This window comes from Ursus americanus, chromosome 31 (assembly GCF_024610735.1).
Source record: "Ursus americanus isolate L20-20 chromosome 31, mUrsAme1.1.p, whole genome shotgun sequence".
NCBI lineage: Eukaryota > Metazoa > Chordata > Mammalia > Carnivora > Ursidae > Ursus > Ursus americanus.
The window spans coordinates 16,520,450-16,591,954 of record NC_142157.1 but is presented as its reverse complement, the minus strand read 5'-3'; the positions used below and the strand labels follow the sequence as shown (position 1 = coordinate 16,591,954).

General features: G+C 45.6%; 1 protein-coding gene and 1 long non-coding RNA gene across 3 annotated transcripts; one reads left to right on the top strand and one right to left on the bottom strand.

Moving 5' to 3' along the window:
* The first annotated feature begins 16,620 nt into the window (after positions 1-16,620).
* Positions 16,621-46,723, top strand: MSRB2 (methionine sulfoxide reductase B2). Of its 2 annotated transcripts, none has more exons than XM_045787095.2 (5): positions 16,621-16,801; positions 25,014-25,114; positions 29,457-29,533; positions 34,840-34,987; positions 46,583-46,723. In XM_045787095.2, the coding sequence occupies exons 1-5, from the start codon at positions 16,690-16,692 to the stop codon at positions 46,697-46,699; spliced, it is 555 nt and encodes a 184-aa protein (XP_045643051.2). In that variant the 5' UTR covers positions 16,621-16,689; the 3' UTR covers positions 46,700-46,723. The 2 variants fall into 2 exon arrangements, with proteins under 2 accessions (XP_045643051.2, XP_045643059.2); XM_045787103.2 differs by lacking the exon at positions 46,583-46,723 and adding an exon at positions 36,112-38,200 and having other exon boundaries at positions 16,629-16,801.
* Positions 46,724-53,543: 6,820 nt separating this feature from the next.
* On the bottom strand, positions 53,544-68,279 carry LOC148107388 (uncharacterized). The gene is made up of 3 exons (XR_015722499.1): positions 68,166-68,279; positions 66,175-66,301; positions 53,544-54,963 (listed from the first exon to the last, which is right to left on the bottom strand). It is a non-coding gene; the product is annotated as an uncharacterized LOC148107388 (long non-coding RNA).
* Between the last annotated feature and the right edge of the window lie 3,226 nt (positions 68,280-71,505).

Genomic DNA, 71,505 nt, shown 5'->3' with positions numbered 1-71,505 from the left:
GGAAAGAGTAATCTTAAAAGGACGTAGGTCACAGGTCTGGCTGAGACCAGAGACTGCAATGAGGCTGATCCGAAGAAGTCCACTTCAAGTGGAAACTGACATAGAGTATTTAGTGGGCATAAGTCTTCGAGGCCTGGTGGTCTGTAGGGCAGGGAAAAGTAGCAAGCCTAACACTATTTACAAAACAATCCATTGCATCAGTCCCACACTCTCACACAGTCCATAAGAGGAGATAAAAGCATTTGACTGTGGTCATCGCTGAGCCCCGAGTAGAAGGCGTATTCAAGCGCAGGGGTGAGTACCCCTCCCACGGAGTCAGGGATCTGCATACCAGATCCTGCCACCTTGTCCCCATCGCTATTGGCTGTGGAACCTGCTGTGTGTCCCCTCCCTCTGGGAACGTCAATTTCCTCGTCTGAGAAAGAGGGGCAGGAACGATATCTATCTTGGGGAAGCTAAATGAGATCACGTGTGTTCAGGGATAGGTGGAGTGCCCGGATGTCGAGGAATGTCAGACATTATCAGTTATTTACTCGCTCAACCACTGTAGTCCCCACAAATAGCCTCCCTCTCTTCTCTATTTCTGTTTGCTGCGCTACTCTTGCTTTGAGTGCTTTTTTTTTTTTTCCCAGCTCACAAATTCTCTCTTTCCATACGTACGTTCACGCCCACTTCTTTAATACTACCCCTAACTTACCCAGCTCATCCACCATGATGTTTCCATTCCTGCGGGTCATCGACTGCCCAGCTCGGTGAGAGGCATCACGGAGACAGTCATAATAGCATGTCCTTTATTTGATGGCATTTTATAATCACTGACTAAATACTTGTTGAATTAAGTTCTTACATGAGGCAGCAGCTAAAAGGCTGACGGTTTAGAGATGATGTCTTTTATAATCATAATTTGAACCTATTAACTTTCTATAAAACTAGAAATGATAAGTAATTAAGAAGCAAATGATTTTTATTCGAGAGAAGATTATTTACAAAGGCATAAAAATAGATGATACCCTGTGTGGAGAATTCTTGGGTTTCCGTGAACTTGGCTTTCAGAGAAATGGTGCGTGATGTTCGGCTCTTTATTTTGCAATCCAGTCATCCAAAAGCCCAGGCAGATCTGGGTAAGTGAAGAGGAGTGAGATCGAATGTCATCGAAACAGGAGGCAATGGACTGCTTACTCAGCTGTTAAGATATGCAGTCAAACGGATACTTTTAAATAAAATGTATGCATTCGTTATCACAAAAACAAATTAATTAGAACATGGGCTCCAAAGGAGCAATGAACCAAGAATTAAGGAAGTTAGAATGCACCAGTATATTCAAGATAAACTAGATAGGATCGTTTTAGCTCTTTCTGCCTCATCTTGGCCCTCCTACAGAGTTCTCCAGTGAATAGAACGTACTGAAAAACAGATCTAATAAGACAAGGGAATCAGGATTGGGGAATCTCGCATTTGTGTTGTGAAGCGTATAGACCCTCCACGAATGGTTAGGAAGGTCAATCTGCTTCTGATCCTGTCGATGTGTGAAATCAGGGACAGCATCAGCCTCGCTGGACCCCACTTGGCTAAAATGCAAATGAAGAGGTTGAATCTGGGGACCTCTAAAGACCCTTCCACTCTCATGTTCAGCACGAATCTTGCGTGACGTGGGCGTTACAGCGTACGCTCGAGTTCTTACTTCCGAATGTGAAGTCTGCTGCATCTTTAAAACATTATTTCACGAACTGTAATGGGCTGACTACTCTCTAGCTGAATGGTGGGGACTGGATAGGCTTGAGGCTGGGGTTTCACTTTGACCATGATTAAATTCAGAGGATAGACCCTAAAAGCCTTGCTAGTTGCCTGTGATCACGGCGCTTTCCTAGACTAGAATTGGAAGGTTTAGGGAAGTCAGGAAGCTTGAATTGGTGTCCCTTGGCCTTGTCTAAGAAAAAAGGTCAGGGTTTTGTGACCACTCTTGAATAGGGAGAAATCCAAGTGTGTTCATATGGACACGAGCATGAAAGTAGGAGGGAGATAAGGCCAGCAAGTTTCCTGCTGGCTCTGTTCCCCGGGCTTTGTAAGCCTAGGTGTATACATGCTTCACGTACACCGATCCCGCTCCGATTTCTCGTGAATTCTAGTAGATGCAGATTTACTGCTGTATAAAACTTTTCTGTAGCTGCCAAAATTCCAGTTTGCATATAAGCAGACCTCAAGTCAGTCCTATTAAGGAGAATTTGAAAAAGAAGGAATGGGATCTAGAGAAGAGGAAAGAAGAGAAAAAGGGAAGAGCAGCAGTAATCTTTTCCGTGCCACCTTAGGAAGACGAATGAACAAATGCAAATATAGTATTCCTTCCCCCAAACCCGAAGGCTTCTATTTCTAAAAACCCTTGAGCTAACTTTTGGTTCTGGTCACGGTGCAGTAGCAAGTATCAGAGGCACCCTCCTGACATAAAAACTACAAACCTGAACAAAATACGGGAGGCAGCTGTTCCAGGCAGTGAACAACTGATACCATAAGGTTGTGATCTTTGAAAGGCAGGAAACTGCTCGCTCACCCTGCGATCCGCCCAATGGTGCTTTCCAAACTAGGGCATAGGAAATGGAGCCCCAAGGGACAGGAGTGGTCTCACTGGGCTGAGGAACCAGCGGTCAGGTTCAAGGATGGAGGTAGGAGGGTAAAATGCTATAGAGAAAGGAGCTTCACCTAGAAGGAGCTCCAGAAACCTCGGATTTTCAATGGGTCCTCCTGAATCTTTGGCGGTGGTCTAAGCTGTGCACGTGAGACCCTGTGTGGTGACCCCAGAGTCACCATTGGCCATGCAGGGCTGGACAATGTTGGAGTTCCAACCACCCGGGGGGGGGAGGACTTGCTGAACCCCTCAGGCGTTGAGCTGAGAGCTTAGAAAGGCTACGTCTAGAGCAAGGACAGCCCAACACCTGTCCTAGCAAAGCCAAAACAAGCTTCAGCAGGAGCCAACTGATCCCTCCATAAATCACCTGAATGCCAGAAGTAAACCCAACACTCTTTAAAGAAAGACATCAAAATTCAGCACAAAGTAGCATTTTCAAAGTATATAATAAAAAAATTATTAGATGTGATGCATCAGAGAAAGGTGACCCATCACTGGGAGGAATAAGAAGTGAATAGGAATAGATCCAAAGTTGACACACACTGAAATTATTAGAAAAGATATGATAAATTTGTTCAAGGACTTAAAGGAAAAGATGAATATGAGATACAGATATGGACTCTCAGCCCAGGAATGACAACTATAATAAAAAGAAGCCAAATGGAAATTAATAGATCTATAAAATAAAATATTTAAATTTAAATATAATATAATTATCATAAATATAAAAATATGATTTATAATATAAACTTTACTATATTGGTTTAATAGCAGATAAGACACTCCATAAGAAAAGACCCATGACCTTGAACACAGGACAATAGAAACTTTCAAAGCAAAAGCACAGAGAGGAAGAAAGGACTTTTTAAGTTAACTTTAACAGAGCCTCAGCGACCTGCGGGACTGCATCAAGTAATCCAATATACCCATAATTAGAGTCTCAGAAGAAGAGGAAAGAGACGGATTGAGACAGGCAAAAACATTTGAAGATATAATGGCTGAAACGTTTCTGATCTTGTGGAAAAATTTCAACCCAAAGATTCAAGAATATCAACAAACCTCAAACAGAATAAACATAGTGATAAAGACATCCAGACACAGAAGAGTTGAAATGCTGAAAATTGAGCCTTAAAGTCAGCTGGTGATATAATACACTGTGATAAGATAAGGATGTATATGGTAATCTCTAGGGCAACCATTAAAAAATAAAACAGAGGTGGGGCACCTGGCTGACTCAGAGGAGTGTGTGACTCTTGATCTTGGGGTCATGAGTTCGAGCCCCACGTTGGATGTAGAGATTATTTAAATAAATAAATATTAAAAAAATAAAACATAGAGGTATAACCTAAAAAGCCAACTTAAGGAGAAAAATCAGATACCAAAGAAACAACAACAACAACAAAAACCTGAATTTAAAAAATCAGGGAATGAGATAAAAAGAAATGAAAAGCACAGTTGGACAATTGGAAAACAAATAGCAAATAACTACACGCCCCTCCCCCAACCAAGTGTAATAGTCCCGGGGGTAGCTCAGTTCCTGTTGGAACAGATATTGTTATATTCACGAAATCACATAACAGCATAGCAGCACACAAAATCACTAGCAACACCTATGATAATTTACATATGGATATTAATTCTAATTAATTAATTCTAATATTAAATTAGTATGAATGCGTCTTTAATAATCCCCATTGACTCTCTTGTATGCCAAAAAAAATGTTAGGACCTTCTTTCCTAGCAGTTTGAATAAGAAGCTTGGGAGTCTGCCTTGCCTCAGATAAAATAAATCTTAAGACTAAGAGCTGATTCCGCAGTGACTGAGGTATTTCTGATTCTGTATCCGGGAGTTCCACTAAACTGCTGGCTTCATGATTCTGATGCTCTATCCGCCTGCCCGAGGCGGTGGAAGATATATAACTTGGAGCCATACAGACCCGCCATTAGGGTGTCGACTAGTCCTCTGGATGAGCCAGGTGCAAATGTCCTCAGTGCATGGGGGAGAGTGACCCGAAGGTTGATAGATGGCAGGACTGCGGGACTGAGGAACAGGTCATGGGTATTGCAGACATAAGTAACCCGAGTCTCAAACAGGACGCTGTTTATGGTAGGAGTTACAGAGGGCACAGTGGAAGGACAGCCGGGGGAGGAGGAGTTTGGGCACAGTGAAATCAGCTGAGGGGGGAGAAGAAGCGAAGGGAAGAGGCTTAATTCTGTTTGTTTCCTTCGATTTTCCTTTTGCATTGACTTCCGTTTTCTAGAAATTGCCATTCTGCCTGCGCTGTGCTAAGGGGAAATCCAGTACATTCTTCCATTGTCGTTGTTGGCAGCACAGGGCACTGGACACTGATAGCTCTGAAGGGGCGGGCAGCATCCAACGGGAGAGGACTGAGACCCACATGTGGGCGCTCCGTCTCCAGTTTGGAGATATCCTTTTAGAGCCCTTCTCTGCCAACACAGTGGAGGGCTCCGCATTTCACGTATGAAGACAAGTCCTTCCTTTACAGATAATGTCTAGGATTTAATTCCACCGCTGCCGTGGTCATGTGAACACAAGCAGCTTAACCTCCATGTACTTTGTTGTCTTCATCTATAAACTGTGGAATGGGAGATTACAAAGCACCCAACTGGTGGGGAGTCTCCCGAGACAAAGTCATTACAAAGACTTTTATGTCATGTGTGATAAAATAGAATTAGGATTCCATTTCTCCAGCTTTTAAAAGCAATGTGTAATGAAGTCAATGCACCATTTTACAATGACTAATAAAATCTAATTTAAATACAAACTTTAGTAATTTATAAAATTGAAAGAAATGCCAATGACTTACTAAGGTTTTTTTTTTTTTTTTGCTTTACTCAAAACATATGAACACTATTTTCTTGTTCTTTCATAACCTCCTGATAGTCAGAAAAGCCAAGATATTACCCACACCAAAAATGTTGTAAGCCTATTACAGTGTCTAAAGGTGGTTTTTACTCCGTGATCTCGGTAGTATTTCTAAAGAGGCATTGAGCACAAGCACTAGACTCTCTTTCATCCACTTGGTGACTGATTTCCTTGATTTTCTAGCGGAATTTAGAAAGCTTCACTTTTTAAACCTCGCAATGGCCATCAAATTAAGGAAAAACATTAACTCAACTCCCAGTCTTTCCTGGGGGTAGAACTTCAATCCTGGAGTCTAAATCGGACTTTTATGGCTTGCTGAAGGTCATGTCCAAGGCATTGCAATTTCCATGGCCGAGTTGTCCTTATAACGAGCTCCAGAGACATCTTGACTCAGATTGCCTCAGACCAGAAGCCAATCAGCAGGCATAGGGGAGTCCAGTTACGTGATTATTTCCTAAATCCAGTGTTTTGATGCTTTTGTTTTACTTTTAAATGTGGCCAAATCCAGACGTCTCTGAGCTCATGAGCAAAACTAAAACAGATACGCACCGATGCGGAGCCCCAGACAACCTCTCTCACACTCAGACGTAACACAACTCAATCAGACTCAGCTGTCTGCATGGCAAGGGTCCGAAAAGAAGGGCTTCGCACAAAGCTTCTGAGGTTGAGAAACCCAGGGCTATGTGGAGTGATTTGTTCTTAGTTTTTTTCTTCCCCATGGTTCTGATTTTTTAAGTGTAGGGCATTACCCGTTGCCTGTAGCTCATTAATTACGGGAGCTTTTGATTATGAAAAGTGCAATCCAAAAGATAGGACTCGGAGGACTTGGCAGAGAGGTTCTGTGCCCATCCCTTACACGTGCCAGAGCACCCTGCACTCTGCCAGCTATGATTACACTTGGCATTAATTGAAGACGCCGAGAGCTATAAGCCTTCCTGAATTTCGCCACCTGGAGCAGATTAAAATCTGGGTCTGCCGGTGAGGAGGTCTGAGGGATTGGGAATACAAGGCTGTTTTAATCTTTTCCAAGTCAGGCTGTTTAGAAATATCCATACATCAAATGTTCATGGATCTCATACAATTTCCTTCTCTGGGGAGAATTCAATTACCAGCAACATGAAGTGGGATTAGCTTGTTGTGGTGAGCCATCTGGAGAGAGGAGATGCACCATCCCTGGGAAATATGTTCAGAGATTTGCCACCATGATTTTGAAGGCGTTCCTGAGGGTGCTCAAAGGTACAGTGATGTTTCCTATGAAAGCCTTGTTCAGTTGACCCAGTGAAATTAAAACTCAACGGGAGAAAAATCTAGACCTCCCTCGGTGCTGAAATAGTCCTCTGCCCCGGGAGGCTGATATTTGGGTTTCAAGGACTGGCTTGAGGACTTGTAAAGCTACAATAACAACAACAACAAAACCCACAGTGGCAACTGTCCCGAAACTGTAATGTATAGAGATAAACAGAGAGGTTCATGAAGGGGAAAGGGAGTGGAAGGAGGGACTAAAGGAGAAATCATTCAGAGTCAGAATTCAGCTCTCTGGATCACTCCGGAGTGTCAGGTAACGGCTGATTCCCTTGAAGAGCATAGAAACAATTTAGATTAAGCTCAGAACCAGAGGACTCAAAGGAGCACAGAAGGCAAAGAGAGCCTTCACATTTTAATGGAAAAAAAAACAAATTAGCATAGTCTGGGGATAGAGAAAAGATGGTGCAAGAGATCAAAGGCCAGCCCAAAGTTCCCCGGGGCCATCTCAGATCATCTGAAATGACGTCAGCCTTCGGAGCAGTATGTCAGTCTTCTGGAGGGAGAACTGAACCTCAATGAAAAAGTTAAGTGCCGGCCACACCAATTTGGCCAGGAAATGTCTGTGATATGGGGGCAGAACCAGATTGATCAGGAAAATAACAGATTATTTTAAAATTGATTTTATTAAATATTTACCATCCTCACAATTAAAATTAGTGACAAACTACACATAGTGACTTCTTCAATTTGTAAATACATTATGATAATCCAAAAAATACTGAAGTCATTAAAATTATGATCCGTAGCTGCATCGATTGATTTTGAACAATAGACATAAAAACTTCTAGACTCATTGGGTGACACTAGCATAAGTTTGATATTAAAACCAACCAATGGCACCGTGAGAAAGGAAGATAACAAAGTAAACTCAGTTTTGAATATAAATGTGAAAATCCTAAATAAAATATTGGCAAACTGTCAGAAAAATGTGTAAAAAAATACATCATGACCAAGGTGGATTGATCTCAAGATTTCAATGATGGTTTACCACTAGTAGAAAATCTATTAATGTAATATACTACATTTACATAGTAAAAAAGAAAGGCCATATGATCATCTCATTAGATACAAGAAAGCCAACAAATAAAAGTCAACACTCATTCATGACAAAAACTCAGTATACTAGGAATAGAAAGGAACATCTCCATCCTAGTAAAGATTACCAAAAATCTACAACAAACAACATGTATATTGGACAAATGTTAGAAGCATTTCTGTTAGAGTCCCTATATCTGTTCAACATTTACTGCAGGTCCAAGCCAGCACAATAAGAAATTAAAGATATGGATGGGGCGCCTGAGTGGCTCAGTCGTTAAGCATCTGGCTTCGGCTCAGGGCGTGATCCCAGGGTCCTGGGATCGAGCCCCGCATTGGGCTCCGTGCTCTGCTGGGAAGCCTGCTTCTTCCTCTCCCACTCCCCCTGCTTGTGTTTCCTCTCTCGCTGGCTGTCTTTCTCTCTGTGTCAAATAAATAAAAAAAATCTTTTAAAAAAAGGATTAAAAAATAAAAATAAAATAAAGATATAGAGACTAGAAAGAAAGATATATAACAATAAGATCGTTCTCACAGAAAATTCAAGAAACTCTTCAAGACAAACTATTGAATATAAGAAGACAGTCTGGAAAGATTACTGGATAAAATACCAATATGCCAAAATTGCACTTGAATACACAATAAATAATTAGAAATTAGAATATGTAATTAAACGCACAATAGCAACAAAAGTTACAGGGTTTCTATAAATAAATGTAACAAAATATGGGCAACCCTTCTATTGATAAGAACGTGAAACTATGGAAAAACACAAGAGAAAACCTAAATAAATGAAGACCTACATTACTTTTATCAATATTATCAAAAATAGCAATTGTCTACCCCTTAGTTTATAAACTCAATGCAATTCCAACCAATAGTCCAATAGAGTTATTTTCATGCAACTAAATATATGGAAGGCACTTTTATATTTTACTTGGGTGAATGAAAACCCAAGAACAGCCAATACATTTTTGAAGAAGGGAGATTTATATTTGCTAAATATTTAAGCTTAATATAAAATTATAGCATTGAAACAGTGTGGTATTGGTACAGAGATAAACACAGAGGCCAATAGAACAGAATAGACTCTTTGATAAGTGGTGTAGCAAATGAACAGTTATAAGTAGTTCTAACAATTGGCTCTCCATGCAGAAAAAGACAAAAGTAGACCCTTACCTCACACTATATAGAAAAATTAATTTCACACACAAATTAATTTCAAGTGGACTGAAAATGTAAAATGTGAAAAATAAAACTAGAAGCTTTAGAAGGTAACATAAAAGAATGTCATTATTACATAAGACCCATTCAAATAAATAGGAGATTTTTAAAAATCCGTACAGGTAAAATTTTATTTTATTTTATTGATTTTTTTTAAAGATTTTATTTATTTATTCGACAGAGATAGAGACAGCCAGCGAGAGAGGGAACACAAGCAGGGCGAGTGGGAGAGGAAGAAGCAGGCTCATAGCAGAAGAGCCTGACGTGGGGCTCAATCCCAGAACGCCGGGATCACGCCCTGAGCCGAAGGCAGATGCTTAACCGCTGTGCCACCCAGGCGCCCCCGTACAGGTAAAATTTTAAAACAAAATGTTAAGCAAGTTGGAGAAGGATACATGCAGTATGATGACAACAGTGTGTACTGTTTGTGGAATATCATACCCATACACATACGGGAATAAATACGATAAAAGCATAAACAAACTATGAAGGAAAAGGTAGACAGATTTGACTACTTAACAGTTAAAACTTCCATACAAAAGATAGAACGAGCAAAGTAAAAATCCAATTCATTATAGGAGAAAACAGTTGAAACCCATATAATCACCAAAAAATCGGTATGCATAATCATAAAAACATTCTAGCAAGCTGTAATATAAAGAGAAACGATCTAAAAGAAAAAGAGACAAGAAGGCACACAATTCACAGTTGGAAAACCTTAGTAGGTAGGAAATCTCTGAAAAGATTCTCAACCCCTTTAACAATCAGGGAAATGAAAATTAAAGACCAACAAAACCCCATTTTGTACCCACCACCTTGGTAAAAGTTAGTAAATCCCATAACATGAAATACTGACGAAGATGTGGGGAAATGGGGAGTCGTACCTGTTTTTGGTACCACCACTTTGAAGAGCAATAGGAAAGGCCTGGGAAAGCAAAAGGTGGATTATTGTTTGATCCAACAGTTGCACTTCTAGAAGTCAACTCTAGAGAAATCCAGCACGAACAAGGTTTGTACACAGTTATGCATTCATAGCATGGTAGCATGGTCTGCGAGAGCTGAAGAATGAAAACATCCCACTGTATCTAAGTAGAATAATGACTCTCTTCTGGCTTATCGAGCCGACGTATTTCATAGAGCAGTTAAATGAACGATATAAATCTGTATCTGTCTATCTATATATAAAATACTGAATGACAAAGTCGTAAAAGCATACCAACCATGATGCCTCTTACGTCGGGTTTAAAAACACCCTAAACAATAGTTGAACGTGTTTTAAGATACAGTTATTTGTATCCCATGAATGGTGCCCAACCAAGTTTGAATTTGCCCCCAAGGGACATGCAACAGTGTCACAACTAGAGGAGGGTGATTCTGGAGTCTAGTGGGTAGAGCCCAGGAATGCTGCTTAATTACCTTACAATGCATTCATTGTACAACGGTTTCCCTCCCTTCCTCCAACACACATCAAAGGATTATTTGTCCCCAAATGTCTAAAATTCTGAGGTTAAGAAAGCTTAGTCCAGATCCAGCCTATTCAAATCACATAACTGAGAATGGGGCTGGGGGGTCTGGTTACCGGGGTGGGGGCGGAGTTTGTTCTTTAAAGAAAAATCAGAGTTTAGGCCAAGGAGAAGGGGAAGTATTTAAAACCTGTCAACCACAGTATATATAAAAAAGATTGAAAGAATAGATAGCAAAATATGATCAGTAAAGATTTCTGAGACAGCGCTCAAGATTTTTTTTGCATACTTCTATTTTCTAATTTGTCCAAAAGGAACATGAGCATTTGTGAAATTAAAAAGAAAATCCTTTGAAAGTACAAAAAATGTGTCTTTTCACCAAAAAGTATTTTCTCCAAAATTTTATGCTTCAGAACAGATCAGTTTCACCGAGCACACGTTTATGTGTTATTATTCTTGGGTATTACCTATTTTGTTTTCTACCTTTCCCCTTGACGTTATTTCATGTAGATAATTACATAAATCCAGATAATCTTCATATCGGATGTTTTAATGGCTATATAATGTTTCACTGTAGTACTATGTCAAGATTTACTTAGCCACTTCCCAGCTGTTAATGATTTTAGATTCTTCCACCATTACGAAAAGCACAGCTATAAACATCTTTGCAAAAATTTGCTATATCCCCTTATTGAGTCTTTCCTTAGGATAGGCTCTCCAAAGCAGATTTGCCAAATCGAAGGATACAATGAGTTCAGTGATCCTTTGGTACATGTTGTCAGATTTCTTTCCAGAAAAAATGATGCTACCGTTTCTACAATCAATATATGAGTATACCTGTGTCCCCAAAGCACTATTAACTCTGGTTTAAAAAAAATTGTTATTAATAATACATATGAAACAGTATATTGGGCTATTTTAATTTGCAATACTTTAATTATTAGGGAAGCTAAACATTTTTTCCCAGCGTTTGTTCACTATTTGTATTTTCCCTTGTGCAAACCATCTGCTCATACCCTTTTACCATCTGTCCAGTCAGATCTGATTTGCCCATATAGATAATATTAATCTCCCTTATATTATAATAGTAAATGTTTGTAGGTTATTACAATGCTCCCCTGTTGTTTTCCTTTTTTATTTTTCCAATTTGGGACTGTGATGCTTCATTTTCTGTGTCAATTTGACTGGGCCATGGGATACCCAGATAACTAAACTTCATTTCTGGGTGTGTCTGTGAGGGTCATTCTAGAAGAGATTCACGTTTGAATTGGTGGGCTGAGCAAAGCCAGTGGCCCTCCCCAGCATGGGCCAGCAACCAATCACGGAAGGTAGAGGACGGTTGAATTGCTGTCTGCTTGACTGCTTAAGCTGGGTCATCGGTCTCCACCTGACCTCAGCACACCTGCTTCTGAACATTCCATCTCTCAGGACTTGAAACTACAGCCTGGCTTCCTGGGTCTCCAGCTTGTAGATTTCTCAATCTCCATAATCATGTGTGCCAACCGCTTACAACAAATTTCTTTGTATTATATACGTCTCCCACTGGTTCTGTGTCTCTGGACATCCCTGACTAATACAGGGACTAATCATCTTTTGTTCCGTATTTTGTGGTCAACTTGTATGCATTTTAACTTTCCTGCACCTGAAACTGTCCATCTTTGCATTGGCTCATTGCTAATTAATTCCTTTCGTTGTTTCTGTTGCCTGAAAATCCTTTTCCTTTCCAAATAGGTATGTGTAGCCTTGTTTTATTTCATAGGTATATATGTGTATATGCATATATATGACACTAAATTTAACTAAAAAATTACTACTTCTTTTGGTTGAAGTAAGTTATCATCCTAAGCCTTAGACTCTAAGCTTATTTTCCTGTCTTGATAGTAACCTTCCCCCAAAACACACATTGAATGATTTTATCTCCCGTTGTTTATAATAGATTAAATATATATCGATTTGGGGAATCTCTATTTGCCTCCCAGGCCTAATTTTTGGTTAGCCCATTTTGATAAATACTGTTTCCTAATAGCGAACTTTAATATATGGTATAGCCAGGATTACTTTTATTACAAATGTATTTTTTTCCACACTTATTTTAGTTATTTTGTCAATTTTGATAAAGTAACCCACTGAAATTATAAATGATATTGCTTAAATCTATAAGTTAACTTGAATATTATTTTAATCTTCACTGTTTCAGCTCTCTGGTCAGCAGGAGAGTATAACTTCCCACCTTTCACCAAATGTCCTATGATTACAGGCTTCTGAGAGTTCAGTTATCATTCAATTTCTAGTTCGAGGCTGTCCTGCTCTGCACTTATCCTATTTTACAGATGATCAAACCAAGGCCCCTAAACCTATGTCTGGTTAGGGAATAGCTGAAAATAAGACCTAGCTCATTTGGCACTTTTTCTATCACAACATTTACTCAAGTCTTCATTTGCTCCTTTTAATGCTTTAAAACACTTACAGATATTGGGTGCCAGGTGGCTCAATTGGCTGAGCTTCCGTCTCTTGATTTCAGCTCAGGTCGTGATCTTAGGGTCATGGGATTGAGCCCTGGGACAGGCGCATGACAGGCCCCACAACAGGCCACCGTTGGGCTCCAAGCACAATGGGGAGGCTGCTTGAGATTCTTTCCCTCTGCCCTTGCCACACACTCTCTCTCTCGCTCTCAAAAAAAAAAATCTTAAAAAAAATGTTTACAGATCTTAGTTAGGTATATCCCAGTTAGTTCATTTCTAGGACTTTTCTAAATTGCCACCTTAAAATATGAGCATTGATACTGAACTTTAGGCATACGGTTTCTTCAGTGGGGAGAAAATGCACACAGCTTATCCTAAATGTTTTTTTGGTAGGGAAAAGCAAACTGGCTTTTCAAATGATCTCCCATTTTCCGGGTCACTCTTATCTTTTTAAGGATCTTATTATGAACAATAGTTTCTTATGTATTACAGTCTGGGGGAAGTGTGTCAGACACACAAAGAGATAAAGTTACAGAATCGTGCCTTTCCAAGAGATTCTCACAATCAAATTCCGAACACTAGGTATAGAGTATCAGTTTCATACAACAGAAAATCCCAAATAACAGTGGTTTAGAGAAAATATGGACTTATCCATGTAATGAGAAACCTGAAGGTAGGCAATCCATTATATTGGTTATACAGTGTCATCAGAGACCCAGGCCAACTTCCTGACTTCTGCTTCGATATCAGGGTGTGGGTCTCATGATCACATATATCAGAAGGTTGCTAGTGCTCCAGCCATCACGACTAGTTACCAGGGCAAAGGAAGAGCAATAGGCCAATCCTAACCAAGTCAGATCTTCCTTAGCTGGTTTCCCTAGAAGCCTCCAGGCGATGTCTGCTCTTGTCATTGCCCAGAACTGTGTCAAATGACCACCACTAGCGACAAGGGAGCTGGTGGGTGAAACATTTTTAGCTAGGCACCCTGCTACCCTCAATAAAATCAAAGATCTGTCTGTAAATAAAGACAGGAGAATGAATATTGACCAGGCAGCTTGTAGTCGACCACTCAGCATCCGTGGTAAAACATAAACAAGGGTTTTCTTTAGACCAAGGCCATTTGCTAATGAGAGATCGGCCCATGGTCTTCCCAGTTAAGCTGGACTTAGACAAGTGGTGGTGGGCAGTAACCCCAGTTTAGGGATAAGGAAACTGAATATTTGACCAAGGTCATGCATCTCATAATGTAAGATACTCTTAACTGGGTCTTAGGTCAGACTCCGTGTTTTTTCACAATGTCACAAGGTTAAATTTATTTCTGGGGAATAAATTTATTTATTGGGATTGGGAGGGTTGAAGATGAGTGGGATACACTTCTGCTATTTCTTGATAGTTTCTAAAATCTAAACTGTAGGGGGACTTTACATACTCTTCCACCAAGTCGCAGCGTGACCATGAACAAGCTACTTAACCTGCCTGGATCAATCAAATACAAAAGCAGTCAGGCATCGCAAACAAAGAACACTACACGCCGCGATCCCTCGTGACCATGGATGCAAAAGCTCTAAGCAAAAGTTCTGATAACATTCGATGAATAAAAATTTTTTAAATGGGGGCGCCTGGGTGGCACAGCAGTTAGGCATCTGCCTCTGGCGTTCTGGGATCGAGCCCCAGAACTAGCTCCTCCGCTAGGAGCCTGCTTCTTCCTCTCCCACTCCCCCTGCTTGTGTTCCCTCTCTCGCTGGCTGTCTCTATCTCTGTCAAATAAATAAATAAAATCTTTAAAAAAAATTTTTTTAAATGCAATCTAACTATATTTTCTGATCCAGCGTGTATACGTGTGTGTGTGTGTATACATGTGTGTGTGTGTGTGTGTGTGTGTGTGTGTGTGTGTGTGTAGCTCTATATCTTCATCTATAAATCCTGGAGTCATTCTTTTATTTGTTTATTATAATTTTTGAACATCTATCTAGGAGGTTCCGAACAGTGAGCTGAACACTATACATTGTTGAAGGAGAATGAGCAAGGCGGAATCTTACAGTATTGGGCTCGGGAAGATTAAAAAAAAAAAAAAAGCCTCAAATGCTGTTGTATGGCTTGTTGGTTTTGCCACCATTTCTGAATTGAAATTGTGCAGCAAAAGCTAAAAAAGATGCATAACTTTACTGGAAGCCTCGTCTATCAAAATTCAAAAGAGAGGAAGGGAGAACGGCAGGAGCAATCTCAGAGGAGGCTTCAAAAAGCTGATGCATTTAGAGTAAAGCACTCACTAAACAGAACATCCAAGCTCCGCAGGCACAGACTGGAGGATGGGAGATGCCTGGTGCTACACGTACCTTCTAGATGATATGTTGTATAGTACCTTTCCACTGGAAGGCGTTAAGAATTAGGAATTTGGGGCCCTGGGAGAGGGTGGTGTGTGTGTGTGTGTGTGTGTGTGTGTGTGTGTGTGTGTGTGTGTATCTATTTCAAGAAAATCTCATGAACATCCTTCTGACTTCTCTACTTGTCTTCTGCTTGGTGACACTTCCAATCATCTCTGTAAAAAATAGTGTTGCCCTGACTTCCGGAAGCCACACTGCTGATCCTGACTCCTACATACTGGCTGGTCGTGTGATGTTGACAAACCACTAAGTACATTGGCCCCATTGGCCCCATGAACAAAATAAGGTAGATGGCCAGGTGATCTTGCAGGGACCTTCTAGCACTAAACAAAATGCACGGCCCAGGTGAGTGATCTCTGCCACTTGGATCCCAAGCACACAGTATGTTTAAAGTAATTACGTTATTTTAATATGAATTCTACACATACAACCTTATGACATAGCATGCAAAACACTGGAAAAATTACATCACTGGGATCATCCAAAACGAGGCTGATCACTTAACATTGAAGTGCTGTGACATCTTTGATAATATTATTTACCCAAGAGAAAAGGAAGCACATATGCATACAAAGATTTGTACAGGAAGGTTCCTAGCAGCTTTATTTCTAATAAGGAAAAATTGGAAATAATCTACATGTCTATCGGTAGATGACTAGATAAGTACATTGTGGTATATCCATAAATGGAATACTACTCGGCAGGAACAGGGATTGCATTTATATGCAACTCAACAAAATGCACAACAATCTACAGTCCCATAATACATACAATTCTAGCAAATGCAAACACGGTAAAACAGATCAGTGTTTGGGCTGAGGGGTGGGAAGTGGAGTGGGGAACGGCAGTGGAGGGAAGGGCGGGGGGGGGGAGGAGAACCGTGGGGAGGCGGTGGGCATGCTGGAGCAAGTAGGTGGGCACGGGAAAGGGAGCTAGGGAGGGCCAAGGGGAGGCCGGTAGGGGTAGGAGCCCGAGAGGGGTAGGAGGAGGTACCGCAGAGGGGAAGAGCCGGTTAGTGGCAGGACTTGGGAGGGTGGACGCGGGGGTCGGAGAAGCCGGAGAAGCCGGAGAAGCCATGGGAGGAGAGAAGCGGGGGTGGGGGGGATGGGGGGTGGAGGAGAGGCCGGGGTAGGCGGGGCGCGCGAGGACGGAGGCGGGGCGCGCGAGGACGGAGGCGGGGCGCGCGAGGACGGAGGCGGGGCGCGCGAGGACGGAGGCGGGGCGCGCGAGGACGGAGGCGGGGCGCGCGAGGACGGAGGCGGGGCGCGCGGGGCGGCGTGCGTTCTCTCTGCCGGGCCCCGTGCGCGGCGTCATGGCGCACCTGTTTCGCGCGCTATGGGGTCTGCCCTTCCGAGAGATTCCTCTACGGGCCGTAGGGGGCCGAGCGGGCAGCGGCGGCGCGGGGGCTGGTCTGGGGGACGCAGGTAGGACGCAGGCCGCGCAGGTCCCGCCGCCGCCTCCTGGGTTTCGGTTTCACTTCACCTGCCTGGACTAGGGGTCCTGAGCGCTGGTTCTGCACCTGGCGCTTCCTTCTCGAGAAATTTCTTGGGTGCGCCCGTGTCCGCCCCTCCTTGAGGTCCAGGACGGTGGGTTGTACATTTAGAGGGGTGTGGGCGGTTGTCACCCATGTCCTCCCCCCACCCTCCGTAAAATGTCGGGCTCAGGAGCCTCTGGTGCTTATCCCCGGACTCCAGGCGAACAAACGCGGTGGTTGGTTGGGTCAGCGACCCGGCACTCTGCGCTCCCTCCTGTAATGGCCTGTGGTCTGTTACACTGTCCCCCTCTTAAATTCTCGTGCTTCCTTTCCCAGGTGGGAAGCAAACAGTTCAGACTTTGGATTCCTGTGTTTCTATGTGTGTGTGCCCCGGCCCCAGGGAGATGTGTGGGCTAATAACTCGTTCCCTTTTAGACTGATAATCTTTGTTCGTCAATGGCTGAGAGACAGTCCAGAGAAAAGCGTGTGTGTGCGCGTGTGTGTTTCTTCGAAATGACTTTGGCTCCTCTGTTGGATTGGGGCACATTTGCCCTTTTCACCTTTTAGTATGGAGTCACCCGTGGAGACCTGTGTCAATTGCCCTGTATTCAGATATATTTCAAGGTAATTTAGTGCTCCCTGTGTATTGGCTTCATGGGCAACTGCCCAGCTGTCCCATCTCTGAATCCGATTGTCTTATGTGTCCATTGAAGAAATGTAAAGATACCTGTTTCCTCTGAAAATGTATCCAATCACTTGGAATTCTTTTAATCTCCTGAAGTTTTCAAAATGTAGTTTTAAATAAATAAAATCACAGGCAGTGTGGAGGAGTGGCTGATCCAACATGACTTCCAGTCATAGCCTTCAGCACCCCTCGGTGTCTTAGCCAATCTGATGATATTTGTTGCATACCTACTGTGTGCCAAGCATTGGTTTTCTGAGAACCACAGGCGATGGAAACATCATACTTGTGGGCTGGAGCTCTCCTCATCCCCCTTTATAGGATAGTGGTTTCAATGGAAATGTGTCCTTTATGTTTATACTAGTGTTGTCAGAAATAGCCCTAATGAACTGCCTTAGGATCTGAAGTTCTTCAGCATTTAAAATTTGGCCAGTCTCCAATACCTAACAGGAGCTGTGTAACTTATCAAACACCCCCTCCTGAGAATTTATTCCAAGGAAATAATTCAAAAGAAGAAGCTATGTGTATAAAGATGTTTTTAACAGCACTACTCTTAGAACCAGAAACTGGCTATAACCCAAATGTCCATCAGTTAAGTAATGCTTAAATAAACCAGAAAAGTTCAATTCAGCAAACTGTTATAAGCACCCATTAAAAATTATAGACAGGTAATAGTTTGGTGGCTAAGGGCTTTGGTGTTGACAGTGCCACTTACTGGCTGTCTTTGGGCACGTCCTGAACTTGGTAAGCTTAAACCTGTTTTTTTCTTCTATAGAATAAGGATAACGATAATAGGGTTGTACAGAATAAATGAAAAAAAATTAAAATACTTCATCACAATGATTGGCATTTAGTAAGCACACAATAAATGATAATTATAATTACATAAGTAAATGGAAAGGACAAAAGTGTAGCTACATTTAACCTATGTTATAGACTTAGGAAGGTTGAGAGAGAAACGAGAAGACGTTGATAGTGATGGAGGACAGTTCCACAGCACTGAGATTTCTGATATGCAAGAGGTACTACCCCTATGATCTTGTCGTCGAGACTGACAAGAGCAAACTGAAAGAGGAAAGTAAGAAGTATCCTGGAGAAAACTGTTGTTTCAGGAAAACATTCTAGAAATACCCTGCTAGGAAACCATCTTGAGCATTGCTTAAGCCAGTCTAGTCACTGGGGTGGGAAGGAAGACTAGTCTGCAAATTAGAGTGGGCTGGGGATTCTTTCTGTACCTGTTCATAATAGATTCCCTTAGTCTCAACAAGTATTTATTGAAACAAGGCTTGTTTGTATGTGACACTTGGCAGTATAGCAGCTGTGGCCAAAAGGTTAGCAAAACCAGAAGGAGGTAACCAGTAGGTGACCACAGGACCACGAGGAGGGTGTTCTTTAAAGACGAGAAGATGTAAGCCCTCCCCAGGAAACACATGACCAAGAAGAAAGACAGCCTGTGCAACTCACAGCACAGAGAAGGGAACCCAAAGGAACCTGAGTTTATCAAAGCATAGTTCAAAGAAAAGCTGTGTAGCTAGCTAGCACAACAGTGAGAGCAACCAAGTCTTTTGGTGGTGAAGATAGCAAGAGAATGCAGAGGGAATCTGGAAGACACGCGGCCCCAAAAGGACCAGCTCAAGGTGCAGATGATGTGGCTTGAGGACAGAAAACACCTCAGTCACACACAAAAGGACATGAAGACCAATGTGGAATCACCTCTGGCCACTGGTGGCCAAGTGACCTTACTCATTCCTAAATTCTCACTTGTTGTGTGTCGTATGTACAGGCACCTAAATTGGTGTTTGGTAAAACTGTGCAGAATTTACTCCTAATGCAATTTTCATTCTGAATGTAGTTGTTTCCTAAAGCATAGTATATTAGTTGGCTAGAACAGCCACAACAAAATACCACAGGCTGGAAGGTTGAAACACAATTTTCTTTCGTCATCATTCTGGAGGCTGGAAGTTCAAGATCAAAGTGTCAGCAGGGTTGGTTTCTCCTTCGGTCTCTCTGGTTTGCAGATGGCCATTTCTCTGTGCTCACGCATCCCTAGAGTTTCTTCCTCTTCATATAAGGATACTGGTCAGATTGGGCCCATCCTTATGGCCTCATTTTAACATAATCACCTCTTTAAAGGCCCCATCTCCAGAATACAGCCATATAGATTAGGGCCCACCCATATGACCTCGTTTGGCCTTACTTATCTCTTTAAAGGCCGTATCACCAAATACAGTTGCATTCTGCGGTACTGAGGATTAGGACTTCAACATACGAATTTGGGGAGGACACAGTTCAGCCCCTAACGCCGTGGTTACAGAAACCTCTGTAAGTGATGCAGACCACATATGTGCTGACCTGAGAGCACCTAGCTGACCCCTGGGCATTTTGCTATCATATCAAGGCAGAGTTCGTCTTCTCTTGACAGAGTCTTCCAGGCTGGCAGATTTTCAGTTAAATTTTGCGTAACTGGTGCTCAAAGAGCAACTAGTCTGAACATTGTTACCCACCTATGAAACCTTTCATGCACATGGTGTAAAAGGTACATAGTGATAAGATTAGTGGAGCCATGAAAAATGTACTTTCTGATTTAGATGAAGGAGTAATTCTTCCATCTAACAAATATTAGTTTTAAATTTTAAGCTAAAAAAAAAAAAGAAGAGGGAGAAGGGGAGTATCTGAAAACAAGTAGTCACTGTAATAGGTGTAGTAAAATACAGAATGATTGGAGAGGGAGCTGGGGTCTCATCTGGGACTCAGACTTTAGGTTCAAAGCTGAAGTGTGGGAGTCCCACTGAATTTTAGCCCTTCTTGAAGTCCCACTTTCTGGTGTCAGCTGCTGTATTGTGTTGCATGTGTAAAGACACTAAGGGCAACGCTTCCAGGAGACAATCCAGGTTTTTTTTTTCTCTAATCCATTCCACTTCCTACCCAAAAGGAGAAGGGAAGATAATAGCGGCTTTCCAGATTATAATTCCCAATCTTAGTACCAAGAGTCAGTTTTCCTCTTAGAAATCCGTAGAAATAATGCAAGATCTTTGCCAAAGCCAAGAACGTAGGTGGAGTGACATGGCAGGACAGGTACTTGAAGGGTAAAGAAAGTGTTTTATCATGGTGCTCTGTTACTCCTTTCCTTAACAGAGGTCAGTGATAGGCAGGGTTCGGGTTACACACATTGCCCTCAAGACCAGCTTAGATTCTGGGAGGAGGAATCAAATCCTACTAGCAAATCCTGCTCTTGCTCTTGCCTTCCTTATTGTCACTGTTTGAGGTGGCCCTTGTGTGACCAATCCCGCTTAGGTCGTGCTGACACATTGGCACTGGCCAAATTTTGAATCTTGCCCTTTGTTGAAGGTTTACGAAATATACACACCTCTCAGTCTTTTAAACTGCCTAAAATGGAATGCGTTCCACTTCCCTTATGGGTCAACACATAGTTCACATCCATTAAAACCAATTCTAATCCTGCTTGCCGTGGAGCCCAATGCAGGGCTTGAACTCATGACCCTGAGATCGAGACCTGAGCTGAGATCAAGAGTCTGACGGACTCAGCCACCCAGGTGCCCTCCCACTTACTTGCTCTTAAAACAACAAAAACACCTTTCCCTGCTAACCCAGCCTGAAAAGATTTCACAGTGTTTCCGCCGCTCAGTTGGTGGTGAAGCTGGGATTGCTTTGTAAAACTCTTTTATTGTTACCTTGAATAGTAATCTAAACCTTATACGGTCAGTAAAATTTTCACCACTGGTCTCCCATAGTTCATCTACTCAAGGTCAAGGTCAAGAACAGCACTCCACAGCTCTCCCCTTTCTCCTAAATCATCAATTTAGCCTCTTCACCGGATCATTCCCAACAGCATACTAGAATACTGTGATCTTTCTCATCCCAAGGAATGCCCTCGACCTCACTTCCCCTTCCAGCTACCTCCAGAACTCCTGAAAGGACTTACCTGTTTGCACTGTCTCCCTTTCCTTCCTCCTATTCTTTGTATCAAATCTATTCCAGTCAGATTCACACACACACACCCACTCCTTCACCTAAACTGCTTTTTCAGGGCACCGCTGACCCCCACATTGCTAAACCTAATGGTTAATTATTAATTAATTATTAGTCATCCCTGTCTAGGACACCACATTCTTGCAGTTTCCCTTCCTACCTCTCTGTCGCTTGTCCCTGTCTCCACAACCTGTGTATCTTGGAGTGCTCCAGCCCTCGGGCCTCTCTGTCGTCTTGACAGTCACTGACTTGGGGATCTTCCAGGCTCATGGCTTTAAATAACAGTGTAACACCGAGGAGTCCCAAATTTACGTTTCTACCTTGGACTTCTCCCCAGTTTCTAAATCTACATATCCAACTGCCTGCTTGACATCTCCATTTGAATATTGAATTTTGAAAAGACTGAATTTTTATTAACAAGCCTCCAAACCTGTTTCTCCTGTAGGCTTCCCCAGCTTCTGCTCAGACCGAGAGACTTGGAGTAGTGCCCCTTGACCGTGTTCTTTCTCGTACTTCACATCCGCTCCGTCAGCAGATCCTCCGGCTCTGCCATCAGAATACGTCTCGTGTGTGACCCCTCTAAGCTTGACTGCTGCTGCCACCCCGACCCAGGACTGTTCCATCTCTCAGCCAGGTGGTTCAAGTGCCCTCTGTCCCGGGTGCCCTGCTGCAGCCTTTGGCCTGCTTCAATTTCTTTTAGTATATCAGCCAGTAATCCTTTTAAATATGCTAGGTCGTGTCATGCCTCTGTTTACATCCAATAACGTCCACACTTACTCAGAATAAAAGCCATCATCCTTAGGGGAGCTTCAAGACCCTCATTGATCTGCCCCCCTCCCCATTAGCTTTCTGCTCTCCATTTCTAACTTTCCTGCTCACTCCACCCATTCCCCCTGGCCTTCTTGCTATTCATCAAACATGCCAGGCACAACCAACTAGTTTTTTGTCTTGCCTACATGCTCTTCTCCTATACATGGCATATTTTCTCATTTCAGTGTGACAACATTGAACAGTTTGGGGCAGTGAGAAAAAAGAAGTGGTGCAACTAGGGGAGAGCCTACAAATTAGGAGACTTTTGTAATCATCTCTACTGGAGATAATGGTGCCTTGAGCCAAGGTAGTGGTAGAGGAGTGAGAATGAGCAGATCCTAGAGTTAGGAATTAGAACCAACAGGGCTTGGTGCACGGAAGAGGGAAGGGTCGTGCATGATGGCCTGGCATTCTGGTTTGAAGCATGGGTCAATGAGCTAAAACACAGGAGAGAAGGGGCAGATTTGGGTTGGGGCAGGGGAGCTACATGAAGTCCTTCCGTGTCTGGTGTTTGAAATGGGACATCCTCGTGGGGATATCCAGGTGTGGCTATGTATGGATCTGGAACTCAGCAGAGATCTAGGATGGAGGCTAAACTAGATTTGGGAGTCTCATTGTGCGGATGGTTCTGTAAGCTACTCGTTGGATGAAATCACCCAAGGGGCAGGTGTGGTGTGGTGATAGAAGCGAGCCTAGGACGGGTGGGTTCATCTGAAGAACACCAGTATTCCAGGGTCAGCTAGAAGAAGTGGAAGGCAATTAACAGGAGAAGCAAGAGTATTGGTTGCCATGGAAGCCAAGCTAAATCAAAGCTACCACAGAAGAAATCAGGTGTCAGTACTACGGAGAAGCGAGAGAGAAGGATGACGTGTTCTGGGTTTTACCGAGAAGTCCTCAGTGGGCTCTCTGAGAATGCATGCGGTTGAGGGGGGGCGGTTATGTGTCTTCAGTGCGTCATACCTGGAGGCACGTGATGTTGGCTTGCCCCACTGTTGGTGATGCTAACTTGGCTTACTTGGTTAAGGTGGTGACTCGTACATTTTTCCGTTGTAAAGGTACATTTTCTTCCTTTGTAATTAATATTTTGAAAATGTGACTCTTCCATTCTTCAGCAGTCTCCCACCCAGGGTTTTAGAATCCCCTGATGATTCTTGATTGAATCAGTTATTTTTTTAGTGATTATAAAGATTTTTTAAAAGGTTTATCATTCTGGGCACCTGGGTGGGTCAGTCAGTTACGAATCTGCCTTCAGCTCAGGTCATGATCCCAGAGTCCTGGGATCGATTCCCGCATCAGGCTTCCTGCTCAGCGGAGAGCCTGCTTCTCCTTCTCCCTCTTGCCGTTCCCTGCCCCCCCCCCCGCTTGTGTTCTCTGGCTCTCTCTGTCAAATAAATAAGTAAAATCTTTAAAAAAAATAAAAGGTTTATCATTCCTTGTCCATTTATTACTTGGCATTCTGCCTGGTAACTCTGAAAGCCACAGAGCAGTAATAATTGTCACATAAATACATTTTGCTTTGCTCCCCAAGAAACGAGTTCCAGAAAAATTGTGTGTACCTGAGCTATATTTTCATAGGCAATTTCGGAGATGTATTTCTAGAATAAACAAGAAATCCCCATAGCCTTGTAAAAAGCATTTAAGAAAGGACAACTTTTAATATATTTAACAGATTAAAAACCTTATAATAAAATGTAAACAATCGTAAGCAATCAACAATATATAATACCGAACATTGCAGAGTATTATGAGCTAGCAATGAAGAGAGATGTTTTTTCTTCTCTGAAAGATAATTAGGGCCTTCTTTTGGTAACCAAAAATGAATTTTAAATATAATTTACAGACATGTTTCATATTTGGTGGGGACACCACGAAGATGTCTGACCTCATCTTTGTTGCTGTGGTCAGGTTACTACGCTTCTGGGCCTCTGTTTTCTCATTTGTAAGTCGAGGTGGACAGATTATAAAATCCTTTCCAATTCTTAGTGTCGGATGATTGAAACATTGATTATAAACGTCGGGCTTCCTACTCCCCTTTGGCTAAAAAGGCTATTGTCCTCGTTGCTTTATGTACACAGTGGACTAAAGTAGGAAGACTGAAGCATAAGAGTAGATTCTGGTAGGTCTCCGTTTCCTTTTAGGGGCATCGACTATAGGAGTCTCTCCTTTTTTCCACACAAGAAGATTTTTTAATAAAGACCTCCGTTGACAAACAAAGTCAGAGAGATTTTTATAAACCAGCGAAGGAGAAGAGTTTAATAACCCGCTAGCTCCAGGTTCCTGCCTCTCCAATCACTCGGCTACTCCCGGCTGTATCCTGACAGGAAATACTCTTCTGAACATAGTAATAGCAGAAGGATCAATTTCTACCCCCGGGTACCCGAGGAGAATTTATTCTGCATTATTTCGTATTTCAGCTGCCTCTTGCGCTTCTGCGCCCCAGCGGGACTGGAAAGCTGGCTGGCTGCTGGCTGCTCCTTTCTTGTTAAACTAATGAGTCAACGGAAGCGTTTTGTACTGGAGCTTTCTGGTCCCTGCGAAGAGGGAAGATGTGGGAGAAGGAAAGGACGGCCTTGTCCTGCTGGGTGGTCACGCAGCAGAAAAGCTAAAGGAGAAAAGCTAGAGAAAAACGTCCTTGTGCCTTTCTGTTTTAATTCTAAAAAATCCCTCTTGAACACCCCAGGGTCTCTCACAAAGCAGGAGCCGTCTCTCACCAAGAGCGAATGGCAAAAGCAGCTGACTCCAGAGCAATTCTATGTCACGAGAGAAAAAGGAACCGAACCGGTAAGCCGCGCGGGGGCTCATTTCGTGATCGGATGGGTGGCGGGAGGCGGGAGGGCGGCCGGGACAGCTCTTGCTACGGAAGCCAGAAGCCCCCTCATCCGCCTGCGCTCTGCCAGCCTGTCCCTCCTCCGCGCTGCTCGCTCTCAGGCCCCGCGGCCCATCCACTCGTAAGACACCCCGGCTGCCTCGCCCGCCTCTTCTGCCTCAGTGACCTTCCAGTTGCTCTGCTTCTCTCCCAGCTCTTGCCTCCACGCTGCCCCTGCCCCCCCCCACGCTGCCCCGCACCCCCACACCCCCACACCCCCCCACACCCCCGCCTCTTGCTTGGTGGACGGCGTGTGGCAGCCCCCGGCTGTTCTGGCTGCCATTCTCTATAAGGTTGCCAAAGAGGGGCGCCTGCGCGGCTCAGTTGGTGAAGCAGTTAAGCGGTTAAGTGTTTATCTTTGTCTCAGGTCATGATCCTGGGGTCCTGCTCATCAGGGAGCCTGCCTCTCCTTCTCTCGCTCCCCCTGCTTGTGCCTTGCATGCTCTCACTCTTTCTCTCTCTCTCTTTCTGTGTCAAATAAATAAAATCTTCCAAAAAAAAAAAAAATGGCTGCCAAATCCAACCGCATCCCTCCAATGCTAACAGTCCCTCAGTGGCTTCCCTCTACTTCCAAGGTAAAGAGAAAAGTTTACAAATGGCCCTGCAGGCTCTGCTCCCTGTCTCCTGCCCCTGTCCTCATCATCTCCACATTTGGACCACACTGCCATCTCTCAGCTCTCAGACACCCTGGGCTCCCTTCTCCCTAAGGCCCTTGAGCCCTGCATCCTTCTTCTCTCACCTCTTCTCACCCTGTTCATTCAGACCCACCTCTTAGCCCTCAGCCCCAATCCCACATGCTCAGGGAAGCCTTTTCTCAGTCCCAAGCCGGGCTTGCTTTTCCCGGCACTTGCCCTCCAGAGCATTTGCCATTGTTGGGACAGCCCTGGCCCCTAACAGGGTGCCTGGCTGGAGTCTGCACTCGGAGAGTAGATTTTTGTGAATACTGAATGAGTGCAGGCTGAGAGGCACAAACAGTATTTAAACGGCATTCAACAAGCTCAGCTTCCATTCATTTCTGGAAGGAATTGTCCTCAGTGGTTCCTCATTGTAGTTCCATTTTCCCAGCACAGCGTTTCTTCACAAGTCGTGTCTTAGACCCAAATAGAGCCATTGGACTAGAGCTGTTGGTCGTGGTTATTAGACGTTTTCGTTTGTGAAGCAGACCCCACGGAGTGGACCACAGTTGTTTTGCAAAGTTGTAGAGTATTTATATCTTTTCTTTAGCAGTCCCTGCAAAGGTCAGACCGTTGTCCATGTTGACGTGGCCTTATCATCATGGGGCACCCTCAGCTTCTCCGATGGTAAAGTCGTTAGGCCAGCAGATCCCAACAGAGTCTTGTAAAGTACTGGTATTTTTTAATAATCCTTCCTGGGGAAGGAGACACAGTCATTATTGCCGATGGTTGGGGGGCCGCGTGTGATGCTCGGCGCGCAGTTGGGTATATCTGGAGTATTTAAGCCGGCCCTTTCCCAGGGACACAGCCAGCCGGGGTTTGGTGTATAGACAGCGCCTGGAGATGAGCTCACAGATGTTGAGGGCAGTAAATCTGTGGGATTCGCAACCAGATGGCGCAGTACACTCTGCATTTGGCCATTTTACAAAACGAGCATCATCCATTATTTTAAGTAATGTTATAAATCCCTTTCAGTTGATCCATTTCCACGTGTAACTTTTCAGAATATTGCAGAACCCACTGGAAGCCTGGCTAAGGCAAGGGAAGGAACACATCTCAGATTTCTATTTGGTAACTCAAACTTGGGAATTCTGTTGCACGTGTTTTGCTCGGGCAGCAGTAAGAACGTGCACTCTACGAGCCACAGCGAAGCTGTGCGGCAGCACAGAGCTGGTAGCGTACCAGCTGCAAGGCAGCTCTCAGTAGAAGGGGTTTTCCTGCAGGCCTTCCTCCATGCATCCTACAGATCTGCTCTCCACCTGCTTCACTCTGCTCTGAGCTCTGGGAAGAATAACATTGCCCCCTTCCCTTCTGACCGGTGCTCAAGTTTGGCCAGTGGATGATGCTAGAAAGGTCAGAGGACACGAGGGGCGCCTGGGTGGCTCAGTCAGTGAAGCGTCTGCCTTCGGCTCAGGTCAGGATCCCGGGGTCCTGGGATCGAGTTCTGCATTGGGCTCCCTGCTCAGCAGGCAGCCTGCTTCTCCCTCTCCTCCCCACTCGTGCTGTCTGTCACTATCTCTGTCTCTCTCTCTCAAATAAAATCTTTAAAAAAAAAAAAAGGTCAGAGGACACAACAGAGAAATCGGGACCCAGGGTCCTCTAGCGCAAGCTGTAGCTCCCGCAGGCTGCCCTCACCGACAGGCTCTGGTCACTGCCCCTTCCTTTGTCCCACGGGCCTAGTAGGGGTGGGGTGTCTTCACCCTCCCTTGTTGGTTTCCATTGGCCCTGTCTCCACCTTTGTAAATCATTCTGTGTGAAATTATGTGCAAATCACCCCTTTGAGTGTGCCGTCTGTTTCTAACAGGTATGTTGTAGTAACCAGATCAAAGGAGGGAGAAGTCCCCTTGGTCCAGACAGACTGCCTTCGGGCCGCGGTGGCAGAATACCACAGACCCAGGGGCTTCAACAGTGGACACTTATTTCTCACAGTTCTGGAGGCTGGGAAGTCCAAGATCAAGGTGCTGGCTAGTTCAGTTCCTGGCTTTTCCTCCATCTCTATAACGTTAGCACCCAGACCAGCACTGGGTACACACCAGGCTTTCAAGTAAATACGAGAACGAACAACTGAGCTAGAACTTGAGTTTGGCTCTAAATAAATGCTAGGACTTCTACAGACTTGAGGTAGGAGGAGGGAGACATTAGGAAATCAGTCCAGGAGGTAGTGGGTAGATGTCCCTTCAGAAAATGCCTCAGCTAAGGACTCCTTTGTATTTATTTTTTTTTACCATGATACCTGTTGCCTGTTACTTCCTCTCTTCACCTGTCCCCCTGCAATGACAATATTGTATTTTGACTTTCGTCAGACTGGATCCTATGGTGTAGGCTTTCCAGATCAGCTTCAGGACAGGGAGCCCTTTGGCACGGGTGTCTCGCCAGCCCAGCTGGGAGGGGTGTGAAACTTTATGGCAGATGCCGGTTTGTGCCAAGGTTGGGGGCCAGCACCCAGGGGAACGGGCCATAAAAAGACCAGCTTACTACTGTTCAGGTGTCTGCAGCTAAGTTTAGAGTCTTTAAAGAGGGAAAACGTCCAAGTGTGCCCAGATGGTAGGCTCAGTGGGTTATTCTGAAATTGTCCATGATGCGGCTCACTGAAAACGTGCTGTTAATACTACCACCGGGAATGTGAATGTTTGACCTGTGAAACTGTTGGGTTGGGAAATCTAGAAAGGGCAGAAGAGTCCAGCTTATTTCCTAAGTCAGCTCTGTGACTTGGTGACCCGTTCTGGGCATTGGCTTCTCTTTCATCCCGTAGAACGGGACAGTGCTGGCCACCAGAGCCCGGTTATGGATCTTTCACGGTTGCCTGCGTGAGAGCTTTGTTGGGTTTTTTTTTTTTTTTTTTTGTCCTTTTAATTTACTTTAACAAAAGGAATTGGGCAAGAAGGTCTTTGTTTCTTTTTTTAACAATGAAATCCAGTTTTCAAAATAGCATTGTGAAAGGTACTGACTTGGCAGGCTCGTTCCTCAAGTCTCCTGTGTTGTTCTTGGGAGACCTTTGAAAACCTACGAACTCTTTAAGCCACGGTTAATGAAGTCATTTCATCGAAGTAGTAACTTCGGTACTGGGACAATCTAACTCATTATTTAAACATTTAGTAAGTATACCGTGTCCTAAGGACCACGTGAGGCATGTGAAAGGCACAACCACGAGCCCACAGAGCTCTGCTTTTCATGTATTTATATTCTATCTTTAATTGGAGATTTCAGAGTTTTTAGATAGTGGACTGGATTCCTATTGTATTAACTCTTCTGAGATGAAGACTGAAATCTTACACAATCCAGGGGACTGTTCTCTCACTTTTTCACGGACTTTGATGTTCTTGGATGAAAGGTGCTATATAAATACAAAGCATTATTAGTGTCATAAGTTGAATATTTAGCACAATAAAGGCTGGGTTGTGATAAGCCTGCAAGGCTGCTTCATTGGGTGGGTTAGAACTTCCTCTCCAGTGATATTTGCACTTTGTCAAATTAGTACAAAAATTCCTTTATTTGGGGACCGAATCTGGGGTTTAAATCTGCTGTATCATCTCCTGCTGGTGTTATGAGAAGCCTACAGCTGATATATCTGATTCACTTTCAGCCTTTCAGTGGGGTCTATCTGAACAACAAGGACTCAGGAATGTATCACTGCGTGTGCTGTGACAGCCCGCTCTTCAGGTAAGGATCGAGAGAGGTACTGAAGGACAACAGCCCTCCAGATTTCTTACAGCTCTGTCTCATTTGAAGCCTGGGATCAATACATGCCCATGTTGTTTTTAATTGCCCTCCTCATTTGCCATGGCTGCTATGAGGAGAGCTGTTTCTGTGAAATACTTGCCCGTCTTGATTATTTCCAGCATTTAGAGCAGTTAACGAGACTTCTTAGCCTGTATTCTTCTTCCTGTATCCCCGAGAAATAGCAAACAAGTAAAACTTCGTAGGCACCTTAAGATAATGCTATTAGAATATTTTCCCGGGAAAGTATTTAAAGAAATCTAAACCATAATAGTATTTGCTCGGCCATGTGATTAAAACTATATCTCTCCCAGGGAAAATGGGTTTATAATTTAATTTGGGAAATGTAGAATTTTATGAGGATAGATTCCCCACAGTGCTTGACAGTGGTGAATGCCGTGCCCTCTTCTATATAGCTAAAAGTAAATTTAATTGTCCCTTGATTTCAAAGCCTCTTTTAAGTCAATCAGGATCTGAAATCTCTCAACAAAGGCTTTTTTGTTTAGACATGCAGGAAACAGTCTTAAAAAAGTAGATTCGATGAAGAAGAAAGGAAAACATCTTTGAAGTCCTGTTTTCAGAACTTCAAAGATATTTTCCTTTCTTCTGCATCAACTCTAAATTGGTTTAGAATAAAATATAAATCAAGCCAGCTCTGTGAATCTTCCATTAGGCAGTGCTTCGTTACGTCCTCTGGGCTTGGAGCAGACTGGGCTTTCTTGGGCTGCTGGCTGCTAAGGCGGGTGAATTTGGAAAGCCAGACCCCGCCTGCAAGGATGAGGAACAATTAGGATTGATTTCCCTTCGTGCTTACGGAAGGGCGGGTCTTTGCTCAGATTCATTCACTATGTCAGTGGCTGGTGAGGAGACATCTACGATAGCAGTCGGCCCAGGATGGCCTGGGGAAAACTAAAAGAAGGAAGTTAATCTTAACAAAGTAAAATGTGGGACACATATTTCTGAGACATCAGTTGTTCCTTGACCTTTGGTTCTGTTAAGTTGGAGAAATAGGACCTTGAGATGGCCAACCTGCTTTTAGTCAAAAAAGGTATAAAGGACCGCCTTGGTACTGTGTGGTAACCAGATAGATGTTCTTCTCTGTCTCTGGACTGCGAAGACAAGAGCTGAGAAATGGTCCTTGGAAGAGCATTCTTCTGCTTCACATTCTTCATTTTTTTACTTCATTGGTATTCCGGTTTCTGCACTAGCAAAGTTGAGACCTTTTCCTACCCAGTGCCCACCATCCCCTCACCACAGCAGCCAGTCACGGACTCACAGAATGTTGGAGCAGGGAGGGACCTGAGACCAGAGCACAAAGCTCTGTCCAGTAGAAATTTCTACGATCATGGCAATGTTCTGTATCTGCTCTGTCCGATATGGTAGCCACTTGTGGCTCTTGAGCACTCAAAATGTTGCTTGAAGATGAATTTTTAAATTTTATTTCATTTTAACCAATTTAAACCTAAAAGCCCCCATGTGACCAGGGGCTACTGTTTTAGCACAATGCTTGTCCAAATTAGGAAAGTTGAGTTACCAACCATAGGTCACTGAGATAGCAAAGCAGCCAAGACTAACAGGAGAGCCAGCCAATTCTCCAAAAGCCCGTTTACCAAAGGCCAGTACACTGAGCTGCCAGTTCACCAACCTTATTTGTTTCTTTTCTAATCATTTAGTTTTAATTGGAAAGTTTCTATTTTCTTAGGGACTTTGGAGTAAGTTTCTGTTCCATTTTCCTGCTGCTGCTGCTATAACTGAGACTGGGAGAAATAAGAATATATTTACAAGAATCTTTTATGTTCCAGAATATACTCTTCTTACAGATGTATTTGTTTGTAGGAGAGATGGTATAGCAGAGTGGCTAGGGTGCTGCGGTGTACGTCCTGGCTCCATTGCTGTGTGACCTCAGGCAAGTCTCTTAACCAGTCTATGCCTTGATTTCCTCACCTGTAACGTCGTAGCAGGACAGTGGTACTGACTTCAGAAGCTGTTGAGGGGATCAGCTGAGTTAGGAAGTAACACACACGAGGGCCCCGTGTCACGCCTGGCACACGCCAAGCACTCAGTACATGTGGGCAGCAATTCTGCTTAGAGCCAGCTCCTTCTTCGGGCTATCTCTATGGATACATCTTTGATAATGAGGAATTCTTGTGACCACGTGGTAGTTAATGGGAATCTGTAAGTGGGGATGATATTCCTGAGCATGCGTCCCATTCAAGAGGAGAGTCTGAGGATTATATTCTTGTTTTGCCTCTCATTCTCCCCTCTCTCTCTGTCCCCAGTCTCCAGCCTTAATAATAGCGAGCAGGGGTGCAGGAAAAATAAACATGCCTTCAAATGCTTGTAGAGGTAGAGTCAAAATGAGGAGAAAAGGTGGTCAGCCGAGAAAGAGTCAGCTAGATGTGGGACCGCTGCCTCCGGGCAGCTGGGCTGCCTGCTGCCTGCACCACTGCCGTCACGCACGACCACCGTGGCGCGTGCTCCAGGAGACGCGCCTCCTCTCCAAAGCCGATCCAAGGTTCCCGGGTCAGGAACACTCTCAGGATGTTATCGCTCCCCTGGGGACTCCAGACTGTTGCTTTATTAACCTTGGAATCATGTGACTTTGCCCCTGCTTCGCGTGTTCCCCTTTCTTCTCCTCCCCCCCCCCCCCCGTATACCAGTTCTGGAAGTGTTTATTAAAAGCCACTGTCGGACCACATACTTCATGCTCCTACATCTCCTTAGGATAGAGGGAGTCTGAGAGCCTGATGTGACTTGCCTTCTTACGCACATCCGGATGTCCGACATGGTATAAGGAGCTAGGTAACATTGGTGAAAAGCCCTTTATGTGTTCCATTCCTCCAAATGAATGGAAATTCTTCTAAGATGCTAGAGTTGTCAGTTCTCACCAGGTGCCTCTGCTGTTGTTTGGGGGCTGTGGAATTTCCAGAAATGAAGAAAAACCAAAGCAAATAACCATATAACAAACATGCAAACACATAACAAAAAAACAAAACAAAACCAAAAAAACCACCTCTAAGTGTATATGACAAGAGATGATCCAGGATGGCTTTAGTTTTCCAAGGGAGAACCTTATAGTCTGCTAATCATTTAAATATGTATATTGGAACTTCCAACCGGCCTTAATGTTAGATTTCCCCTCCTAAATTATGTATGATGGGCCTCTCATATTACCTGGTAAAATCTCCAGAGTCTGTATATTGCATCAATAAAGATGTATCGTTTCCCATAAACATTTTAAATGACTTTTTATTAGTCTTAGATTCGTTCATTAAAAAATTTATTATATTCATAATTCTCCATCAAAATGCCTTTAATGATCACTAGTTACATGTTTCGTTAAGGGTGGAAAGGCTGTGATTAAAAAATACTTAAAATGTTTTTCCCTGGGCCAGGCTGGCTCAGATGAATAGTTTCGAACCCTTTCAAAAAGGGTTGCAAAAACACTTGGACCCACGGCTGCTCAAATTTCATGGATATCTGTCATTCGTAGTAATGATTTTTTTAAAAATGTAGCTGCTGACTTATGTACCATGTGCGTCTGACACCGTGCTAGTACAGTCTACCGGGAAAGTATGTCAGGTAATCCTCTCAGCAACCTTGTGAGGTAATAAGGCCATTACTGTTCTATCCGTGAGGTCACTGAGGCTTTAAAAGATTAAATAACTTGCCAAGGTCACACAGACGTATCAGAGCCTGGCTTCATGCCCAAACCTTTCAGAACTCAAGGCCCTTACGCCTCAAGGTTCTAAAATCCTGGTCCGAGGACCCCCGGAGTTCCTGGGACCTTTTTAGGGGATCTGCAAGGCCCTCTCTTTTCTAACTACATGCCCATGAGGCCACTTCCTCTTCCAGTACTTCAACGAAAATAATATTGCAGCAGATCGAACGCGGAAGCGCATCTGAAGAGTCGGTGGCCTTTCCTTGTTTAAGCTAGACATGAAAGGGGTTTGCAGAACTGTGAAACAATGCAGCTCTTCTCACTAAATGTTTGTTTCATTTTGGAGAATATAATTACCAGAAGAATAGGTTATTTATGTTACCGGGTAATAAATTTATAATTTTTAAAAATAACGTAGAAATGTTTTTAAATTCTGTTATAATTTCTAATTTATTAAGCATTGATATACATAATTCATGTAAAGAAAAGAGATCCTCAATAATTTTTTAGTATAAAGCAGTCTTGAGATGAAAATGTTTGAGAATGACTGCATTCCACTGGACTTTCTGCTGGGGTTTGTGCTCTAAACTGAGCTTCTGTGTTCGTAGTCTAGGGATTTGATTATTTGCCACTTTTCCTTCTCTTTGCTCAGCTTTTTGGGGGTTTTTGTTTTTGCAGAGTTTACAATGCACTTCTCTCCCCCTTCCTTAGAGAGAGAGAGGGAGAGCCGCCTCCCTGCCATTACAAAACTTTCACTCTTTCCCTAGTGCCACTTAAGGGAGCTGCCCTTCAAAGCACTTGGAGAGCGGGTCTGTGGCGAGTGGCTTCATTTGCTGCCCTCCCACTCCTGTGGTCGGCGCCTCTGGCCCTCTCCCACCTCAGTGTCATTAGTTCCTGTGGGACTTGCACGGCAGGGACTGGCTCAGATGCCCCGGCCTCTGGACTAATTATCACCGTGCACGTTCACAAGCACTAACCTTGTGCCCCAAGAGCATCTCCGTAAATCCTCAAGGCATCCCCCTAACATAGGTGCTTTTATCCGCGTGCTACCGATGAGGTCTGGAGCGGGTGCGGAGCTGCCTGGCGTCACCCGGCTAAGAAATGGCAGAGCGGCTTTGGAATCCCTGCAGGCAGGCAGGTAACCCGAAGGTCCCGCAGCCGACAGTGGGCGTTTCATCAGGCCTCACGCTGCTGGGCCTAGACCCTCATGCCCTCCTGTGACCACGACCGTCTCATTTCCGTTTCCCCCTTTACTGCATTTAGAGCCCTCGGATTTGATCTGAGTTTCCTAATATGCATCACAGGTCACAAAGCCCCTAGTGTTTTTCGGTCCCTGTCAGACATGGAGAGAGAAGCCTCCAGCATCAAGGGAACAAGAGATCCTTTGACGGTGATGAGACGTGTAAACAGTGAAAGTGCAGTGGGTGAAGTCCCCATGGAACGGATTGCTCCTGTAACTGGCCTTGAGATCTGGCAGAGGAGAGAGGGGACCAGACCCTGCTTGGTAGAAAAATGAGTTGGGGCATAAAATGCTCTTTGTATGTTAGTAACGTCTCAGCAACTGCCGGGTGCGGGATGTCTTCCACAGTTCCGAGAAGAAGTACTGCTCCGGCACTGGATGGCCTGCGTTTTCGGAGGCGCACGGGACATCCGGCTCCGATGAAAGGGACACGGGCATTCTGAGACGTGTGGACACCTCGTTAGGATTAACTCGCACCGAGGTTATCTGCAAGCAGGTGGGGTGTTTTGTGTTGTTTTGTCTGTTTGGTTTTCCCCGTTGCCGCCCCGGCACAGGTGCCACAGAGAGCGTTTGTGGTGTGAAAACATGGGAGTACTTTTGTCACTGCAACACGGGGGGTTTCTACACTTGCTGCCTCTGATCCCTCTCTCCCATGATTCTGGGCTCCGTAAGGAAGAGAAAGAACTTTCCTGAGCCACTCTGAAATAGCCTTTCCTGGTTCGAGCCTTCCAGAGATGGGCCAGAGTGAGGGTCTGAAAGAAGGAGTCGCCCTGCACGTTGTTTTGAATGCGGACAGGCAGCAGGACGGCCCAGGGTGCTGGGCACCTCTCCGCCTCCTTCCCACTCTGCAGCGTGTCACCAGCAGTCAGAGGGACACTGCAGGTGATAGCGGCACGGGATTCCTTCTGCGGGTCTGGTAGGGGACGGTGCCTTAAATCCAGGCGACACGTTCATTTTTGTATCCTTGGGTGCTCACTTTTTAGTTTTTTAAAACACCAGAGGCAAGCAGATAAACAGCCTGTCTTATCATCAGCAAAAACCATATACTACAGTACCTGTAACATTATCGAATACTTACCTAGGAGTTGTATTAATGCTCTACAAGCATTGTATCAATTAATCATCACAACAGCTTTATTAAGTAGGTATAATTATTTGTCCCCATTTTATAGATGAGTAAATCAAGGCCTAAGTTAAATAACTTGCTCACATTCTCGCTGATAGCTGTTTACCGCTACTGTGCTCTGCATTCTTTTTTTTTTAAGATTTATTTACTTACTTGAGAGAGCGAGAACATGCCCTCATGACTGTGGGAGCTGGGGGGAGGGGCAGAGGGAGAGAATTTCAAGCAGACCCCCCACTGAGCGTGGTTCCCAACTGCGGCTCAATCTCACGATGACCCATGAGATCATGACCTGAGCCAAAACCAGGAGTCGAGCGCTCGCCACCCAGGCGCCCCTGCATTCTTTCATTTCTTACGTGCATTCTGATGCGATGGACTTTTTCCCCACGCAGACGTCAAACACCAGAGTGGGGTGGCCATGTGGGGTTCCCCTGTCTAACTTCACATAAAGAACTTTGTCTCAGTGGAGAAATGACAGAGGCTTCTCTACTTTGCAGTGTGAAGCCCATCTTGGCCACGTGTTTCCTGATGGCCCCGGGCCTACTGGTCAGAGGTTTTGCATCAACAGTGTGGCCCTGAAGTTCAAACCAAGGAAACACTGACTGTCTCCAAGGATCCCTTTCCCTCGCCACTGCTCCATTTACACGCTCAATTTTCAGTTTATGTGAATGACTCGTTTTATTTACTACCAGACTAAGCTAATTTTGCTGCTGGCAAGCAAGTCCCAGCTTCTGTAATTGACTTACCTGGAATCAGCCCAGCCCGACTCCAGCTTGGATGGTGGAATTTCACAGAATGACAGAGGGGCAGCCACATTTGACTTCTGTAGGCTTTGCCTGGAACCAGAGTGCATGACTCTTTGGGGACATTAAGAAGCCAATGGACTACAAGCCAAAAAGTTCCTACAAAACTACCCTGAACTTCCCATTGCGTTAAGTCCTTTGTGGACATACATAGGTGAGGGATCAAGAGAAAAGAGGAAGGAAATACAGGATTAGAGTAATCAACAATCCCAGCATTGAAAGAAGTACCAAGGACTGGGATTATGGAAGAGCAGCATTTGGGAGGCACACACGGCGATCAGTGGGATGCATGATTCTTTTTCAAAATTTTAAATGTCTTGAACATTCTGGTTTCATCTTTTCTACTGGCAAATAAGTTCCAATGGGAGTTTGTTAGATTTCTGTGGTAATGCATAAAAGTGGCTACAAAGTTAAGCTTTAAATGTTCAAATAAAATATTTAGTAAAGTTTTCTGTGTGCTTTTTGTCTGAGCCTATGAATTTGCTCTTTTATAAAAACAACTCTACGGGGCGCCTGGGTGGCTCAATTGGTTAAGCTCTGCCTTTGGCTCAGGTCATGATCCTGGGATCCTGGGATCAAGCCCCACATTGGGCTCCCTACTCAATGGGGTGTCTGCTTCTCCCTTTTCCTCTGCCCTGCTCCTGCTCTCTCTCTCAAATAAATAACATATTTAAAAATCTGGAATATTTTTAAAAAATCAAAATCAAATACCCAAAAAAATTAGATTACATGGTAGGAGGCATTTGGTTATACCAACACTAATAGGAACTCAACTGTTTTACAAATTGAGAGTCTTGAATAATTTGCTATTGAAAGCATTTAAATTATTTGAGACATAATGGACAGAAAGGAAACTTAATTATTCCAGTTTTACTCCTTATTAGCTTGTAATGCATTATGCAGCTCTTTTAGTGGTTACCTTGGAAATAACAACATGCATTCTAAACTTGTCACAGTCTTATAAAAATTAGTACTTTTTGCTACTTCTCCAAGAATGCTAACCTCAAAACACTTTAACCCCATTAACACCTTTCCATATTTTGTGTTACTATCCCTATGTATTTAATTTAACACGTTTTATTTTTTTTAAGAGTTTACTTATTTGAGAGAGAGAGAGAGCAGGGCGGAGGGCTAGAGGAAGAAGCTGACTCCCCACTGAGCAGGGAGCCCGATGTGGGGCTCCATCCCAGGACCCTGGGATCATGACCTGAGCCGAAGGCAGACGCTTAACCAACTGAGCCACCCAGGCGCCCTTTACACATGTTTTAACCCCTACAAGTTATTATTAATTTATATGTCAATTTTTACTTACATTTACCTTCATTTTTGCCCTTTCTGTTCCTCCTTATTTCTTCCCGAAATCCTATGTTTCCCTGTGGGATTATTTTTTTCTGCTTCAAGAACTCCCTTTTGTTTTAGTTCATGATTACTAGTGATGAATCTTCTGTTTTTTTTGTTGGCAGAGAAATGTATTTATTCTTCTTTGAAATGTTTAAAGCTTTATTGAGGAAAAGTTGACATACAAAAAAGTTGCACATATTTAATGTATAAATTTTGATGAGTGTTGTCTCCTTTCATTTTGGAAATATTTTCCCTGGGTATAGAATTCTAATTTAGAGAAATTTTCTTTCAGCGTTTTTGAAGTTTTGTTCCATTGTCTTTGGCTTCCATCATTTTCTCTGAGAAATCAGTTGTAAGTGCTATTGTTGCTCCTTTGAAAGCAGTGTATTCCCCTCCCCAACCCCAGCTATTTTGATAAATTTCTCTCTTTTTTTTTAATTTTCAGCAGTTTCTGTTGTGCTCTGGTGTGGTTGTCTTTGTATTTATTGTGCTTGGGGTTCACTGAGTTCTTTGAATCTTGGGTTGATACTTGCATTAAAAAAATAAAATATTAAGTAACATATTGACTAAGGGCCACAATGCAATTCTGACGCTAACCACCCAAACTTAGCACCCACGCCACAGGTGTGGGGCACAGTCCCCCACAAGACTCCTCTCGTGTCCATTGCCAGCCGCACGTCAGGGCTCCCTAGGTTACTCGCACTTCCGACCAACTGGCTACAAATTCAGAGGTGCTCCTCTGACCTCCCTCAGCTTCAGTAATTCCCTAGAATGACTCACAAAACTCAGGCAAGTGCTATACTTATTATTACAGTCTATTCTAAAGGATACAAATCAAGACCAGTCAGTGAAGAAACACATAGTGTGAGGTCCCGACACTGAGATTCTGTGCCCTCCCCCCGTGGAATGAGGTTGCATCACCCCTGAAGCACATGGATATGCTCAGCAACGAGGATGCTCACCAGAGCGTTACTGTTCAGTGTTTTCTGGAATTTCATTACATAGGCAGGTTGATTGAATCACGTGAATGAACTCAATCCCCATGCCCCCTTCCCTACTCAGAGTTAGGGAGGTCGGGCTGATAGCACGTGGCTCAAAGCCACAGTCCTCTAGTCACGTGGTTGGTCTTACCATGATCAGACCCCATTGGGGTCATCTTAGCATAAACTCGGGTGTGGTCCAATGGCCCTTCGTGAATAAGAAAGATGCTCTTACCACTCAGGAATTTCCAAGGGTTTAAAAGCTCTACCTCAGGAACCCAGAACAAGGAGGAGACAAATTCTCTATTATGTGACATTTAAGAAATAACACGACATATCAAATATTATAGGATATCGTTAGTACTATATTCATAGCCTTAAATGCTTTTCTTTTTTATAAAAGAAAGTAAATGAAGTAAAAATTCACTTAAAGAAGTTAGAAAAAAGAATAAGGTAATCTTAGTAGATAATAGAATAAAGAAATGACATATTAGGAGGAGACAATGAATTAGGAGAGAAATTTATTAAAGTAAACATCAAACAAAGGAGTCTCTGGAAAACAACACCATAGAGCAAACTTCCAGTAGCTTTAATCAAGAAGAAAGAATATCCATCTGAACTAGAATAGAAATGAAACGTGGGTACAAAAACAGATACAAGACATTTTTAAATTGTTAACACATGCTCTGTAGAGCTCAACTGAGAAATAGAGACGAAACATGTGGGTTCCTTTTTTCACTGAAGTAGAGTCGACATACAATATTAACGTCAGTTTCAGGTGTGTAATATAGTGATTTGACAATTACATACATTACAAAACCCTCACCAGAGCTCAGTGCCGTTACCATCTGTCCTGACACAAAATTACTACAGTATGATTGACTATATTTCCCATGCTGGGCTTTTCGTCCCTGTGACTGACTGACTTTATAACTGGAAGTGTACAGTTCTTGATCCCCTTCACCTCTTTCGTTCATCCTCCCATCCCCCTCTGCTCTGGCAGCCACCCATTTGTTCTCTATTTGTATGAGTCTGTTTCTGTTTTTCGCTTGTTTGCTCATTTATTTAGTTTGTTAGATTCCACAGATAAGTGAGATCCTATGGTGTTTGTCTTTATCTGACTCGTTTCACTTAGCGTAATACCCTCTAGTTCCATGCATGTTGTTGTGAATGACAAGATGTCATTCTTTTTTACGGCTAAGTTAATATTCCTCCCTGTGTGTGTGTGTGTGTGTGTGTGTGTGTGTGTACACACCACGTCTTTATTCATTTACCTCTCAGTGGACACTTGGGTGGCCTCCATATCTCGGCTGTTGTAAATAGTGCTGCAATAAACATAGGGGTGCCTGTATCTTTTTAAATTAGTGTGTTCATTTTCTTCAGGTAAATACCCAGAAGTGGAATTACTGGATTGTATGACATTCCCATTTTTAACTTTTGAGGAACTTCCATACTGTTTTCCATAGTGGCTGCACCAGTTTACATTCCTTCCAACAGTGCACAAGGGTTCCTTTTTCTCCACATCCTTCCCAACACTTGTCTTTTTGATACCAGCCATTCTGACTGGTGGGAGGTGATGTATCGTTGTGGTTTTGATTTGCATTTCCCTGAGGATTAGTGATGTTGAGCATCTTTTCATGTGTCCGATGGCCATCTGGATGTCTTCTTTGGAAAAATGTTTAGGTCCTCTGCCCATTTTTAATTCGATTATTTATTTTTTGGCATTGAGTTGTATGAGTTATTTGTATATTTTGGATATTAACCCCTTATTGGATATATGATTTGCAAATATCTTCTCCAAGGCAGTAGGCTGCCTTTTTGTTGAAATGTATGATTTCTGTAGAAAATATTCAATTATCAAATTGCTGTGAGATCTTTAAAAAAAAAAAAAGAATTTATTTTTAAAAGTAATCTCGGCACCCGACATAGGGCTCACACTTAAAACTCGGAGATCAAGAGTGGCATGCTGTACTGACTGAGCCAGCCAGGCACCCCAAGATCTTAATATCTGAATAGACTAATGTGCATAGAGAAAACTTTAGAAATTATTCGTAGCTGCCTCTCAAAAATAACTCTGCACCTGGAGAGTTTCATGAGTGACTTCCTTCCAACCTCCAATAATGCATATGCCATATACACAGTAGATTTAGTATTTGCAAAACTAACACAAGGATGACATTAAATCCTCTCAAAAGTAGAGCATAACATAAAGGAAGGAGATATATAAGCCAGTTTTACCTAAGAAAGTAGATGTGGGAACAATAAGCAAATTACTAACAAAATGAATTTAATAGGCTATTAAAAGAATAACGTTGCTTTCACTTGGATCAGTATGAACAATTAGATTCCTTGAAGGGCCCTCCAGTGCAAGATAAAACAACCTGCCTGAAACATACTGATTTTTTGAATTATACCACTAACCTACAAGACATAAGAGAAAACTTCAAGACATGTTGGGGGTGGTGAGGGCAGGATTCTAACAGGAACTGAGGGCCCTACACATTCAGAGAAGACTGGGCTGTGCGGATGTGGGGAGCAGTTAAGCCAACATCACTCGTCCATTCAAATACTGATTCAACAAATATTTAAGGGGTACTTGCTGGTCGCTGGGCTCTTTTCTAGTTACCACAGACACAGATGAAATCTCTGAGCTCCTGCCCTCCTTTGGAACTACTCGAGTCTGTAGTGAGGAGACCAGTGTGGCTGAAGAAGAGTGAGTGAGGAAAAGAATAATATACAATGACCTCTCTGTTTTTTTCCAATACGATGAATGAAATGGAGATGTATTGGGGACACCAAAATTTGGAACAAATAATAATAATTAGAATCATGGAATAAAAATTAGAATAATAATTAGAATTGGAAATTGCAGGGAAGCCGGGGAAGCAGGGCTGCTTTTTGTAGGGAGAGCTCCTCCTTGCTGTTCTCTGATTTTCTCCTTAGTGTGTGTGTATTCCTCTGAAGCATGTCTTCACGCTGATCAAAGGGTCTGAGTGGTTGGGTTGGCTGTAATTGCATTTAGGGAAGGAAAGGGGCACCTGGGTGGCCCAGTCAGTTGAGCGTCTCAGGTCATGAACCCGGGGTCCTGGGATCGAGCCCTGCATTGGGCTCCCTGCTCAGGGGGGAGTCTGCTTCTCCCTCCACGCCTCCTCCCTGCTCCTGCATGCATGTTCGCTCTCTTTTTCTCATTCTCTCTCTCTCAAATAAATAAAAATTAAAAAGAAAGGAAAGGATGGAGCAGACACATGTCACATCGCCACCAGCGCATACACCCTGTCCTGAATCGTGAAGTTAGGGTTAGCTTAAAAACCGAGTCGAAAACGCGCCCTGGTAGGCACTCGCACTCTCACGAAGGTGTAAACCTCAGTCTGAAGGCTGGCCGATGACTCTGAAGGTGTCCTTCCTGTCGTCACGGGCGTGTTGGACACACCATTGGTCTGAGGGGTTTTAGAGGCCTGTTCCTTATAGATTTGTTGAATCATATTGTACATAACACTGTAGATTAAAAAAAGAAAGAAAGCCCAAGGACGTTTCTCAAAAGTTATTGGCTGTGGCTTGATCCTGCCCTGGCATAAGCCATAAACAGCATTATCCATCCCCCCTGACGCAAGGGTGACTTGAACACGACATCTTGCCAGTGACCTTCAGAGTCCCAGGTCTACTGACCCACTAGCATGGTGAGGTGGCCCACGAGCCACCACGGCACTTGCAGACTCCAGCCAAAGGTCATTTTCTCAAGACACCAGCAAGTGAGGAATCCTTTAGAGAATGCGTCCGTTCACAGGCTTGCTTTCTCCCTCCCCGTACTCCTCTCCCCGTACTCTCCGACCTGTCTCCCATCTTAGAACACACTAGCACAGGGTCCCCCGAGTCTAGCTCCGGGAGCAGCGCTGCGGGGTGGCCTTTGTGGCCGGCTGAGAGCTTCTGCTCACTTCAGGGGTGAAAAGGGGGCCTCCCCCAGGGCCGCATCCCTGCCTGTGTGAGGGAGGGGGTTTGTACCTGTGACGTTATCCAAGACAAGGTCCTGGAGTGTTGGAACGGGATGACCTGAAGTGAGACTCTTTATCCTCCTCCCAGAGAGTTCTGAACAAAAGAATAATTCCTGTTACATTTAGATGCCAATTATCAGGGAGGGGGTAGGAAGAGAAGAGGGTGGAGGGAACATTCGGAGTAATCGGAGTATTTGGCTGATTGGTAACTGTTTACAGCTTGTTTCTTTCTAGTGCGTACCCCTTGAAATCATTTTCTTTGTAAATGTTAAAAGCCATATGAAAAAAAAAACCTATCTTGATTACTCTTCTTTGTATTTCAATCAGCAGTATGTCAGCCTCTGAACAAACTATAATTCCTTCACCGTGCCTGTTGAGGGGAACATTTAGACCGCATTTAAAAAAAAAAAAATACCTTGGTACGGGTCTCAAGAAAATTAGCAATTAAAATAATCTATTTTCTGCGCTTCCCTATCAACACAGCCGCTTGATTGAATTCGCAGCCTCGGGCACGGCTTTGCTCAGGGGCCTTGTCTTGCCCGATTCCGAGCTGCTGGAATCCCCGGAGGCATCTGAAGTCTGGGGAGGCAGCGCCCGGTGGTCCCGAATCTATTAGCGCGTCCTTTATTTTAGAACCGAACTTGATGCCTTTTCCAGAAAATATGCATCTCGGGGTCACCGGGACTCCCCTCAAATCTCTCCCAGGCGGGACTAAAGAAGGCGCCTGGCCAGGGCGGGAGCCCTCAGGAGACCTGCTGCTCCTGTGTCCTCCCGCCCGCACCCCCAGCCACAGCCTGCGCTTCCCCCAAAGACACTCTTCCCAGCACCGACCATGCTACGGAGAGAAGAGAATGAAAAGTCCCCGGGGCCAACCCCAGCGGCTTTTACCGGTAAACAACCTGAATCCTAGACAGACTAAACTAGCTAGTGATGGCCGTGGCACCCCAAGGTTCCTGAACCCCATGCCCGTTTCCCCCCCGCGCCCACCCCCCCTGTGGTCTTGATGGGTGGAAATAGGCTTGGGTGGTTTCTGTCGTGGAAAAAGCGAGATGTTCACCTAGCACAACAGTTTGGATGTGATCCTGATTTCAGGCAGAGGAAGAGACTTGAGGACTTCTCAAGGTCAAGGTCAGGCCCAAGAGTCTGAGAGCTCCAGGAAATGTGGTAGGGCTCCGTATAAGTGGGCGGCCATCCCGCACGGCCTCGTTGCCCGCCCTCCGCAACCTTCCCGGAGCCAGGACACCCAGGCCTGCGGCAGGGCCAGCCCTTTCTGAGGGGGGAAAGTCACCACCTCACTGGTCAGGAGGCACCGGCTCTCACACCCCCACGGGCAGCTGATGCCGAGATTTTGCAGCCCGAGTGCCTCTCTGGCCGCACCCTTGTCCCTGCAAGTACTCCAACGGGTGTAGGAGCAGGGGATGCCAATGGCAAGGGGCAGGGTGGCCTGGGCAGGGGACTGACACTGAGAAGAGCCCGCAAGACAAGGTGCAGCAGAGAAGAAACATCTCCAACAGGAACTAAGCCATGGCATCTGGGTCCTGAGTCTGGGTCGGGAATGGAGGGGAGGGTCCCCTTGTAGAGCCCCTTGGGTGACCACTTCTGCCTTGCCTAAGACATTCGTCATCCCTGGAGCCTAAGCTCAGCTGTCATTCCGGGATCAGAACAATGACTGCATGGACAGAACCCTCCCTGGGGCCTCCTCCCTTGGGCAATCCAGAAGCAGACGGGGCTGGGAGGAACAGACGGACGGTCCGCCATCGCCAACGCACATGGAGACATGGTTACCACAAGACTGTCTACAAACTGTCTTCAGTGGGCCGGTGAGGCCTAGACTAAACTCAGTTCAGCGACACTTCCAGAATGTCCAAGCTAAGCATCGCAGGGCTTTGCCATGAACAGCAAGCCCCCAGGGCCCAGGGACCCCCCAACCACCACCTATCAGGACACGCTTAACAAAAGTGCCTCGGGCTCATTCTAAGACAATCAGGTTGATAATTTATGATTCAGAATAATCAATTAATGAAAATGATAGTAAAAAAGCAATAAATATTTAAAAACGTCAACCTTTTATAAGCCTTTAAGCATTTTTTTCACTTCTATGATTTTTTTTTTTAATGTAGGAGTGCTTGCATGAGAATTGCAGTATTTATGAGTCCTAGGACTATTTTCTGAATTTATGTATTTTCTTTTTAGAAAATTGTTTCCAAAGTGGGGCATTTTTTCCTAATTCATTTCAATCAGTATGCTTACTCTGCTTGACAGTGCTTTCTGTGAATTTAAAATTTCCTCTTCGGTTCTAAGTAAATCTCTGAAAGAATATTGATCAACACTAATCTTTCATATCCCTGTTATTTGTATTGCTAATGTGTGTGCACTCCAGGATTATTGGTGTTTAAATGCATCTTGTAATATTGGCTACTGCCTGTTATTTTGCTTTCCAAGCGGATACGAGTTCATCTCCAGTGAGGAATTCCTGCTTCCCTGTTACAAATTGTGTGCTCTGCCCGAGTGCCGGCGAGATGGGAGGCCGTGCCCACGGGAGGGGACAGGGGGCCAAGCAGATGCCGGCGGGGTAACCCATGTTCCCGCCCCGGCCTGCCCACCACGGTATTTGTTTCATGGAGCAGAGGATGGCCTCCGCTCTGCTTCTGGCCCCTGGCAGGGGGTTTCAACCATCCTAGGAAGGAACCCTTTTCATGAACATCTCTGTTGGATTCTAGAGAAGCACACTGAGCTCTTCAGGACATTCTTGAGGAGAATGGCCCAAGATGAGGGGCAGAGGGAGGGAGACGGGAGAGCGCAGTGGCGGGGGCAGCCATTTTTCCGGCCTCTTCGGATATCCCAGCCGTGTCCTGCTGCCTCCAGGATCGGTGGCCGGGCCGTGGTCAGCGTGTGGTCAGCTCAGAGCCCGCATGCACCCAGCCCCAGCCCCAGCGATGCGTCATGGCCGCCAGCAGGGCCCACGAGCGGCAGAGCTGCCCGGAGACAGGGGCCGGCAACCAGCCATGCTGACTGCCGCTGATGCCTGGTTGGTGCTGCCCCCAAGGACCCTTTGCAGACTCCCCCAAGTAACCGGAGACATAAGGATCGCTATGTCCCTTTTAAAGTATGTTTAGGGAGCCCCAAACTATTGTAATCTGGACATGAAAAATGAATAGGGGGCGCCTGGTTGGCTCGGTCGGGTAAGGGTCCGACTCTTGGTTTCAGCTCAGGTCATGATCTCAGGGTTGGGAGATCAAGCCCCGCATCAGGCTCCATGCTGGGTGTGGAGCCGGCTGAAGATTCTCTCTCTCCCTCTCCCCCTAAAAAAAAAAAAAAAAGACGGGGACTTCATATTGTAGCCATAGGCTAGTGAAGCCTGGATGTACCCTGTAGACCTATGATGGTTATAAAGCTAAATTAAAGAGAAGATTAGCCAGGCAAAACATTTCTTCCCTCTTTATTCTAATTTTGATAGTAAAAACTGACATTAAAAATTAATTCAGTTATGGGTTCCCGGGTGGCTTAGTTGGTTGCCTTTGACTCAGGTCATGATCCTGGGGTCCTGGGATCAAGCCCCGAGTTGGGCTCCCTGCTCAGCGAGAGTCTGCCTCTCCCTCTCCTTCTGTGCTCACTCTCTCTCTCTCAAGTAAATAAATAAAATCTTTAAAAAAATTAATTCAATTAAAACTTCACTGAGATATTGCTCACCTATGAAATCGGCAAAAGTCCAAAAATTTGCTGACAGCCTCTGCTGACAAGACTGTGGAGAAACAGGTCTCGCGATACAGAATGGCACAGCCAATTTCAGGACACTTGGACGATATCTACCAGAAAGCCTACAGCCGCCCTTTGACCCGGTAATGTCATTCCTAGGAATTGATCCCAAAGATACCTTGGCAAGACCGCGCAAGGGTATTCACGGCAGCGCTGTTAGTGAAAGCAAGACTGGAAGCCGTCCAAATGCTCTTCAGTAGGGCGATGGGTGAGTAAGCTGTGCTTGGGCACACAGGGAGGACTGCCCAATTATAAAAAGAAGAGTTGGGACGCCTGGGTAGTGCAGTCGTTAGGCGTCTGCCTTCGGCTCAGGGCGTGATCCCGGTGTTCCGGGATCGAGCCCCACATCAGGCTCCTCCGCTATGAGCCTGCTTCTTCCTCTCCCACTCCCCCTGCTTGTGTTCCCTCTCTCGCTGGCTGTCTCTACCTCTGTCAAATAAATAAATAATCTTAAAAAAAAAAAAGAAAGAAATGAAGAGTCTATATGCTATTCTGGGATGATCTTCGGGATATATTGTTAAGTGAAAAAAAGCACAGTGGAGAAAAATGTGGGTAGTATCCTACTATTCATCTAATAAAGAGGGAGACTTCTCCAAATACACCTTCCTTTGTAAATTTGCTTTGGAAACTATGATAATATTTTACATAATTTTAAAACAAATTCAATTTTAAAAAGCAATCCCCCGGGATGCCTGAGTGGCTCAATCAGTTAAGTATCTGACTCTTGATTTCAGCTCAGGTCATGATCTCAGGGTTGTGAGATTGAGCTCCGTGTGGGGCTTTGTGCTGGGTCTGGAGCCTGCTTCAGATTCTCTCCCTCTCTCTCTCCTTCTGTGCCCCCCACCTCCCTCCACCTCTCCACTTGCATGCAATTGTGCACCCTCTCTCAAAAAAAAAAATGAGATAGGGGCACTTGGGTGGCACAGTGGTTAAGTGTCTGCCTTCGGCTCAGGGCGTGATCCCGGCATTATGGGATCGAGCCCCACATCAGGCTCCTCTGCTATGAGCCTGCTTCTTCCTCTCCCACTCCCCCTGCTTGTGTTCCCTCTCTCGCTGGCTGTCTCTATCTCTGTCGAATAAATAAATAAAATCTTAAAAAAAAATAAGATAAAAATTAAAAAATAAAAAAGCAATCCCCAAGTCATCAAGACCAAAGTGAAACAGTGCACCTAACTGTATCACGTTAGTGGCATAACTACACAGAGAGGCACAGTTTGAAGTGATTCTAAAACATGACAATTTGACTGTATATCCATAATGGGCTGTTCCCTAGGACCAAAAAAAACCTGCAAAAGAAGAAAAATTAAACTATTTTCCGTATCATATTTTCAGCATCTCAGTAATTATGTTGGTGTCATTGGGAACTGGGATTTTCAGGATGGAACAAAGGAGAAACCCATGGAAGATGGATAAGGTTGGGTAAAGACCCTGTAGTTTTCAATGTGAGTGGGAAATAACAGTATGTAATCATATTAAACTCCTTATCTTTTTATCTTTATCCTAACTCTATGGATAGAGTGTGCTCTCTCTTTCTCTGTCAAATAAATAAATAAAATCTTAAAAAAAGATAAAAATCCATTAGTCCACTTTTTAAAAAAATATTTTATTTATTTATTTATTTATTTGACAGAGAGAGGGGGAGAGAGCACAAGCAGGGGGAGCAGTACGCAGATGGAGAGGGAGAAGCAGGCTCCCCGATGAGCAAGGAGCTCTATGCAGGGCTCCATCCCAGGACTGTGGGGTCATGACCTGAGCCGAAGGCAGACACTTAACCAGCTGAACCACACAGGCACCCCCATTGGCCCATTTTTGAGGGTATTAGGTAACCAAGTAATTATTTTGAAAAGTGCCTGCTATATAGCCAGAATGTTTGTGTCCCCCCAAAATTCATGTGTTGAAACCTAGCGCCCAATGTGATGATAATTGGGGGTGGGGCCTTGGACAGTACTTATGTCTCAAGGGTGGAGGAATTATGTCCTGAATGGGACAGGTGCCCTTCTAAGAGATGCCAGGGAGCTCCCTTCCTGCTTCTTCAAGATCCAGGAATGGGCCTTCCCAGACATCTAATCTGCCAGCGCCTTCATCTTGGAATTCCCAGTGTCCAGCAGTGCGAGAAATGAATTTCTGTTGTTTATAAACCAACCAGTCGACTGTATTCTGTTGTAGCAGTCCACATGGATTACGAGACTGGCAGGTAAAACAAGGCCTCAAGCACCGATCCTGCCTTTCCTATGGGGGCTGTATTCGGGGCCAGTCAAATCCCTGCTTTTGGTGAGGTTTCTCTCTAAAGAGGTAAGCCAGATGATACATAGATGTATCGTGCTGCACTACCATTTTCCAGTCCTTAATGGAAGGATGGCTCCAGGTCATCATCATCAAAAAAGAGAAACATGGGGCGCCTGGGTGGCTCAGTCCTTAAGCGTCTGCCTTGGGCTCAGGGCATGATCCCAGCGTTCTGGGATCGAGCCCCACATCAGGCTCCTCCGCTGGGAGCCTGCTTCTTCCTTTCCCGCTCCCCCTGTTTGTGTTCCCTCTCTCGCTGGCTGTCTCTTTCTCTGTCAAATAAATAAATAAAATCTTAAAAAAAAAAAAAAAAGAATTCTTTAAAAAAAAAAAGAGAAACAAGCCTTAATCTTACCCCACAATTCCACACTGAATCTGGTGACCTTCTGACAGCTGACCTAGTGTCCCTGGTCCTGCCTCCAAGCAGATGAGCTCCAGTGCAGCGTTTCTGAGGACGAGGGAGAAAAACATTTCCTCCCCCGTTCTGATGGTTCCCGAGAGTGCGCCACCTGCCGGGCACTCTGCTGAATATTTGCTGTCTATCATCTCATTTAATCTCCGCAACAACCCTATGAGACGGGTATTGATACTCCCATTTTACAGGTGAGGAGTTAAAGTGGCCAAGTTGAGATTCAAACCCAGGTCTTTCTGATTCCAAAATCTATGTTTTGGGCACAACTTTATGTATAACGTGGACCCTCTGCCTTCATCACATTGTGTGTCATGGATCCAACATCCCCGGTCCGTGTTCCAGCGAAGATCCCAGCCGGAAAACTGCTGCCCCCACCCCCCCGAAGCGGCCGAGCCAGCCCAGCTCCGCCCCTGTCCCGTGATCAGCTGCGCCGGGCCCATCACTGTGAGGTCGCTTGGACGCAGGATTCCTAGGCCACTTGAAAGGTAAAACCCGAACACAGGAAGCGGCAAGAGGAGTTCGGACATGAAAACCAGTCAGCTCATAAAAATGTGGGGGGATTGAGAGAACACAGCTGCTGCTCCCCCCCTCCCCCACCCCCAACAGCCGATGTGGAGCCCGCAGCCACGCCAGCACAGGCAAGCCAGGCCCCGCGGGGCTGGAGCCCACGTTGAGTGTCTCCCCTGTGGTCCGCAGCTGGAAGGCCCACCGCCCCCCCCCCCACCCTTCGCTGCTCCCTAGCTGCCCCGGGGCGCTTCTGGGCACTCGCCAGGAAACAGTGTGTCTGTAGACTGCGTTACCCCAAAACTCCACAAAGCCTTTCATCGCTGTGTCGGATGCTGGGAAATAAAGAGATAAACCAAGCCTGTGAACTTCTCTTTCTGCTCCAGACGCATTGGCCTTGTTCGGCTCCACACCGGTGCCGTGCTCCTTCTGGCTTGGAGCATGAGAGGTTTCTACAGGGAACCCCCTTCCTTTCCTCTTAGATGCCTTACTCCTAGGGGCTCAGCTTACTGTCACTTCTTTGGGAAAAAACCTGTGAGCTCCCGGACCAGCTCCCATCCTCCCGTCACACACTCTGGACTCTTTCAAATGACTTAATTACACCTGCAATTCAAAAATAATGTAATTACTTATTTACATTCTTCCTCACTTGATGATGAGCTGCAAGCATCTGGATCTTAACCACAGGCCCTCCACCCCTCCCATGGAGGACTTGAAGGCAGGCTCAAATGGCAAGTCTCAGGTGTGGCTTAAGCCAGAGTCTGACATCGCCTCGCCTTGGAGCTGCAGGCCCTGGACACATCACCAAAGGCAAGCAGTCTTCTTGGTGGAGGTGATGGGCTCGGGGGGGGGGGGGGGGGGGGGCTCCCAAGGCTGTCATGCTCACTTCTATTTTTGCAGGACCTACAGAGTACCTGGGTCACAGTAGGTACTCCCCAGATACTCCATCGGATGACTGACGGATATTGGAGGCCTGGTAGTCTGGGTCATGGGCTGCGCAAAGAGTTTCCGAGGTGCGGGGTCGCCCTGTGCCGGGATGGTCCTGGTCGGTGTCCTTTCCCTTCCCAGAATGTCCTAGTTTGGAGCACCACGTATTTGCATGCCCTCGCGGAAGAATCAGTCAGTCCAAATTCTTCTTCGTTATTAAATAAATACATCTCAGTTAATCAAAGTCATTTCGAGGTCTTCATATTTTTGAACCAACTTTTATGTGGTTTAGCCAAAGCCCTTTTAGACATACTCTGAGCTAGAAATGAAGACTGAAGTTTTTCTTATCTGCAAAAAGTGGTCTGCTACTAGCCCACCCCGACCCCAGGTGTTTTTTTAAAGGTCAATACTAATTCCAAATTCTTCTTTTTGATAAGGAAGGGGAGAGTCAGTCGTAATTCTATTTTCATCCAGCAGCTTACCCTCTAGTCCTGGGTGGAAACATTGGCCATCGTGCAGGACGGGGGTGAAAACACATCACTCGGGGCTCTAAATTCCTTTCTCACATCCGTTCTAGGTTCAAGAATTTCCACGCGAATCACTTTTTTCCCCTTATATGAGAGTAAACAATGTTCAGTTTGGAAAGTTAAGAAAATACAGGTAGGCAAAAAGAAGAAAATCGAAATCACTGCAATCTGATGCCCAGAGATAGCCACTCTGAATACTTTGAGATCATTTTTCTCCCATGAAAAGATATACTTTTTATTTTTAAAAAAGAAAGCACACTTGGGCAGTGTTGAAAACAATTTAATACAGAAAGTATAGAGTAATCTGACAAACATAAGTGCACTGCCCCCCCCCGCAGCATTGATGAATGCCAACAGCTGGTAATAATGTACGTAGCTCTGTGTGTGTGTGTGTGTGTGTGTGTGTGTGTACACATGGAGTATCTTAGATAAAGTTGGCATCCCCTTGGTTTCTCTTTGCAATTCCATTCTCCTTCCTCTTTCCCCAAGAGCAATCAATAACATGAATTTACATGTGTGTCTCCTTCCAGGCTCTGTGTGTGTGTGTGTGTGTGTGTGTGTGTGTGTGTGTGTCTAGTGTATGTGTTTACATTACTTAAATAAAAGGTAATATCTGTGTAGATTGATCTGAAACCTATCACTTCCCATCTATTGCGTTTAGATGTCCATGTTGATACACGGTTTGTTTAAACAGCTGGTAGCATTCTGTTGTAGGTATATTTCACTTATGCCTCTGTTGTTAAAATTTAGGTTGTAGCCACTGTTTTATTATGACAATCTTTGCTGCAGGAAATCCCCGTGCAAGTTACTGTGTGCCCTCCCTCAAGGGTTTCTTAGGCTGTGTATGCAGAGCTGGAATGGCTGGTGGAAGGGTATGAATATGTCAGGATGCCGGGGTGATTGCCAAAGTGGTTTTGCTGACATCACCACCCCCAGCACGTTCCCATTTCCACATTTCTCATCAGTGCTTGGTATTGTCAGGCTGCTTACATGGTTGCGGATCTACTGGGCCGGAACCCGCCTTTCCCTCTGTCTCACGACCCTTCTTCCCATGATCGCCTGCGAACCTAAGCCACATGCTGTTTTGTAACTGCTTTGGGCGCCTAGGGTGTCTTGAACACCTTCAACGTAAATAAATACTCCCACGCATAATTTTAAAGCAGAGTATTTTGTATGCCAAAGCCACTGTTTATGTAGCAAATGGCCCGCCTTTGGGCGTTTACATGCACGTTCCCCAGAGTTAGAAACGGCGCCCAGGAGCTTTGGCCCCAGAGTAGTGGAGCGGCCGGTCTTCAGAGTCAGACAAAGCCCGGCGTTGCCTCGAGGACCCACCCCTTGCCAGTCATGCAGCCCTGAGCCGGCCCCTTGGACGGCACCAGAACACCATGGCCCCGCCAGGGTCTCAGGGTGCAGCAGGGCCCCTGAGGCCCGCTACAGTCTGAATCACCAGTCTACCATTTACTAGCTGGGCGGCCCGCGGAAGGTTCTCCCACTCCTCTGGGTCTCAGCTTCCTGTGCGTAAAACTGGACATGGTAAGAACAGGACCCAGCTCAGAGGGTCGTTGGAAGGAGGATGCCACCTAATGGAGGACGGTTTGAGGCCAGCTTGGCATAGAAGAATCTCTAGCATTCTGTAGGTGCCCACTATTCAATCTGATTGGAATAAACCAAAATTGGCACCGTCACGTCTGATTTGCGCAGATGGAGAAAGTCAACCTCGGAGGAATTAGCGGTTGGCCCGAGGTTGCACAGCGAGCTGCTGTCAGAGCAATTTGTAGAAACACAAGGAGGGGGCGGCCCCCGGGGGTGCTTTCTCTGGTGCCTCAAGCCGAGTCAAGAGAGGAAAGCCGGAACCCCAAGAATCCGTAGTCTCGTTCCTTCCACGCGTTCCTTCCATGGAGTCCCACGACGGTGCCCCCAGGGGACGGCCGGGCAGGCGACCTGGGGCTGCAGATTTGCTCCAGGACCCCGCAGGGTAGGTGCTAACCTGCGGTTCCGAGCACCTTGTCGCCAAGCCCCAGCTGCCCGCGCAGGGGAGGTACGAAGCTCTGTGTTCTGCTCACTGCCCGCAAACGGGAGCCTGAGCAGTGACCTGGCCGCCAATAAATCAAAAGCTCTAATTGTCCGTCAGAGAACCCCGGGGCGGTGGAGGGGGCGCAGGGCTAAGATATGCAAGTTGCCCGGCTGCGTGTAACCCTTCGTGACCCCAAACGTCTTGTCGCGGCTCCTGTGATTTGTTATCTCACCCGGAGCAGACTGGGGCACACCCCACCTCGTGGCTGCTCGGCCTGGGCCGGGCCAGACCGCAGGGGCGACAGGCAGGGGACCGGAGGGGACACTGCCACAGCCTGGACACCGAGAATAGCAGCTGGAAATCTGGACTCTCCTGCCCCTTTCCCTTCCCTGTTCCCTCCCGGACTAAGTCCTGGGCTTGTGTCATAGCTGTGCAAGACAGGGACATTTCCAGAAGGCAATAAATACTATTTTCCTTTCAGGGTAAATCACTTGGGTATCAAGAAGATTATCCAAACGTAGGAATATGACCAATGAAATTTCTTGGAGACTCTTCTCAATCCTGTGTCCCCACGCTAGGATATCTAGGAAAGTGTTCTAAAACTTTCTAAACCACTAGACACCTCGATCCCTGTCAGTGCTCTTCTCCATGGTCATAATAATGACAAGTGCTGGGACTCTTATTTTGATTAAGTTGAAAAAGTCTCTCCTGGGGCACCTGGGGGGCTCAGCTGGTTAAGCGTCTGCCTTCAGCCAGGGTTTTGGGATCGAGCCCCACATCGGGCTCCTCCCCTGGGAGCCTGCTTCTTCCTCTCCCACTTCCCCTGCCTGTGTTCCCTCTCTCACTGGCTGTCTCTCTCTGTCAAATAAATAAATAAAATCTTTTTAGAAAAGAAAAAGAAAAAGTCTCTCCCTTTCAGGACACTTCTAGAAGAAAAAAGAATGTAAACAAATAGAATATATACACATATATATAAAATCGATTTCGTGTATAGACTATTATATATACGTGTGTATATATGTACGTATATTTATTTATGTATGTATTTATCCGTTTCATTAAAAAGCTCTTGATTTGAAAGGCAACTTTATAACTCGGAGTTGTTCACTAAAAATACCTTAAAAAGCCAACACATTTCATGTGCCCACTCTGTTTGCAATACTTTCTGAGATGGTCGGGGCGAGAGCTGCATCTCAAGCCACAGAGTTGGGAAGCTTGAAAATGGAGGGCAGGTGGCCATGGTGCTCAGGCCCAGTCCTGGGGAGGCCAGAGAGGTGACGCAGAGGTCAGGGGAGAGGCTGGCCCTGGTGAGGAGGAGGGAAGTAGCCAGGTGACTGTCACATACACAAGAAGGTCAGAGCGGTCCCAACACAGTCCCAAAGGAGATAGAACCCAAAAAAAGGCAAGAGGAGAATTACCCGTCTGCCTGATTGGGCTGGATGGAGCCAGAAAGGGGCAAGAGAGGGTGTGGCCGGGAAGCCTGGACGGGCTGCCTGTGAGCCGAATAGGGGAACTCCCAATTAAACACATTTTAATTTTTTTAAGGTAAGCTCTACACCCAAAACGAGGCTTGAACTCACAACCCAGAGGGCAAGAGTCACAGGCTCTCCTCACTGAGCCAGCCAGGAATTCCTGATGAGGTGGTGGCAGAGTGCCGTGTATGACGCCCGCTGTCACAGCTAAACAGCCCCTGGACGAGGGGGCACCCCCACCCCCAACGTCATTTGTCCGCCAGCCCTTCCCGGAACCCACCCCATCTTCCTTATGCGTCTTCGTTCTCATCGTCGCAGACTTGCAGTGCGGGGCCTTGCGCCTGATGATAGGAAAGAAGAAAACATGGTGAAGGAGGGAAAAAGGAACAACTGATCTTTTTCATTTCAGAAACAGGTGTGCAAACAAATAATAACAACACAGCCAGCCGGTGGGCGCCGCACTGGGGGCCGGCACACTGCAGCTTTTGTCCTGGCGGCTGCGTTTCACGGGACTGCACCGCCCGTCCTGCAGCCCTGCTGGAGGGGAGATGCCTCCCGGCCGGGGCGCATGTCACTGACCTGTCAATCCCCACAGGGTCCAGCGCAGGGCCTGGTGCATAGGAGGCTCTTCAAACCGTTTTTTAAAAAACCGAAGAGGGGAAGTAAGCCAGATCTAGTTTGGTTTAGGAGGTCCCCCCCCCCACCCCTCTACCACGAGGACAGAAGCCAAGGTCTACGAACAGCCTTCAAAGACTGCCGCCTCTTCCCCAGCGCCCCACGACTGTGCCATCATGATGCGCTCTGGGCACAATGCGCCCGTGTAATAACGCGGCATCATCAAAAGGCAGGAGGGTCAAGCGGGGCAAGGCGGAGTCCTGGAGGCCAAGGAGGGAGTCCAGCTGACCCCACAGATAGAAGGAAATGCGCAGAAGGTGCTGGCCTCTTACTGGACCTACTTACTGGGCCTGAGTCTGTGCTCCGGAGGCAGGCCCTCTGGACCCTAGAGAGCCGCGGCGCCCTGAGTCTGGGCAGAGCTGAGCTGGGAAGCCCCTCCTCTGTCTGCTTCCACCGCAAGGGCAGACAAACCTCTGTGAGCCACATCCCCCTGACCAGCTGCAATTTAGAAATTGCGTGGTTTAGAAAGTGTATGTGCACTTTCTATATATACACACATACACACTCGTGCACGAGGTTAATAGAACGCAAATTGTGCCCTAGAATCATTGATCTTAATGATAATGAAGTATCTTTTATTAGATAAAAGATCAGTAATTAGAAAAAAATAGTTGCAATTAGAAATATGCAACTAATATCGTGTGTGTGTATGGGGGCCGGCGGGTCTTGTAACTCTCAAAGGCTCAGAAAGTTAGCCTAGTGTAGGCATAGACACTGAGAATTCCAAAAGAAAGGAGGGCGGGGCGGGGTGGGGGGCGGAATCTCACGTGTGGGACTTCTCCATGCCAATAGAGGGCGCCCGTTACCTTTACAAGCGTCGAGCAGTTTGGGGTTTTTTGGGGAAGGGGGTGAGCAAGACCCTGAGATATATTTAATGTTTGTTTTGTTTTGTTTTGCTGTAGACTAGGGCACTGGGTGCGTGTGTAGGGGGGTGGTAATTGGTGGCCAAAAAATTAACAAATGAATATTGCCAAAAGGGCAAATCCTTTTTGGGTGGAATAGAGCTTAATCAAATTTATCTCTCCACTAAATCCCTAGATCTGCCTAGATTAACCTAACGTCCTTAGCCAGGTCCCCCACCCTTGGCACAGAGCCAAGAGTTTAGGTTAACAGACTGGGTCGTTGTATGTTTCCATTTCCACACAAGTGTGCGTTTATGTGTGACCCGCTACACGCGAGGGAATAAGAAATTCTGGAAAACCCCCACTAGAGGGAGCCAAATGACTGCTTTAGAACCGTTCACTGCAAGGTTCCTCTTTGGGAGAAGGCCCTGGTAATATCCATCGACCTGCCCTCCTTGGTCACCTTCGCCTCCCCTCCCCGGATATTTAAAAACTCAAAAGTAATAATATTTGCATACCAAATACAGAAATGCATATTCTGTATTTTGTTACTTAAGCCAAAAAAAATAATTTGGTAGAACATTTAACAGTGTGAAGATTCTCGGCCCTCTTAATAGGGAGTAAAATCATTAAAGAAATCTTGTGAGGAATAAATCCAGTCAATTATATCGGTGGGCTAGGGGTTGGGGCGGATGAGAGAATAATTTATGATTGTAAACAATTTACCCAAGTGAGCTGATCGCTTTTCATATATTCTCAACCACCAGCATTTTACGCGTCTGTTTTATCATTATCATTATTATTATTATTATTATTACTGAAGTAGAGTTGGAATACAGTGTTGCATTAATTTCAGGTGTAGGACGGAGATATTTGACAATTCTGTACATTACACAACGCTCACCCCAGTTAAGCGTAGTCACCATCTGTCACCATACAACATTATTACAATATTATTGACTATTCAAGCATCTGTTTTAAAGAGGAATTGACCATGAATTTTTCTTCTTAGACTGCAATAAAGTTAGCTCTGCCTTAGGAGCCGCCTAGACAAATGCATCTTTCCCACATCTGTCCTGCTTTAGACCTGGCAGACTGACCGTTGAGATCAACAGCTTTCTCCCATTGGCATCGCCTGTGACCGGGCACGCAGCATGCCAGGAACTGCTGGGAAAATAGGGTATGTGAATGTCAGCCGAGTTCTCTTGAAATATCCTCCCTCCTTCTTGATACACACCCACACCTTTCTATCCACAGCCTGAGGCTAATGGGTCCTTCTTCTGAGACCCCAACACTGTTACATATTATACCTCCAATTCCATTATGTGGTTATTTAAATCTGACTTCCTTATTAAGCCGTCAGCTCCTTGAGGAAAGAATCTAGTCTTGATTTTCTCTGTAGCCCCAGACCCCAGCAGAGTGCAAGGCACATCCTGGGAGTTAATCAGTGTTTGTGGAATATATGATATCTTTAGGAGCAGAGTGTAAAATACTAACAAAGAGGACATGGGTATTTACTATGTGCCAGTCTGGTTCTAAGCATTGACACATACTAACTCATTTAATCTCCAGCAATGCCTTATGAAATAGGTACTACTATTTTTTTAAGATTTTATTTGTTTATTTGAGAGAGAGATTGAGCTAGTGAGAGACAGCAAGGGAGCGCAAGTGGGAGGGAGAAGTAGGCCCCCCCGCTGAGCAGGGAGCCCGAAGTGGGACTCCATCCCAGGACCCTGGGATCATGACCCAAGCTGAAGGCAGACACTTAACTGACTGAGCCACGCAGGCACCCCATGGGTACTGCTATTACCTGCATTTTAAAATTGAGAAAACGGAGGTGATTGCTGAGGAGCAAGTAATTTGCCCAGGGTCATAAGTGGTGTAAACTGTGGTTTGAACCCAGAAGGCCAATGCCAGAGCCAGCACGCCCAACCACAGGACCATAAAGAACTGCAGCTGGGAATTAGAGAGAGGGTGGCTTTGTGGATCCTTCCCTGCTTACTGTCTACACATGAACGGTGCTGATCAGCTCACAATTGCGGAAAAACCTCGAGTAGAGCAACATGCAACTTACCGTAAGCCTTAGATGGGGCAAAAGGCCATGCTAGTATAATGAGATCCCCTCCCCTCAAAAGAAATACAATGGCTAAAAGAGAAGAAAACCATTTATTTCTGACTCATGTAATAGTCTGGAGTGAGTGTCCTGGGCCAGTTGGCAGCTCTACTCCATGTGGTCAGCCAGGGACCGAGGCTCTTCCAGCCCATGGTCCTGCCATTCCCAAGAGCCTTGTCCTCTGTGTGGTTGGGGCTTGGCCACGCTGCGTCCAGGCCACACCCCACAGGAAGGTGGAAGAGAGCAGGGGGGAGGCACACTCCCTGTCTCAGGTGCCCCATCTTTGGGGAGAACTTGGTCACAGAGCCACACGTAACAACCAGGAGATGAAGTCCCACTGGGCAGCCATGCACACGGCTCCCAGTCCATTACCATGGAGAAAGGCAAGGGGGACCTTGATGAGAAGCTAGCTCTCTCCACCACACTCCATGCTCAAGCCTGTGCCAGTCAACATTCTATTATTCACTTTCGTAAGGGTAGACATTGTCTGCTCATTAGAGGATGATCGTACGTGGAAAAGCAAAACATATATATTGAATAACAGATAAGGATTTTTTAAAAAAATTCATAACCATAGGCAATGGTTTCTTAGCCATGACACCAAAACCATAAGCAACAAAAGAAAAAGAAATAGAGGGACACCTGGGTGGCTCAGTCGGTTAAGCATCTGCCTTTGGCTCAGGTCATGATCCCAGGGTACTGGGGGCAAGTCCCGCATCGGGCTCCCCGCTCAGTGGGGATCCTGCTTCTCCCTCTGCCTGCTGCTCCCCCTGCTTGTGCTCACTCTCTCCACTTGTGCCCGCTCCATATCCAGTCCATTAAAAAATGAATAATAGCAAGTATTGGGGAGGCTGTGGGGAAACTGGGAGCCTCGTAGCCTGCCGGCAGCAAGGTTATACGGAGCAGCCGCTTTGGAAAACAGTCTGACACAGGGCTCCCGTATTCTACTTCAAGTACACATCCAAGAGAAATGAAGAAGTATGTCTACACAAAAACTTACACACGAACGTGCACAGCAGGATTGCACATCACAGCCAAAACATGAAAACCACCCAAATGTCCATCCACGGATGTGGATACCTGTATAATGGAATAGTCTTTGGGGGGGCGGCGGGAGTAAGTAGGGACACACCGCCAATATGCCTGAACCTCAGAAACAGGATGTTAAGGGAAAGAAGCCAGTCATGGTGGACCACGTATCGCACGATTCCAGTTATAGGGCATGTCCGGACTAGGGAAAACCTGCAGGGACAGAGAGCAGAATTGTGGTAGCCTAGAGCTGGACAATGCGGGAGCTGGAGGCTGAGAGCTAAGGGGTCTGGGGCTGTTTTGGGGGATAACGGCAATGTTCTAAAACTGTCTGTGGTGATGGGCGTAGCATAGGATAAGTACACCAAATACAGACGGTCCCTGACTTAGGATGGTTCAACTCACAACTTTTTGACTTTTTGATGGTGCGAAAGCGATACACATTCAGTAGAAAATCACTTCGATTTTCAAATTTTGATTTTTTTTTCCTGGCTGGCAGTAGGCAGGGTGCTCCTTTCCCATGATGCTGGGCAGCGAGCTGCCGCCCTGTAGACCGCGGGATCACGAGGCTGAATCGTGCTGCACCCACACGGCCATTCTGGTTTTCACTTTCAGCATGGCCGTCAATAAATTACGTGAGATATGCAACACTTGGTTATAAAATAGGCTTTGTATTTGATGATTTTGCCCGACTGTAGGCTGATGTAAGTGTTCTGAGCCCATGTGAGGTCGTCTAGACGAAGCTATGATGTTAGGTGGTTTAAATGCATTCCCAACTGACAATATTTTCAACTTACAATGGGTTTATTGAGATGTGACCCCCCTGTAAGGTGAGGGAGATCTGATACCAAACACCATTGAACTGTAAACTTGAAACAGGTGCCGTGTATACAGAATGTTAATGATTCCTCAATAAAGCTGTTAACGATCAGAAGCAGCTAGAACAAAGGGCTCACACTAACAAGATGAGATTCATCACGGCTCCAAGCAATCTCCAGCTCCTAGACTCTGAAACCCCGAGCACAAGTGCCGCGTGGGGGAGACGTGGCTTGACAGTGACAGAGGTCAAGATTTCAGCAGATCCCAAGCTCATTATGAACAAACAGCAGGACAGAGTTGCCAGAACGGTTAAATGTGCTGAGCTGACGGGGGTCCCCACCCAATGGAACCTACGGTGGCTGTTGGGAGATTTAAGGCATAGGGCACTCTGGAAAACACAGTCAACAAGGACATGGTTCAGTTCTAAATTCACTATCAGGAAAATTGCACATGAAACACTGAAGTTTCTCAACAGCAGTCATTGCTAAGGCTTTGATGTCCGAGGGGCCTCACTGGTGTCCCTGGTGGTGACTCCCGTCCCTGGCAGGCCACCACGGTCAGGGTCTGAGTGAGGACGGGCTGCACAGATCTGAGTGCGGAAGTCCCACAGTTTGGGGCTGTTGGCTGAGGGCCTAGGTTGGCAGCCCTATTGCCTGGTTTCCGAATGAAAAAGAAGGGCGGTGTGGGTGGCCAATCAGCAATCAAGTGGGTTTGCAAGAGGAAAATCAAAATTAGAACAGGTATAATATTTTTAAAATATCTCCCAATTATGCTTTCTTATCAGTAAATAAGTCAGTCTCTCACTTTCTCTTCCTCCCAAAATGTCAGCCTGGCTTTTTCTTCATTTGCACTCCACCCTTCCCCCCAAAACAATCTGAAGACAGAACGGAGAGTCTGGGCCACATTAAGGACTTAATTTCATTGTTCTGACTAGGTTTCCAATGTACCTTTCAGCTCTCTGGTAGAAAGAAAACAAAATTACTTACATAGTCCACATTTTCGGGAAGGAGAAAACATATCACATTTTCAGGTTATAAAAGATTTACCGACACAACAGCAAAAGGAATTTTCTGACATGAATCTTGGTTTTAGAGGATAAAACGTAGGTAATGGAAAATCGTTTTCAATAAAGCAGCATTTTATTTGATATGTGTTGTTCAGAAGTTACTGATCTTTCTATTATTTCTACCAGAGCTCCACATATGTCAGAAACCCACTTAAATAGCTTAATTTCTGCTATAATCCAGCCAAAAAATAAATAAACCAGCAGTTATCTATGTACCTCGTATGTCTTGGCACTGGTGTGAATGAAGGAGGAGATAGAGAAAATGAGAATGGAATTTGCCTTCTAGAAACTTCCGTGGAAGGTAGCAATAACACACAGGAAATCATCTGAAACATGAAACAGAAGAAACTCAGATACTGCAGTGGGTGGCAGCCTGGTGCCTTACCTTTGCTGTGTAGGAGTTCCAGAGGAGAGATCCCCGAGAAACACAGCGGTAAACAAAGCAGAGTCAGAAGGACAGTCTAGAAACCCAGTCTCAACAGTCCTGACCAGCCTTCTCCATAAAGAGGGCAGGAGGCTCCCACCCATGTAAGAAAGGCTGGTCCCATGCCAACGAGGCCAGGGAGCAGAGACGGCCACGCCATAGGCCTCATTACAGGACAGCCATCCCCCCACAACAGATGCAGCCCCACCCAAACGAGAGAGTCTGGGGACAAAGGAGACCTAAATCCCTTGGCCACCCCTGTCCCCCCCTGCCCCGCTCAGCATCGCTGCAGCCTCAGAGGGGCCAGGTGGCACTGAGGGCAAGTCTGCCCTCCGATCCTGGGAACTGGCATTTTTAATCTGCTCAATTAGCAGTGTAACGACTTCTTGCTTCCCTTCGCCAGGCTGGCAGAGAGAAGGTTCAGACAGCCAAGCGCGCTCGGTGTCGCCTAGCAAAAGCTGAGAAAGCTCAACCGAAAAGCAACCTCCTTCAGAATGACAAGAATTCACGAGAAAAAAAAAAAAAAAACAAACCTGGATGTTCCCACTCTTCTTCCGGGCCGTCCCTGCTCGGTCATGACTGCAGGATTGTAATAGCCAGAGACTCGAGCTGCGTGGCTCTTTTTCTCAACTCAGGTGTAGTAATCGATCGTAGCTACTTTTGCAAAGATGAAGACAGTGCACATAAAGTTCTTGCGCCTGATATCTGACGCATAGAGGTGTCATTGTTGGTTGCTATGACCCCGTTGGTTTCTAGTATTTTTGTCCCTCCATCTGGCATTTCTAGTCCCTCCACCCCTCAGGGCAACATTCGAACAATAGGTCCCCAGAGATGCCAGGGAAGGAGGGTCCAACCATCCCACCACTCAGCATAGCAGGTGTTTCTGCAACAAGTCAAGCAATGGCCTGAAAATCCCCAGAAAGCTGACGGGGATGCTTCAGTAAACGCCAGGATGTCCCTTCCAGGATTGCGACTACAGACTCTGCTCACCTTCCCACGCAGGAGGAAGCAGGGAGACAGCCCTTTGTATATGTCACCCCTTCTACTCAGGGCCCCCTCCCCTGTGCCGCCCCGTGGCACACTCATCAACCATTCTGTTTCAAAGGGTCTGAGGAAGGCTGAATAATGGACCCACCCCCAGTCCCGAGGACATGTGATAATGCTAAGAGGGGAATTAGGAATGAGGGTTGCCAATCAGCTTATTGCAAAATAGATTATCCAGCATGATATTGGTGAGCTCTAAGTGACCACAGAGTTCTTAAAAGTGGAACAGGGAGGCAGAAGGAGGTGTGGCAACAGGGAAAAAAATGGTCAGAGAGATGCAAGGTCATGGTTTTGCAGATGGAGGAAGGAAGGCAGCACGCCAAGAATGCGGGCAGCCTCCAAAAGCTGGAAAAGGCAAGGAAAGAGATTCTCCCCTAGAGCTTCCAGAAAGGAACCCATCCCTGCTGATATTAGTCCAGTGAGACCTGTGTCAGACTTTCAACCCATAGACGGTGAGACAATACGTGGGTATGGTTTTAAGCCACCAAGTTTGTGGTAATTTGCTACGGAAATCATAGATAATGAATATAGGGTCTTTCTGCTTATGATCTGGTGACCCCCATTTTGCTTCCCAAGGTGTATTTCTCAGAGAAGTGGCATGCATAATGCCCATGGTTCGTTCTTTCATCCTGGTATAACAGGCCCATTGAATACTAAGTCCCTGTACCCCACAAATATGGGTAAACGGTCATCATGCATGGGAAGCCCAGTGAGAGCCTGCCCTAGGAAGAAGAGTGGCCAAGAAGGAGTTATTGGAGCTGGTAGTTGCGGGCGTGTTCCAGGGTGGCCAAGAGCACCCATGTTCTTCCTCATAAACCTTCAGTGCCTGCCAACCTCATCATCACCGTGGACCCTAAGAGCCCCAACATTTAAGAGATTATTCTTTTCTAGTTTTGTTCATCAGAGATACATATAACTTCCAACCAAAGCTTCTGACTAGGCTGAAATGGCCCAAACTCCTGAAATGATTCACAGCATGCCAGGCAAAAACAAAGCCAGGAAGCTTCAGAAATTCAATCTTCAGTTTCATTTTTCTAAGCTTTAATATTTAAAATACTTGGTGAAGCCCCATTACTGCCTCTATGTCTTCCTTAAGGTCTCAGATTGAGAACTACTGAAAATATTTCACTTGTGTGAGCCATTTACTCCTCAGTAACTAACTCTGTTCACACGACTGTTGAGTTTCTGGGTTCCTCTCAGCTCCCTGGGTGGTGGGGTTTTTCATTGTATCAGTAGATTCACTTCAAAGTCAGCTTGGATTCTGATCTGTCAAGTGCACAGCAATGACGAGCCTTGGGGACTCCATAATCTGATACTGAAGCTTCCCTCCATCTGTCCCTGGGGAAACAAAGGGGCTGAAAAGCAGATCCCCTACAATCTCTTTTTATGGGCCAGAGACTCCCATTCCGAAACTAGTTAAAGCCCGTGCTTCTGGTTTATGGGAGCGTAAACTATTAGAGCCCCTGTTGAAAACAGTTTGGCATTATCTAGCTACTATCTCTCTGCCCTATCACCCAGAAATTCCACTTCTAGGTTTACACTCAAACAAATGTCTGCACAAGTGCATTAAGAGACATATAGAAGAATGCTCATGGCAGCATCATTCATAAGGGCCCAAACTGAAAACATCTATGGGGAAATGGTACATAAAGAGGGGGGCGTTCCTGTAATGCAATACTGTGTAAGAATGCATGAATGTTGCTCCGTGCCACGACATGGATGTATCTCTCTTCACAGTGTTGAATAAAAGAAAGCAGACAGACGGTAATGTTCTGTGATTCCATTTGCACAATGTGCAAAAAGCAGATGAAATCATAGGGTTTAAGGATTCGAGCTTAGGAGCCAGCACTGGGTGTTATACGCAACTAATGAATCATCGAACTTTACATCAAAAACCAGGGATGTACTGTCTGGTGACTAACATAATATAATTAAAAAAACATTAAAAGAAAAAGAATTCTAAAAAAAGAGAAGGAAATGGGGGAGGGGCCTAGAAGGGCATGGTGATGGAGAGGGAGACATGAGAGGGGCTCGTGGGGCACTGCCATGTTCTTCTTCACCTTGCTGGTGCTCGTCTTGTAGTCAATCTGTGAGCTGTGTATTTAATATTTTTTCTGTCTGCATGCTTTACTTCATGCTTTTAAAAAGAAAGGTTAAAATTCTTATTCTAAACGATTTCCTTTAAAAATGCATTACATCTGAAATTTTCTTATTTTATGATTTCCCATTATAAAACATACTTACGAGCAACAGACAACATTTGAAAACAATCAGAAAAGTGGGGAAAATCACTTCTAATCCTTTTTTTCCGAAGAGAAACACTGTTAACCTTTGGTATATTTCTTTCTGATCTTTTTTCAGTGATTAGTTTTTGATGTTTTTATTTCTCTTTGTAGATGGCCATATTCTTCAAATCTATATTTTAATGTTTCTCACTTAACATCATCCTGTACGCATTTTAAAGTAATTGCAAACCCTCCGCATGATTATTGTAATGACTCTGTATTTTACTTAATGATGCCTCATTAAATGACATATCAACTTGAACAACATTTAGGTCATTTCCTCTTTTTCTACTTATAAATAGTGTCATGGGGAAATTTTTGTGTACAGCCTTTTATATATTTCAAATTATTTCCTTAGAATTGATCCTTAGAAGTGGAGTTTCTAGAGCCAAAAATAGTACCTTTCTAAGATGCAAAGCACGTCCCTTTTTCGGAGTCAGAGTTTAGGGGAACATATCACGTCCAAAGAGGCTCATCTTAAGTCCATGTAGAAGAGCTCCTCCCAGAACTGGGTCAAGGGGTCTATTGCTCTCTCCAAACTGCCCTTCAGTCCAGCAGTACCATTAAAATTGAGTTCATATCCCTTTTTCTCTCTTCCCACTGAGATGCGTAGTCTGGGTGTACTTAGATCACCCAGTAAGATTCCTTAAAGGAGCAGAGCTATGAGCTCACCAATCAGTCTCTAAATGCTTAGAGAAACAATTCTGACAAAGTGTTTAGAGTCTTCACTGTGAAATGAGAATATCGATGCTGATTTTGGAGGAATACATGTGAGCATAAATAATACAATGCATGAAAAATATTAAATAGAGTGTCTGCCATGTAGCAGACTGTCTATAGACATGAGTGCTCTTCCTTCCTTTTTTCCTGAGACTCATCTTTCCCCCCAGTGGTGACAAGATCAAGGAAGAAAGAGAAAGACAAGGGAAATTTTCAGAAAAAAAATACCACAAAAACTTTAACTTCCAAGGATATTTTATGAGCTGGCGTCATTTACAGGATGAATTAGAGAGGCCCTTCCCCCAAACCTTGCATTCGCCTGGACTGCTACCATGCTTGGGACTCTTACCATTTGAGTCATTCTTATAAGCTAAGGAAATGTCACCAGAAGGCTGAATCATTTGCTTTGTCATAGTTTTGCATAAGGTGGTGTTTCTCCAAATGTGGTTATTGGGCCATCTTAGAAACACCGGGTGCATTAGGGTGAGTAAAACTAGATGCTGTAACAAACAGTCCCGAAATCTCAGTAGCTTACCAGCACAGAACTGCTCATCCCATAGTTCATTAATAGGTGGTAAAGGGTGGTCTTCCCATCCAGGAGCAGGTTCTCTCCACTTAATGTCTCTGCTATCATCCAGGGCCTCAGAGTACTCTGCTCGATTCTTCATATCCAGGTGGCAGATAATAAGAAGAGAAAGAGTCAATGTTGAGAATTCGGGAGTGGTTTTCCCTAAATGATGCTAAAAGTCATCTACATCACTTTTACTTACATTCTATTGGTTAGGACTCACTTACACAGTAGAGCTCTGTTCAGCTCTATTCAAGAAGAAAAAGAAGCAATTTTGGTGATCTCATTGTACCATACTTATACATACATTTTTTTTTTTTTAGTTGGCCTGAAGAAATACTGAATCAAAATCTCTGGGGCCTAGGAATGTGACATTGAAACATGATTTTCATAGACACTAAGCCTGGAGCACTGGCCCAGAGGTGGGGTTTTTTTGTTTTGTTTTGTTTTGTTTTGTTTATTTGTCACAGAGAGAGCACAAGCAGAGAGAGTGGCAGGCAGATGGAGAAGCAGGCTCCCTGTTGAGCAAGGAGGCTGATGCAGGACTTGATCTCAGGACTCTGGGATCATGACCTGAGCCGAAGGCAGATGCTTAGTGACTGAGCCAGGTGTCCCCCAGAGGGGGTTTTGATGGCACCAGCACAAGTGACGGGGCAGCCCTGTCATTGACCATACCTTAGATACCAGACGGTGTACCCAGAGTATTTTTGCAGATCTTTTAGACCCTACAACAACTGTAGTGTAAGGAGTCCCAGGATGGCTTGCCCTCAACACTCAGATTCCAACATTGCATTGAGAGTGGGTATAGCATTTGCCAGATCCTCTTCTCAGCAGTTTTATTCTTCCTCAGACAAAGAGAATATTGTAGGGCTATACTGAGTAACAGCAATAGGAGCCAGCCCACATAACTCAAATCCATTTACTTTAGGGATATGGTTGAGGTCAGTGTTCAAGATGCCATTTTATGGGGAACAAATGGAAGAAATTTCTCTCAAGGGTCAGTACCATAAATAGTTGTTTTTCTATGAGAAAGCAGTTTATTTGTATTTTACACACTGTAAATTATGACATTTATTTTGTTTCCTCCTTGCACTAACTTTTGGGAAGTTCAGAGCCAAAATTTAAGACCATCTTTGGCAAGTGTAGAGAACTTAGTCCCAGAATATCTTATTTCCGTACTTTTAATTCAAATATTTGTTTTCTCAGCTTGTTAAATCATACATCTTTGCACATGCAACTTGGACTTCTATTTTCAATGAGCAGGTTGTAGAAATGGATTTTTAATTATTAAATAGGATATTGTGACAGAAAAGTGAACAGAAATATTGGTCCATGGTATTTTGACCATGTTTTAACCCAAGAGTAATATTCGCCACAAATGACATGCATGAAGCTTTCATCACCCATTTAATCCAGCAGCAACTGACTTTCCTCAGAGATCTCAGAAGAGAATCATTAATTAAAACCAGATGCACCTTTCCAGGATCACTCTGTCCCAGTCATGGTTTCTTTTTCTGAGGCAGAATCATCTTTTTCTGAGCCCAAAGATAGTACAGAATCTAAATACCATTAGGGAGTAGAGTGTTGGGTAAACAGCTCTTGGCTTTGATAAGTTTTGTTCTCTGTCCAAACTTGTCCACAATAATGTTCAAATCAAATGGTGGGAAGAAAGCTAGAAAAAAAATCACATATTTTTACGACATTCTAAGACCATTACTTAGAAAAATTTTCCCACACTGAATTTAATAGGTAAGCTATGGAAGGGATTAAGAGAAATGTACCCCAATATCCACTCAATTAACTAAAATTTACTGGGCATCTGTTTATGTTCTAGTGCTAGTGGCTTTCACGTTATTCCCATTTTACACACCTGCACACACATGAAACAAGCACACCCTCTGAGAGGGAGGGAAGTATTAAGAGAATGTAGCCGAATTTCTTTTGGCAGCTCTACTGACCATTGATTTGAGAGATGTTGCCTCCAAAAGTGTGGCCTTTACCTTCAGCACCAAGGCCAGCGCACCTGACTCTTCTGGGCTCCCCTTACTCTCCTCATTCCGGAACTCTCACGCCCAGAACTGAAATAAAGAAATGTTCTTTGTCAACTAAACCCGTCTTCCTTAGTCTTAAAAGCACTTCATAAATTGTTCTTCATGGAGTGGTCACTGGTACCAGCAGGAAATTTTTCTGACAAGGAGATGAAAATTTATTGAAGATCTGCCTCTTTCTGAACATAGGGGCATGTGTGTGCACGTGCGCGCGCAAACACACACACACACACACACACACACACACACACACACGCTGCCTGGTGGGCTGTATGTTGGTTGAGTTCTGCTCTCATCACTCCCAGCACCTCTTAGCACCAGGAAGCAGTGAGGAAGAGCATCCCTTGGCTCGGGTCCCAACAAAAAGTGACACCGGTGCACAGATGGAGAGAGAAGGTGGGAGAGGACCGCAAATGCTCAGAGCTCTGATTTTCTGAGATTTGTCCTTCTAAGAGCTTTTTATCCCTTGGATTTATGTATAACCCTTGACTGTAAGGCCAACAAACAATAACAATGTACCAAAATGACTGCTGTTACCAACTAAAGTAATAAAAATGTTGTGAGGGAGACAAATTGGACAATTGGCAACATTATTCCCATTCCATGGATGAGGAAATTGAGCCCAAGACGTTAAACTACTTGCCCAAGGTAACACAGTGAGTCAGTGACAAAGGAGAACCAAAAAGTCAGATTTCATCTTTCTTTCCGCAGGTCTTTCATCAGCAAGATACATATAGTTGCCAACTGTCTCCAGGAGCCCCAATTCTGTACCCCTCCCTCCGGCCCAATTATCTGAAAACCAAAAGAGTAGAAAATCGAAAATGAGATGGAGGTCGGCAGGGACGTGAGGCAGCGGATTGCTGCCGCTTCCTTGCTTCCTTTTTTAGAAGCTAAAATCGACTCTGCTCTTCCTCGTTGACAGCCCCTTGCCTGCGGCGCGACTCCTGGCCTCGGCGGGGGTCCGCGCAATCTGGGCGCCTCCAGCTGCCCCTTCTCCACAAGTCGCCAGCCGCAGAGCTCAGGGCCAAACTGGGACGGAGCGAGAGTGCCCGGGAACCCGTGCCCGTGGTCCTGCCGGAGCCTCCTTGAGCGGCGCTGCTGACTCTCGCTCGCCCCGCGCGCCGCTTGTCCTGGAGCGCAGCGGGAGGCAGGGAGGCCAGTGGGCAGCCAGGGAGTCGGAGCGCAGAGCCCAAGGCCCGGAGCCTGGGCTGTGTGGAGCGTGGAGCATAGGTTTCCCTCAGCCAGCTCCCTCCCGGGTTAGCACTCAGTGCCAGGGAGCAGCACGGGTCTTTCCCCCGCCGCCCCCTCCCCAAGCGCACCCGGGCCAGCTTCCATCTGATTAGAATGTTTCTTCCATCTGATTAGAATGACAGTAGCTTTCAAGTCATTCATTATGAGAAGAATTTTAGTCTTAGAAGAAAAAAAGAGGGTCCCACTGTAATTGTGAGTTGTAATAAATGCAAATTTCTGGTGCCTTCCTCTGCAGTATGTAAGACAGTAAAAAATGTGTCTCGTCCAAGCGCACCCCCTCCCCAAGCCCATTGTGAAGTCAATCGCTAACAAAGGGGACGTGTGAATATTCAACACCGAGTCTTTCAGTTGTATTTTCCGGAATCCCTGAGTCGGCTCCTTTTTTTTTTTTTTTTTTTTAATCGGCGAATACCTGTTTAAGTTTTAAAAGCACATGGAAAGAGCCCGCGAGCGACCATATAATTTGATTTGCCAGGCAATCTGCAGAGCGATCGCACATCATTTATAATGTTCATTGAGCATTTTGCCTAATTGTGTCTGTCTCTGAAAGGGCAGCGCACCCCCTCCCGACCGCGAGCAGCACAAGTGGCGACATTCCCATGGAGCGGCCGCGCGGCAGCTTGCCGTATTCAGTGCGGGCGGCCGGGCCGCGCGCTTCCCCGCCCAGGCGACCACGAGCGCCTGACACTAATAGCTCGCGGCTCAGGTACGAGCGGGCGCCGCGCTTGACTCCATTCAATTCACAACCGGCCGCGCTTGCAGGTGTCGCCTTTTGAAACCTCCATTCAGGCGGCCGCTGTTCACTTCTCGCTGCGCCGCGGGTTTTGTACCAGCGCAAGAATGGGGCTGATTATTCCCGCGCCCACATGCCGCCCCCACACGCCCCCACCCCGTCCGGCGCGAGGCTTCCCTTGGCCAAAAGAGGCGTTTAATTAGTTCTGGGGCCGCAGAGAGCCAGCGTGGCCGACAAAGCCCGACTCCCCAGGTAACCCCGGTTCCCTGCGGCCCCGAGAGGGGGCGCGCGGCGCCAGAGCACCCGCCTCTGGGCGCGCGCTGCCTCCCGCGCCGCCTCCGATTCCCCAGCCGCTGGCCGGCTCTCCAGCGGGCTGAAGGCTCTCTCGCCGGGTTTGGGAGACCTCGGCCGGCGGCTCCCGCGGCCCCCGGGCGCGGCCAGCCCTCGGCGCTGCGCCCCCTTCCCGCCCTTCCGTCCCCAGAGCCAGGACAGCCGGGGAGATGGAAGCTTCGTTGGCAAAAGAAAAGAAAAGCCTGGCCGTAGCTGTCTTGCGCGTGGGTGTTCTCCCCGTTACGTGTCATTCTCCCCCGCCCCTTTTTCGGGGAGACATTGGGACAATGTTTCGGGGAAACACTGGAGACACTTTCTCCCTTTATCCGCCTCTGCGGCTCAGCGCCGCGTGCGCTAAGCTCAAGGGCGCAAAGCCGGGCGTGGGAGATGGCGAATGTCTGCCTCACCGCCGCGGCCAGGGACGCTCCTTTCGCATCTGCGGCTTGGGCCCCTGCGATGGCCCAAAATACAGGCAGCACCAGCCGGGTCGCACTCCCTGGGCCGCCCGCGCCACAGGTACGACCACCCCCTCCCACCCCCACCGGCCCTCGGAGGGCTGCGCGCGCCGAGGCTCTGCAGCCCCTGAGCAGGGATCGCGCCCCCTCCCCCCAGCCCCGAGAGCTCGGCCTTTTGCTGCGGGCCGCGCACGTCGGGGGCGGGGGGGCTTGGAGGGGGAGAGGGGACGAAGGCGAGGCACTGTCTGGCCAGACACCTGCGTTGTACCTTCCAGGGCGGAGTGGGCGTCGGCCGCCAGGCTGGGGTGGGGGCCCCTCCCTCTTTATCATTTGATTTCCGCGAGCGTCTGAGGACGCCGGCACCCATTCGTTCCACTCGCTGCGCTCTGTGAACGAGCCTGGGGCGGGCGGAGGGGGCCGGGCTGGGGGAGGGCCGGGTGGTCTCCCTCCCCCGCCCGCCCCGCCGGTCGAGCTGGAGCAC

Coding starts and splice junctions, on each gene's coding strand:
- MSRB2 (XM_045787095.2), top strand. CDS start 16,690: ATGGCGCACCTGTTTCGCGCGCTATGGGGTCTGCCCTTCCGAGAGATT. Junction 16,802..25,013: donor GGCTGGTCTGGGGGACGCAG/GTAGGACGCAGG, acceptor TGAACACCCCAG/GGTCTCTCACAAAGCAGGAG. Junction 25,115..29,456: donor GAGAAAAAGGAACCGAACCG/GTAAGCCGCGCG, acceptor ATTCACTTTCAG/CCTTTCAGTGGGGTCTATCT.